The 72,089-nt window shown below is 34.4% G+C and overlaps 2 protein-coding genes across 5 annotated transcripts; one reads left to right on the top strand and one right to left on the bottom strand.

The window, feature by feature from the left end:
• The first annotated feature begins 5,021 nt into the window (after nucleotides 1-5,021).
• Nucleotides 5,022-41,918, top strand: LOC122309572 (GPCR-type G protein COLD1). Of its 3 annotated transcripts, none has more exons than XM_043123082.1 (15): nucleotides 5,022-5,379; nucleotides 5,523-5,623; nucleotides 7,021-7,128; nucleotides 8,935-9,055; nucleotides 10,547-10,676; nucleotides 12,020-12,095; nucleotides 13,296-13,384; nucleotides 15,702-15,794; nucleotides 17,240-17,266; nucleotides 17,408-17,494; nucleotides 24,659-24,730; nucleotides 25,335-25,465; nucleotides 40,434-40,596; nucleotides 40,709-40,759; nucleotides 41,656-41,918. In XM_043123082.1, the coding sequence occupies exons 1-13, from the start codon at nucleotides 5,162-5,164 to the stop codon at nucleotides 40,582-40,584; spliced, it is 1,404 nt and encodes a 467-aa protein (XP_042979016.1). In that variant the 5' UTR covers nucleotides 5,022-5,161; the 3' UTR covers nucleotides 40,585-40,596; nucleotides 40,709-40,759; nucleotides 41,656-41,918. The 3 variants fall into 3 exon arrangements, with proteins under 3 accessions (XP_042979016.1, XP_042979015.1, XP_042979017.1); XM_043123081.1 differs by having other exon boundaries at nucleotides 5,023-5,379; nucleotides 40,709-40,746; XM_043123083.1 differs by lacking the exon at nucleotides 5,022-5,379 and adding an exon at nucleotides 6,183-6,229 and having other exon boundaries at nucleotides 40,709-40,746.
• Nucleotides 41,919-45,532: 3,614 nt separating this feature from the next.
• Nucleotides 45,533-53,602, bottom strand: LOC122310647 (F-box/kelch-repeat protein At5g60570-like). Of its 2 annotated transcripts, XM_043124732.1 has the most exons (3): nucleotides 53,097-53,602; nucleotides 47,667-48,142; nucleotides 45,533-47,084 (listed from the first exon to the last, which is right to left on the bottom strand). In XM_043124732.1, the coding sequence occupies exon 3, from the start codon at nucleotides 47,058-47,060 to the stop codon at nucleotides 45,696-45,698; it is 1,365 nt and encodes a 454-aa protein (XP_042980666.1). In that variant the 5' UTR covers nucleotides 47,061-47,084; nucleotides 47,667-48,142; nucleotides 53,097-53,602; the 3' UTR covers nucleotides 45,533-45,695. The 2 variants fall into 2 exon arrangements, with proteins under 2 accessions (XP_042980666.1, XP_042980665.1); XM_043124731.1 differs by lacking the exon at nucleotides 47,667-48,142 and having other exon boundaries at nucleotides 53,097-53,601.
• Between the last annotated feature and the right edge of the window lie 18,487 nt (nucleotides 53,603-72,089).

The following is a 72,089-nucleotide window of genomic DNA, read 5'->3' on the forward strand; positions in this document are numbered from 1 at the left end:
TTGGACATGATATACACCAAGAAACTATTATACCAATTAGTAGAGCAATAGAATTTGCTAATAAAGTTCTTGATGAAATAAAAGATAAGCAACAATTACAAAAAATTTTAGAAATTTTGAATAATGTGGCAGATTTTTATTAATCTCTTAGACCATTATTTAAAAGATTAAAAAAAAATCCACCACCATGGACTGAAAACATACAAATATTATAAAATAGATAAAGTCACATGTTAAGAAATTATCATGTTTAGGATTACAATCTTCTCATACTTATAAAATTATTGAAACAGATGTCTCTGATCTTGGTTACGGAGGAATTATGAAACAAAAATTATCAAATGATTCTAAACATATTATTAGATTTCATTCAGGCTATTGGAATCCTACTCAAAAGAAATATAATACTATTACAAAAGAGATTTTAGCTACTGCATTATGTATTTTCAAATTTTAAGATAATTTGTTGAATCAAAAGTTTTTACTTAAAATAGATTGTAAATTATTCAATAAAATTTTGATTAAAAATGTGAAAAATCTGGCTGCTAAACAAATATTTGTTAGATGAGAAACTATTTTAAATATTTTTTATTTTGATATTGAACATATTAAAGAAAAATCTAATTTTCTTCCTGATTTTTTATTTCGAGAATTCTTACAAGAAAAATCATGTCATTCTCAAAGTTCTGAGTAAAATCTAAATCTTCCTATGTGAGGCCATCATCTTTTTCTTATCCTTCACATTGTCCTTCTTCCACCCCAAAACCTTACACAGTATAGAAAATATTACTACAAAATACCAGGCTATCTTATAATCCATTCTTACAATTATTTTCTTCAAAAATATCAACATATTCAAAAGCTGTTTCTACTTCTTCTTATACTCTTTCTCAGATTATCAATCATCCACTATTATCTCACTCTTTTACAACTCCTATTATCTTCAAAACTCATTGGCACCCAGTTTTTTCCATTTAATATGAATTATAGTACTTTACCAATCCTCAAAAATTACTTGATGCATTTTATTACCAGATTGGCATTATGTTCCACAAAATATTACAAAAATTCAAAATTTTTATGAATTTATTTTAGTAGATATATATTCTGTTATTATTTCTAAAATCTCTCGTTCTCTTCAATCTCAACCTTCTCAACCGATATCTCTGATTATTACTATTTATAAAGTTACTATTAAACAAGTCCTTAACTCAGAGCAGTGAGGAAAAAGTTCTTATCTGATAAGAAGATTTTCTCAACCATATAATCCACTCTATTTTGATTATTATGACTACCAGTAGATATAGACGAAAACATTTTTAAGAGATAATAAGAATTTGCGCCATTCCTGATTTCTTCACTTTGATAAATTGTAAAAAATTAAATCTCTCCCAAGATGGTTCCTGCTATGGTGGGATCAGTTTGAACCAAAATCTCTCATTCTTCTCATTCCTCTCTAAGAAAGTCTTCAATTTTTTACATTACAAAATGATTATTCACATTCTCTATCACATTGTTCACTACTTCTTCTTTTCTTCCTCAAAACAAAATTAAATTGGATCATGAAGTGGGAATATATTATTGAACCTCATCTCTCTCCAAAAAACATTATATTCTTGGCCTGTCAAGTTTCTATCAAATGGTGGGAAAAATATAATTATGATCATGTATTCATGTTATAAAAATGTTTTCAAAGATTAACAAATTTCCTGAGGTGTTAGTCCAATGGAGTAGATTTCAAGTTCAATTAGCATCAATTATCAATAAAAAAGATCTGAAAAAATTGACTAAAGCTATATCACAAGTTTTAGATAGTGACGAGGAAGAAAATCCTCAATAACAAGCCAGATTATCTTCATTGCATTAAGCAACATCGACAGCAACAGTGTCATCACCAATTAATCAGGTATCTCTTTTTCAATAGGCATCTCATTCTCAAAATTATCAACATGCCTCTCATTCTCAAAACTATCCACCATATTGGATGGATTTTCAAGATCCATTTAATTTGGAACTTTCAAATTATTATTCTTAAAATATGTGATTCCAAAATATTATTACTTCCTCAATTATCCAACATGATAAGATTGTCAGAACCATTATCTTTTTGATCTTCTGAAATATTATCTCTTTGAAGAACAAGATAAACAACTGCGTCTATTATTATCTACTATTTGATTATTATTCAAGATTAGACAAATGATTGTCAACCATTGCAAGTCAATAATGGCAACTAACTAAAAGATAAAAGACTTTGTCTATGCTACAAATTATGGTCAATTATTGTAGAAAAGGGACAATAAGGTATATGAATGTAAATGAGACAATAGACTTTGTATATTATAGGCGTCTATTATGCTAGTGTTAGTCAGCACATATTATTGACCTCCATTGTATATATGTCTAGAATAAAAAGAGTCTATATGTAAATTAATGCATTCATAATTCCTCATCTGAAGCCATTCAATCTCTCGCTCTTCCTACTCTTAAAATATATTCTCTTGTAAACTAAGCCTCATTTCATGTCATCTACTCTCAACTCATTTAATAATTAATCTCCTTATAAGTATTATATTTTTAATGAAATCTATTTTATCAGATTCTGTCTTTTATTTATGCAAAGGGCAGGTTCTACCGCATTTTATTATTTGTTTTTCTTCTCTTATTTTATCAGGTTGGTTATACCGCCTCTTATTATAATAATATAATTAATTATATATTACCTGGTATACGTATATAGTATCAAAAGCATTGACTATTATATATTGGTATTCTATTTTCTTATTTGCAATCTTATTGCTCTATTGCTACTTTCTATTTGAATTTCATAATAGAATATTATGCTCATAATATTGGTTTTACTAATCTTTATGAAGTAAGTTGCGAAGAATATAATTTAAGACTTGAATTGAGTAACTTAATGGAAATAATTAAGCATCTCAAAGAAAAATAATCATTAATGAGATTAGATTATTATTCAATGATCAAAGGATATCATACTTATCAAAGTAGACAAGCTACTATAGAAGATTAGAAGATTATTGAGACTTCTTAAGAAAAGAAATTAAGAGTATAAGATGTCGCCTAAGGATTCCAGTTTTATAAAATAAAATTCACTGATACGGAATTTTTAACACCGATAACTCCTATAAAAGAAAATGAAGTATATTGGGAACCTTGTGTTGGCAAGTCATGAAAAGCCGTTGGACAGTCCATTCGTGCCAAGAAAGCTTTATGGGTGGTTCTGGTAGTATTCTCTTGAGATTTTGATCTACTCATTTATCTTTGAATATATGAAATCTTTGTTTTAAAAACCTATCTCAATGAATTCTTTATTTAAGTTAGAAGAATCTACTGCTAATATACCTATAGAATCTGAACCTGATAATATTAACTAAGAAGACTATAGTACAATAGACATAAAAAGAAATTGATAAGACTAGACTATTTCTAATGTTCTTAAGAATCAAATATACAAACAGCCTATTTTCTCTTCCAAATTATCATTTTTTACTATTCATACCATTAAAATTATAGAAAAAACTATTAGTTTAAATAATAATTATGAATCATTACAATTATTAACAAAAGAAATTATTGAGCACCATAAAGAACAAAAATATTTTTTTATACATATTGAATTAGTACAAGTGGCTATAAAATCACTAACTAGCTAGAAGTGGATTAAATGTCTCAGTATTACTCTATCTGAGAGACGGAAGACATTATAATTTTCATGATTTATTACTTAGAATGGTAGAGTCTAACCTTTTTCAAGGTCCAATTTATTTCAATTGTTATCCTAATTATTCACTTTCATTATTTGATACTAATATTTTACATGCTTTAATGTTAAATATTAAAACAAATGATTATCATATGATGAAATGATCACATCCTTTAACTGTAGTATATAGAATTCATTAATAACTGATGAAAACAATATTAGAGCCACAAACTCTTATTACTAATCTAAAATGCTACACATTATTATTAGAATCTAGCATATCAAATTCTAATATACAAATTCCTAAATAAATAAATTGGAATTAAATTACTCTCTCTAATGAATGACAGTTAGAAAATATTATTCCATTATTCAAAATATAAAATAATTCTAAAAATGATTTAGATTATATAGATAAAAAAAGGACAGAACAATCCAAATTGCCTTTCAACATTTTAGAAGTTCATTATCACAACATTATTCTTCACCAACACCTTCTAGTTATTATACACTCAGATGTGTTTTTACTTTAATTTCTAGAAATAGATATCAAAATTTTGACACCAGATCTCAAAATTTAGATTCGAGGAATTATTTTTGAAAATATTATTGATACACGAATATATATTGTTAATCATCCTGATGTAACATCCACATCTCACAATCCCCAACAAGGAAAATAACCTTATTCTCCAATATATTTACAAATAGTTGGAGATGATGTTCAAATATTCATCCTGAATAAAGAAGAATTTAAAATTAATAAAGATTATATAAAACAATATTATATGAAAGAAGAAAATAAACAGAAATGATTAATATTTTTTTCTACTTTCACAAAAATAGAAAGAGATTATATCTAAATAAAATATTATAAGTATTTAAAAAGTGTATAAATTGATATACCTTTCTTCACATGGTTTGAGATATATAAATCAAATTAATTATCAATTATAAATATAACTACTAATCAATAGAATAAAGAATATAATAATCAAATTATTTATGAAGAATATCCATTTTGAAGCTATTAAATACAATTAAAGAAATACTCAAATATGAACCTTTCCAATAAAGTAATATAATTCTATATCATAAAGTAAAAATATTATAATATAATCTAATAAAATAATTATATTAATTTGTATTTAAAAATTATGAGTAAATAAATTTTATAAAAATAAATTTATAAATTATTAAAATAATTATATTGACGTAACGTACTCGTGTTTTGTAACTTGTTAACTTTCTTTCTTTGAATTTTTTAATGCATTCACTGACTTATCCATTCTTTTAAACTCTACGGTTTCTTGTCTCAAAACAGGCAACTATTTAACAAATCAGAAAAGCTTTCGCGAGAAACACAGATTCAAATCTAGAAAGGGAACCCGAGAGCCGAGACTGAGAGATAGAGAGGGATTTTGTTTTTGAGAGATGGGGTGGTGGGGATGGGCGATCTACGAGAGTGTGGTTGTTTTAGGGTCGCTGTGCCTACTTGGCTGGGCGGGGCTCTGGTTCCTGAATCGCAGGCTTTACAAGGAGTACGAAGAGAAGCGTGTTTTGGTCCAGATCATCTTTAGCGTCGTTTTCGCCTTCTCCTGCAACCTCTTCCAGCTCGTCCTCTTCGAGATAATTCCTATACTCTCCAAAGAGTACGTATCTCTCCCCATCTCTCTCTTTCCTCTCTGTTTGGTTCCTGAGAAACTACCGAGTTGTTGATTTATCTCTTTTTCACTTATCTTTCCGTGGAAGAATTTTTTTTATTAATTCATTATTTTTCTCGTATTGGCTGTAGGGCACGATGGATGAACTGGAAGCTGGATTTATTTTGTTTGATACTGTTGCTGGTTTTCATGCTGCCTTATTATCATTGTTACTTGATGCTTTGCAACAGCGGTACGTTGCCTTTTACTAAATTTTTACTAATTTCGTTAAATTATTCCCTCCATTTGCTATAATTGTTGTGTAGGAAAGTCACCCATAAACAAAAAAAAATGTTGTGTAGAAAAGTTTCTTCGTGTTGATTATTAGGAGCTCACTGGTGCATTACATTGTGTTGTAATTGATTCTCTGGAGTCTTTCTTTAGTCGGGATTTGGTTTAGCTTGAGTTCCCATACAAGCTAAATCTCAGTTACTGCATCTCTTAGCCTCGTTACATGTTCAATCTTTTAGTATTAATATCTTTTGTACGCAGGAATAGCTGTTCTGTTGAATCACCGATGTAATGTTTGTGTAGAGCCTTTGTAACAACTATTTGATTGAATATATGAGAAATTAGTACATAGTGTAAAAATTGGTGTTTATAGTTGGCTAATAGCCATCTTGCATGTTTCAAATTTGCTACTGTATATGTTCTGTAACAGATTCATACAGAAAGTTTAAATGCATTTAATTAGTATGGTCATGATCTCAGTCCATGTTCATTTCATTAAGAGTTGATGTGGCAATGTGCAGGCTTGGTTTTTAACTGTTCTATTCATAGAGCTCAATTGGGCAACAAGGTTTTGGGCCTTTCACTCTTCTTGAATTTGATTTAATATATCAAGCTCAACATCGTCTCAATCGCTAATTTTGTGTTTTTATTCAACATGCAAAATTCTCCACAAATATAAATTGCTTATTATTATTATTATTATTATTATTATTATTATTATTATTTTACAGCTCAAAAAAAAAAAAATTATGCATACTTGTCAAGGTGCAATCTAGTGTTCAAAGGATGGGCTTTAGATTTGAACATCCTGGTTTATTTTATTTTATTTTATTTTTATTATTATTATTTTTTTATCTATCTCTACCTACTTGTTTGAAATCATTTACATTAAGCATAGGACTATGATTGTCATTAAAATATTTGTAATACTCATCATCTACTAATTGATAGTCTAGAAAATTAATGAATTAATAGTTATTTTATGTATTTTTTTCAAAAAGCTTCAAAAGCGTGCTTATAAATGATTATAGGGAAGCTCCAAGTTCACTAGCCTTTTTGTTGTTATAGCACTTTCACTAGGTCATTTTGTATGATATCAGACCACCTAGTAAGCCCAACCATGTGATACTGGAGCATTACATGACATGGATGTGACGAGGATGTCATGAATTTATGAGGCGCGGTATGCTGTTTAACTAGTGGATACCGGTATGCTGATGAAGATGAGAAAAACATATAGGCCTAACGTAAATCAATGATTACTAGAACACGATCACCTTTTACAAGCAAAATTTATAAGGGCATCACTGCGGTAATTTTCTCTCTATCCTTATCCTTGTTAATTTGAATATGTCTCAGGTGTGAGGAAGGAAAGGGCTGCACTTGGAGCTATCTTGTTCTTGCTTGCATTTCTTTATGCTTTTTGGCGAATGGGCATTCACTTTCCCATGCCTTCACCTGACAAAGGTTTTGAGTTGATCCTTGTTAACTCTTAGATAAATCTTCTCTTTCTTTGATTACCCTATTTATTTAATGTGTAACAAATCAAATTTAGTATGAGAGGTTGATGAATGGGGATATTATTGATAAGGAGAAGTTTTTCCGGTTTCTAATAATTTCAAGGGACTCCGACTTGGCTAGTCATTTGGTTTATATGTCTATATGTGGCATGAACATTCTTTTCATTGTTAAAATGATATCAAAGCCAATCTCTTGTTAAAGCTACGAGACTTTAGCTAGGCCACATACAACAGAATGGCTTGATGAGGATGTTAGGGATTTAAAGGGGAGGATTCTAATACCGTGGATTTAGTTTGAGAGGGTGTTTAATGAGATCCTGCATTAATTAAGAGGGAAAAGTTCTTGTGTTATATTGGTTCCAAACGATTCTACTTGTAAGCATGACTAGTCCTTTTAGAGTATAAGTCAAATACGTGACTTGGTCTTTTGTTGAATCTTTTCAAATAGACGATGCACTAATGAATTATGTTTGTATGCCCCAATGCTCTGCTGTCATGAGTAGTTCCCTTGCATTTTAGCCTAATAAGTACCCCTTCCCCCCCTTCCCCAATGTTATGACTATTATTCTTATCTTTTAAATTGCTACCACCATCTTTCAGTAAATTTGCATATATTTCATTGTTTTTTCTTAAGTTTTGACTTCATGCCACACATGCCGATGCTCAAAACTGGAGCTTTAATTTATAGACAAAACTTAAACAATGGCTGAGAAAATAAAACGTGGAGTTCTAGGACTTGAAAGTTAATGATATAAATTTAAAGGCAAGAATGTCATGAAAAGACATCTTTTTGCGAGTAGGATCGGTTATATTGTAAAAAACGCAGGAACCCAAACCGAGTTTACAAAAAAGTATACAAGAGAAAACATTAAATAGAAATCAAAGATATTGGAAAAAGAGTACAAAAATCTACAAAATTAGAAACACCAATGAGGGCATTAATAGAATAACACTCAAAATGTGATTCAAGACAAGAAAGTTGTAAAGTTGAGCTTGTCTTCTCACAACTCTCGTAACTTCAGGCATTTCATTCTCTCGGAATGCACCATACTAAGCAGGAAGGGTTCACATTCCTAATAACATGAATATCATTTTGACCAGACTTTCTTTTCCAACATGCCAAAAGCTCCAACATCCCTCTAGGCATGACCTGGTCAACTCCAAACATCACAACTTTTACTTAATGTCACAATTAAAATTGATTCCTTCATTTATGGTGAAAGTTCTGTTAAGGATTGAAAATTCATAGATTGTTGAGGTTAAATATGTCAATATGAAATTTGTATCGTTAGATTATGTTTGAAGGCATTAGATACACAGTGTCTAAATTGACAACACAACATGATAAAAAAAGTATTGAGGATGTCAATGGTCTTTTTACTTTGAGAAAAACACATTTTACCCCCTCAAATTACCACCAAACTACTAAAGCTGTCACTTTAACCTTCAGAATAACACCTTTTCTTGCAATTTATTTCCCTTTAAAATCCAACCATGAAGACCGTGATGTGTCACCTATTTTTCATCCATCTAATGGATGGGCTTGAATATATTGTATCACTTCTTTATAGATCCACAGCCTCTAAACATTGTGGATCCATTTTTATTCCTTTGCATGCTTTTTTTTTTGAAATTTCCTTTTCTTCCCTTTGATTTTCTTTTCCTTCATGCTTGTTAATAAATTACACTTCTTTTTGTTTAGAAATATCTACTATTATTTAGCTGTTGGCTTCTTCATGGTTTTGTTTCTCAGGTTTCTTCACAATGCCTCAATTGGTCAGTAGAATTGGGGTCATTGGGGTTACTGTCATGGCCGTCCTATCTGGTTTTGGGGCTGTAAATTTGCCATACAGTTACTTGTCCCTCTTCATTAGGTAATAAAGTAATATTGTTATGTTGCCTTTTGGTCTGAGACAGTGAAGCGTAACTTTTCCAAGTAGCTATTGTTCCTGTATATAATCTTCTGAACACCCACACACTCTCTCTCTCCCCTGTGCTATCTTCTGATCATTCTTACCTCTTCTGCAATTGCTTGGACTTTGCTTGATCATGCTTTCAAGAATACATTTTGACCAATTTTTCAAAATTATTGATTCGACTTTGTAATCATCTTTGGATGGACGTGATGATGGAAGGATGAGTTTCTTTGATATAAATATCCAATTAATGCATCACTGTGAAGCTAGGACTAGGGTTGGGGTTTGGAGGGGGTGGATAGAACTATAGAATACAAATTCAGCAAGAATAGAACAATAAGCGGTGAAGAAGTTAAGGTTGAGTGTTTTAGGACTTGATTGTCTTTGGTAGGTTGCCCCAATTGCCTTGGTGGGTAGTAAAAGGGCCAACACTGCATACCTGGATGATCCAAATGCAATCCCTCCACATTGGGTGCAGGTATGTGGATGGAATGGCAGTTTTGGGACATGTACATGAAGATGTTGACATAAGTAGAATGAAATCCTAGTTGTAAATTGTGCTGAAGGAATCAAGAAGGGGAAAAGAGAAAAAGGAAGGATGAGGAGAAAGAAAATGGCGATGGGTGAAGTCTTATTTAATTTATGAGTTCTTACCATCATTATAATCTAGTAGATGAAATCGTAAGATGTCCTTGCTTTGAATGCATACAGCTCTCCTTGTATGTCCTTGTGATGTAGGTGGGAGGGGTGACTCATAAATCTGTGTAAAATGGAATAAAAAGATTTGTAAGATAGCTGCTAGACTAACCATGCTTAATGGGATAAGTTTGTTAGTTAGGTACACGTAATATGTTCTTCTAGTGTACTAAGGTAGTGCCTTTGCACTGTTTGATAAAATTTCGTCACGTTACTTATACAAAATATAAGCAATGTTCTGATAAAAAAAATTATAAACGATGTTAAGACACAGCATGCAGCTTGGGCATCACCAGCACTTAAGCTGAAATCCAAGGGTGTGAAAGTCACATCTAGCCCCTAGTAGGGACAAGATGAAGAAAAGTCCATTTGGATGGTTTATTTAGCCAGCCCCAAGTAGGATATTAGAGGCTTGTTGAGCTGCTCAGCATGCAGCTTTTCCAATGAAATCAGTTTGCAGAACTTCACAACTCCATGCATCAGTCTTTTTCAATCAAACAGGAACTTCACTGCAAAAGCACGCAATAAATCAATTTCAAGACTCTTTTTTGAGAAGAAGTTGCAAGAGATAACTAAATTAAAAACAACTGAATAAGGGGGCCTAAACTAAACAACAAATCTGTTTAGATGTTAAAGCTTCATTACCAGGAAAGCATAGTTACTCATATTATGTTTTTCAGTTTGTTTTCTTCTGGATTTCCAGTGATACCTGATTTCCTATGTTTCTGTTTGTTTTTGTTTTAAATGTGATAGAGAGATTGAGGAGTATGAGGTGAAGGCCTTGGAAAGACAACTAATGCAATCAATTGAGACTTGTATTGCAAAGAAAAAGAAAATTATTCTTTGTCAAATGGAGATGAAGCGTATTCAAGGATCGGAGGAGGTTTATTTATCTGCCTATATCTTTGATCAAACTCCTTTCTTCTCGTTTTAAACTTCTGATGTCTGGTTCCGTGGATGCTGGCCTAATGGTTAAAATTCTTTTGCTTAACATTTTTATGTTACTTCATGAGATGTCTAATTTTTGCAAATTTCTCTCATAAACACTCATTTTATGATTACTTTGAACCCCCAGGGGTTGGCTCTGGTAAGTGCCTTGGTCTTGGTGGATTGCTCTCTCCAGGTCTAAGGTTCGAACCCTTGAGTGCAAAAAATTTCCAGGTGCCATGTCCCATTGGTGAAAGCCAATGATTTACTTGATTTGTGTGATGGGGACGTGTTACATGGGTCCTAAGTTTAACTGGGTAAAAGACATTGCAGTTGTGAGGTCTCTAGGATACCTCATCATAAAAAAATGATTACTTTGTTAGAATGGATGACAATTGTTAAGATGCATGTCATTCCAAGTCCATACATTTGTGTATCTTTGAATATGTATCATATTTGCAAATAACTTTTGTACACGGAAATTTACAAGTGACTACCAAATATAATAGAAAAACTAACTTCGAGAATATTAAAAAGTGAGAAGTTTAAAGATATGAAAACGTGTAGCAACTGTATATTGATCTCTCTCAACAATCATGGTAAGAAATACAATCCCGTCTCACTGAAAAAGTCTTTAGGGTTAGATGCACACTGGTTACACCATATACGGTATCAGTGAGAAATTTTAGTATCGAACATTTTTTAGTGAACTAGAGAAGTGTATGTGTGAAATTCTTTTACACTTAAAGCTGGGGTTTCTGAAATATAACAATCAAGCAAAGCTGTTGCATAATCAAAGAGGATAAAATTATACACAAAACAAATCTTCGTAAAACTCATGGGATTATGCAAGTTAACTATAAATGTCTTTTATGTTAGTGGTTTACATTATGCATGATGACTTTGTACATCTAGATTATGATGTTTTTCACAAGTCCCATACTTGCACAATTTGCCTCTGATTGCAAACTCTGTGCACCTGTAATATGTTAAAAGATGGAATGATGGGTCTTAGAATGGATGGTGTTAGATTATAGGCACTGTGGGGCAGATTGTTTCCGCAGGCATGAGTTGTTTTTGTGCCCAATTTCAATCTGGATCTCATGGACCTTGTTGATTTGATTTCAATCTCATTTACCTTTCAAAAAACATTAGAGCTTCTTAGGGAAGACAATTAATAACATGACTCATGATGAAAAATTAACAAGATGATCAAAGTGTGAACTTTTGTATGTTTCATGTCCTTGCCTCAGTTCTGTGATGGCCTACTTGTGTCTGAGTAAAAGTTGTTTGGCGCAGGTAAAGGCTAGATCCTTCTTTAAACAAATTATAGGCACGGTTGTGCGATCTGTGCAAGAGGACCAGACGGAGCAAGGTCATTCTTGTTTTACATTTAAAATAATATTCTACTTCTTTTCTTGCAGAATATATGTTTGTTGGAAGGTATGCATTTTAATATAATTGTTTTTATTAGTAAAATAAAATTTTATTGAAACAAGTAAATAGGCGTTGCCCACACAGAGTATACGCAAGAGAACACCTAGTTACAAGTTAGGAGCTATAGAATGAGAAAAGAAAGTTTTGAAAACTAGATCCATTGAGTACAATGATAGAAGCCCAAAGAACTAAGGTATGAAAACAGAAACTTCTAAGTGTATAACTAGGTGAAAAGGTTGGAGATGGGTTGTGCCATGCAGTAGACCTTTTTGACTCTTTGAGAGGGTTAGGTCGTAATATGATATGGAAAATGGTTTCTACTTGTATCATATGGTGTATTTGAATGGAAAAGAACAATAGAAGTTTTGAGGATTGTGAACGTTCTTTTTCAATACCTTCCCCCTTTGACTGCTTCTATTGACTTTAATGGGTTCCATCCACATGATTTTCTTATATTGTTTTTGCTTTCTAGATGTGTTTTTCTTATATACATCTTGTTTACTTGGATTGTGCCTTTTGTGCTTCTTAATGAAATTCTTATAGCTTAAAAAAAGTTAATTACCTTATACTTGATTGAAGAAGTTGAAGTTCCGCATCTAATATCCTGCTCTTCTCAATTGTGGGACTGTTGGAGGACTTTGGTTTAAACTACTTTGTATTGCGAATAAACAATAGCTTCATGGCAGGGTATTTCGGTATCACTTGTAAGATCATGTTGGAAAAGGCTTATGATCATGCCAAGTAGATGTACTGACTCATCTTTCTTTGAAATAAGTTTTTTAGGAGAAAATCATTGGATAACCATGTAATCTTTCTCCTACTTTCTTGTACTCAAGTAATGAATAGGGTAATTACACATATATGCTCACTCTTAATTACCATGAACTGTTATAAACAATGCATTTAGATGCAGCATGTTTATTTGGGCGTGCAGAATATAATGTGACTGTAGTGGTTCTGCTATGTTACTTGACACGCTTTGAATTATTAAAAGAGTCAGGTTTAATATTATTTTTCGTGGTATCAACAGTTGTTCTTTTGCCTTGCAGAGGCCTCATCTTATTATAGTTTATCATTCCACTGTTCAATAATGTATCTTGTGTAATGATATAATTTATTTATTATGATTTTTCTGTAGACATAAAAAACATGGAAGCGGAGGTACAAGCTTTAGAAGAGCTCTCAAAGCAGCTATTTTTGGAAATCTATGAGCTCCGACAAGCTAAGGTTTTTATTTTTATAAGCAATTTACACTGCCAACGATAACTTTCTGAATTTACTTTTTGTTATTTGAAAATAGCCTTTCTGCCATTCTTCTGCAGTACCTTTTACATATTTGCTAATGCTGTGGTTTTGCTGAAGGCTATGATACTTTTTCAAAGCGCTGTATAATGAGAAATTCATTTGCAAGGAAATTGAGTTTTTGGGTTTCTCAAGTGTGCATCAAATGTACTAGGGTTGTACCCCTTTTTGTGTGTTGTAATGAATTATTACCTTATATGAAGAACAATATTTCAAAACGGTAATAGTGTAACTGTATGGTAAAAATAGATACAATTGTAAGCAGATTATATGGATTTTGGTGCATGACATGAGTTCTTAGGTTAATATGTAAAAGGTTTTGTAGTCCTGCTGTATAGCAAGAAAGCTATGCGAGTCCTGCTATGGTACAGAAATTACTATGTAGTGCAACCATGATCTTATAACAGGGAATACCCAACCATCTTCTCAATAAGAAAAAAAAGAATGAATTTGTGCTTTCCTTGTATCTCTTGAAGATGGGTGCTATCTTTGGTATATTGCCTGTGTACACAGGTGTTCCGTTGCTCTCTTAATAAATTCTCTATTACTTTTTAAAAAAAAAAAAGATGAAATCTATGAGAGATTGACTTCAAAAACTTTTAGGATGCTCTTATTTGTGCTTTGCATTTAGCACAAAAGGCGCCTGATTTTATGCTTATGTATGATTGTGGTCTTTGGGCCATACGCTACAATTTTAGTTTGTGCTAGTGCTTTTCCCTTGATGTATGCTTTTAAAAACACCACACCAGAATCTTCTGAGCACATACCATTGCATGCACAAGCTATGTGCTGCTTGCTCCCCTGACACGGTGGAGAAAAGAAACGTATTTTATTTCCCTTTGTTGATGTATTTTGCTCCATTAGAGTTAGGAGTAATTGTATTAATTAAGGAGAAATATTTATATTGTACCATATGAATTGGTACCTATTAAGTTTGCCCCTTCAAAATATATGGTAGTAAGTGGATGCCAATCTAGGTAGTTGTAACAATGCAAGGTTCAGTACAAAATATATATATATATGTATATAATGCCCAAAAGAAGCTCTGCTATGCTCGTAAACTAATGAAGTTTGCTTTTAGACTTTTTCTTGGACCATCTCTCTCTCTTGTTGGCATGACAAGTTAAAAATATATGCTGACTAGTGCTGATTATAATTCATAATTCATATATGTTTTTTTGAGAATTAAGAAGAGATTTTATTAGAAATGAATGCATAGGGGAAGCCCATTTACGCAGGAAATATACAAAAGAAAACACCTAAAATTAAATACATTCTAAGAAATGGAAAGCGGCATCAGAAAATCATGAACGGAAGATCCATTCACATATGTTTATATATCATATATATTATATGACAAGCAGAGTATGAGCTGCTTGTTTTATATTTGTTAATATTTTAAGTATCATACTTAAGAGATAATATACATATTCTAATAGGTGGTTTCTCTTCACAATTATATTTCTATATAAATATAAAGTTTATATTTTGACTTCTAAATATATATATATGTACATATTGTTCACATTTTGATATGTATATGCAGCATTCTGATAATAATTTTAGCTGAAATTTTTCTAAAAGATGTTTATTGTCAACAGGATGTAAGCCATGGAGCCCTAGTCTTTCTGAAAAATTGTGCAAAATGAATTGATTCCGGTAGTACCCCATAATACAGAAAATTCTCAAAAAATTATGAATCAATGAATATCAGAGAGTATAGCATTATAACCTATAGATTGAAGTTGGTTTCTGATAAAAATTTTTTGGAGTTATTAACGTTTTTGAAAAGGAAATAGTGTGGCCTACCAGAGTATATTTCTATTTGGAGAACAATTTCTTTCATTGGTGGGGAGCTTTTCAACATAATTAAGCATTATTGCATTGTTTTCTGTTGCCGCTATCTATAACTTTCTGTTTATGGAGTAATTTCGTTAATAGCATGTTCTCTTTGCCATGAAGAATAATTTTTATATGTCCCGTATATTCGGGCCTTTGTTTTATTCTCAATAAAACTTTCTTTACCGATAAAAAACAAAGAATAATGTTTTAAATAGACAATAACAATATTTTATCTTAATTAGAAAATAAAGAAAAATATTTTAGTTTTATTTTCTGTGATTATATGATGCTGTAAATTGCTACTAACAGTTACATTATTGAATTTTGTCATGCAATCTTTTTATTTTTTTAATGAAAATGCTCAAACGCGTAAATCTCAGTTTTTTCCCTTAATATGCAGGAGGCTGCTGCTTATTCTCGAACCTGGAGGGGTCACATGCAGAATCTTCTTGGCTATGCATGTTCTGTCTATTGTGTGTACAAAATGATTAAGGTATTTTCTGTGTAGATTCTGGACAATTCATGTTGTTTTTTGCTGACATTTGCATGTTCAAGACCTTATTTGATTGGTAGCAAATATTGGGATTAGGGTTTGGGGTCGAAAGTCAAATTGTACTACCCCCTTCAAATCCACAAAATTCTACACAACCTGAAGATATTAAAACGGCAAGTCAAATTTTGCATTATAATTTGAAATGTGGGTTTAAATTCTGTAAAATTTACTTGTAAAAAAATTCTGTAAAATCCAAGAGTTTGAGTTAGTTTTGATTCAAATGAAACTTCTTATCTCCATGGGGACACATAGAGGGTGAGGTTATGGGTTTAAGATTTCCTGTATTGTGTATAGCTGACCAGTAGGTAAAAAAAGGGAAAAAATGAGTAGGTTTTGGAACTTTTAAAGACCCAAATGTCATAGATAGAGATACTCTGATAAAATTGGAATTGTGATGTTGGGAGCCTGGATAAACACTTTTCCAATGGGGACCTGATGACTTGATTTAAGTCCACACCCAAATTTTGTCCCAGAATTTTAGTTTAGTCTCTGGATTATTTACTGAAAATTGTCTGATTTTTAAGGAAATATGTAGTTCAGCCAAATATCTGTGTTCATTATACAAACTTTTTGGGCCTGAATACAGCTGAACACGCATATTGGAATAATGCATCACAACTATTTATGAACTGTTGACGATGGCTATTAGGAATATTATTTTCCTGATTTATAGATTCCCTCACATTTGGAGAAAAGAGTTACTAAGCAACACCATGCACAAATAGTGGCTGCATCATTTTCAAATGGGTGATATCATTTCCCTAATTCACATAGAAGAGGTTTAGTCCGTGTTAGCCTCTCTTTGGTATGATTAAATCAAGATGAGCATCAATGACTTTTACTGGGCAAGCCCAGCAACTTTTCGTGCTTTACTTAACCAAGTTCCTTCATTTTAGTCTCCATTTGAACGGTAGAAATTAAAACCTATGGGTTTTATGGTTTAAGAACTCCATATTCAGGTATCTAAATGTACTTACATAGTCGTTGCTTAAGGAAACAGTCCAATTGGAATAGAGCACATTTAATTTTCCAAGATTTTCTCATTCAAAGTGGATCCTTTCCATTCACTGGGGATAACATCTCAGTTTCATCATCATGAAAACTTTTGGATGAGTCCCTACTTTGAAATCTGAAAGAAAAATTCCAATGTGCACAGTTTGCGTTTTCTATAAGATCTATAAACGGCGACTTTAAGGTAATTCTTATACTTTGTATTTATTCCCATTTGTGCTCCTAACCCTCTAAGTTTAGAATTACAAACTTTCTGACGAGATCTTCTTTTAGTCTCTTGTTTGTTATGCCCTTTGAATACTCTTCCTTATTCTGAATCTGATTTTTACTGCATAGAAAGTGAGGTGCCTGATTGATCTAATTGATCTGTGCAGTCTTTGCAAAGTGTTGTTTTCAAGGAGGTACTTTATCATCTCTTAATGATCCCTTTTGTTGATATGTTCATGTTGAATTTATAATTTTGACATTATAGAATTCTTTAATACGTGTTTAATTAACCTTGTGATTTGCTTATGTATCGCATGGTTATCTCTTCTTGACAGGCTGGTTCAGTTGATCCTGTTACCAGGACTATAACCATATTTTTGCAATTCTTTGATATAGGAATTGATGCTGCATTACTGTCGCAGGTTAGTTGTTAACGCTGCTTACCATATGCTAAGTAAATTCTAATTGACTTTTTGACCAGACTTCAGAAATCTTCAGCATCTGTTATTTTAACTTAACTCCATTTTACCAAATCTAGTTTGCAACACTTTTTAAAACTTGAGACTACTACATGGTTGGACTCCGACTAGGCACAAACTCGCAGACGATTCACAAAATACAGCCATTAGACCATTTAAGCCTTGATCATTTTTGCTTCCTGTGTATATATTTTATTTATTTGACATGTCACATGCTGCTGACATGTATGAATGATTGCTTCAAACCAAACCAATGGGCAGTTTTTCTGATCTCTATATGATATGATTGTTATATTCAGCCTGTTTTGTAAGAAATATGGACATCTATCTGCAAGAAACATCTTGTGAAGGATGGTCTCAAAATCCATGAGATTGGGATTCACTTTTGTGATACCCCATATTGATGACGAGTGTAGGTGGTGTATGGGAGATCCCACATTGTTTGGGAGGGAGAAGTTCTTACTATTTATAATGATTCCAATAGAGCTCCAATTTTCCCATCAATTAGTCTTTTTGGAGTATAGGCCTAGATGATGTGGCTTGGACCTTCTCTTAAGGCATTACAAATCGCATCAGAGCCAATCCCATCCAGAAGTATGGGAATTGAGCCTTGCTACCTACGATAGAATGGCCTATTGAGGGTGTTGAGAATTTAAGGGTGGATATTGTGATACCCTATACTAAGTGATGAGTGTAGGTGGTGTATGTAATTCCACATTGCTTGGGAGGGAGATGTTTTTACTCTTTATAATGGTTGGTTTGATATTTCATTGGGCCTCTAATTGTACCATTGACTAGTCTTTTTGAACTATAGCTCATATATGACTTAGGCCTTCCATTTGGCATTACAAACGGTATCAAAGCCTATCCCAGCTAAAAGTGTGACTTTAGCTATGTCGCCAATGATGGAATGACCCAATGAGGACGTTAGAAATTTAATGGGGTGAGATTTTGATACCCCATACTGATGATGAGTGTAGGTGGCGTATGAGATTTTACATTGCTTGGGAGGTAGAAGTTCATGCTCTTAATAATGATTCCTATGGGTATGCTGGGTTTGTATGCTGGTGGTAAGGGTAATAGCAGGGCAGTGGAAGTTGAGGTGGGTGAGGCGGTTTTTGGTACTAAGGAAGCTTCCTCTTCTTCTGTTATAGCAGGGTCTTCGTGTGGTGTTCCGGTGTTGGTGGGGAGCTCTGATGAGGTAGTGGCAACTAGAGGTGAGGCTGTTTTGCAATTGGCTGGGGTTGGGGAAGATTGTGCCGGTGATGAGGGGTCTTTCCTCACTCCCTTGTGCACACTTCCGCCCAGAGTTGAAGAGAGGAATTATTCCTCATCGTGGGTTTTTAAAAAAGTGAAGGAAATTCAAGCAGTTATAGGGATCTCTTGTGTTGGCAAGGAGGAACAATTTAAAGCCCTTCTTGTAGCTTTGGAGGAAAGCCACTCAAAGTCAGCTGTTAAGAGGGATAGGGAACTTAAAAGGTTAACCTGTTCCATTAATTATGATGTGAAGGAAGGGAGTGGCGGAAGGGAGAGATCGAAAGGGAGGGGCAATCCAGGTGTTAATGCAGCCTAAGATTATATCCTGGAATGTGCGGGGGCTAAATGATCGCAATAAACGCCTTCGTATTAAATCTTTATTGCGATTATGGAAGGGTGATGTGGTGTGTTTTCAAGAAACTAAGTTGTGGTGCATTAATAGAAGCATTATACGTAGCTTATGGGGGTGTTCGTATGTGGGTTGGGCTTACTTGGCTTCAGAAGGAGCCTCAGGTGGGGTTTTACTTATGTGGGACAAAAGAGTGGTGGAGGCGGTAGAAGAGTGTATTGGAGAGTTCTCAATAGCAACTAAGTTTAAAAATGTGGAGGATGGTTGGGAATGGGCCTTTGTAGGTATATACAGTCTGAATGTGGATAGGGAGAGGAGAAGGTTATGGGAGGAGTTGGCGGGTATTTATTCTTTATGGGGAAGTGCCGTGGTGTATGGGGGGGGGATTATAACATTACTCGCTTTCAGAGTGAGCGATCGGGACAGCATCGAAACTATGTGGCCATGGAGGAGTTTTCAGAGTTTATGTTTGACTTGAATCTCATGGATCTTCCATTGGTAGGGGGTGAGTATACTTGGTCAAATGGTAGGGTGTGGTCAAGATTGGACAGATTTCTGGTCTCTCCTGAGTGGGAGGCTCATTTTCCGGGGGTTTGTCAGAAACGGCTTCCTCGAGTCAGCTCTGATCATTTCCCTATTCTCTTAGATTGTGGGGGCATACTCAATGGTCGTCGGCATTTCAAATTTGAAAATATGTGGCTTAAGACGGACGGTTTTGGAGAATTGGTGAGGGCTTGGTGGTCATCGTATCAGATCGCTGGCACGCCAAGTTTTATCCTTGCAGGTAAATTAAAGGCCTTGAAGATAGATCTGAAAAAGTGGAACTTGGAAGTTTTTGGCCACACTGACAATCAGAAACTAGTCCTTATGGAGGAATTGCAGGAAATAGAAGGACAAGAATTACAGGGAGACATCTCAGAGGAGGGGTTAATGAGGAAGGGCATGGTTATGGCAAATTTGGAGAGAGTCTTGTTGGCGGAGGAGACCTCGTGGCGTCAAAAATCTAGAGCACTCTCTGGTTGAAAGAAGGGGATAGGTGCACAAAATTTTTTCATAAAGTGGCAAACTCTCATCGACGGAGTAATGCCATTGAGGTTCTTCATTCAGGTACCGAGGTAATATCTTCGAAGACTGATATAGAGAATCATATTGTGCATTTTTATGAGTCCCTACTTACCAAATCGGTTGTGTGGAGGCCGAAGCTGGATGGACTGCGGTTTGAGTCTATTGACACCCAGAGTGTGTATGTGATGGAGAGACCTTTTGATGAAGAGGAGGTGTACAAGGTCATTTCTGGGATGGCGAAGGATAAAGCACCTGGTCCAGATGGCTTCTCTATGGGTTTCTTTCAATCTTACTGGGACATAGTGAAAGGTGATGTTATGCAGGTCTTCAGTGAATTTCATTCTTTTCAAAAGTTTGAAAGATCTCTTAATGCAACTTTTATTGCTCTCATTCCCAAGAAGCAAGGGGCTTCGATCATTGAGGATTTTCGTCCTATAAGTCTGGTTAGTGGAATATACAAAATAATTTCGAAAGTGCTGGCCAACAGGTTAAGTCCTGTGATGGAACAGATTATCTCCAAGCCACAAAATGCTTGTATTCATGGGAGACAAATTCTGGACTCAGTGCTCATTGCTAATGAGTGCTTAGATCACAGGTTGAGGGAGGGAGTTCCAGGTATTCTTTGTAAATTAGACATGGAAAAAGCGTATGATCATGTGAACTGGGATTTCTTATTATATTTGCTACGGAGGTGTGGATTTGGTGAGAGGTGGATTTCATGGATGAGTCATTGTATTTCTTCTGCAAGGTTCTCAGTGCTTGTTAATGGATCACCTGTTGGGTTCTTCAATAGTTCTCGGGGTTTGTGACAAGGAGATACATTATCTCCGCTGCTGTTTGCTATAGTCATGGAGGCCCTTAGTCAGATGGTAAAGGCGGCTGTGGAGGGTAGTCTCTTATCGGGTTATCAGGTGGGCAATAGCACGGGTAACTTTATTGTCATTTCACATCTTTTATTCGTAGACGATACTCTTCTTTTCTGTGATGCGGATATTGATCAGATCCAAACCATACGAGCATTGCTACGTTGTTTTGAAGCAGTATCGGGTCTCAAGGTGAATCTTGGGAAGTCTGAGATGGTTCCAGTGGGTGCGGTCTCTAATACCCCCAGCTTAGCAAGCTTTTTTGGATTGTAAGGTGTCTGCTTTGCCGATGACATATCTAGGCCTTCCATTGGGCGCAACTTTCAAGGCTAGAGCCATTTGGGATGGGGTAGTGGAGAAGATCGAGAAAAGGTTGGCTGGGTGGAAACGGATGTATTTATCGAAAGGTGGTCGTCTCCTATCTTAGTATCTTTTCTAATCTGCCCACTTAGTATCTTTCCCTGTTTCCTATGCCTGTAGGGGTGGTGAATAGGATCGAGAAACTTTTTAAGGCGTTCCTTTGGGGGGTATAGGGGAGGAGAAGAAATTCCATTTGGTTAAATGGAAGACAGTATGTGCCCCAGTCGAGCAGGGGGGGTTGGGAGTGTGTGACTTGAGAACTTTTAATAAAGCTTTATTGGGGAAATGGTTGTGGAGATATCAATCGGAAGGGGGAGCTTTGTGGAAGACAATTATCGATGTTAAATATGGAGCGGCTTGGGGTGGATGGTGTTCGAGTGAAGTGGGAGGGGGGTATGGTGTGGGTTTATGGAAGTATATAAGGAAAGGGTGGCCATGTTTTGAACAAAATATTTGTTTTGTAGCAGGTGAGGGCAACCGTATCAGTTTTTGGCGTGATGTATGGTGCGGAGACCAGGCTTTGAAAAGGGCATTTCCGGCTCTTTATAGTTTTGCAGCTAATAGGGAGGCTTCAGTGGCGGATATGCGTTTCTTTTCGCATGGCTCACATCAATGGAATATTCTTTTTAATAGGAATTTTCATGATTGGGAACTATCTTATGTATAAGATCTTTTCAGCCTGCTATATTCCAAGGGTTTGCCAACGACACAGGGGGATAGAGTGAAGTGGAGGGTTAATAATAAGAAATGCACGGTTAAGGCGTATTACAATATCTTGACAACACAGGACCATATTCCGTTTCCCTGGAAAAATATATGGAGGTCCCGGGTGCCTTCCAAAGTTGCCTTTTTCATATGGAGTGCTGCTCTTGGGAAGATCTTGACTACGGATAATTTGAGGAAGAGGGGTTGTGTCATGGTAGATTGGTGCTATATGTGCAAAGAGAATGGTGAATTTGTGGATCACCTGCTATTGCATTGTGAGGTAGCTAGGGGGTTGTGGGATGAGATCTTTCGAAGGATTGATGTTCCTTGGGTGATGCCCCTGAGGGTTGTGGACCTGTTGGGTTGCTGGAGGAAGTTGCAAGGTTGTCATCAGGTGGCTGCGGCGTGGAAGATGATTCCGTTATGTATCATGTGGTGTCTTTGGTTAGAGAGGAATGCCCGGTGTTTTGAGGATAAGGAACGAACAAGAGTGGAGCTGAAGAATTTTTTTCTGCATACTCTACTGTCTTGGTTTTCGGCTATTGTACTAAATGGGGATAATGCTCATGATTTTTTGTCTTTGATTCAGCATAGCTAGAATGTATTTAGGTGTTTTTCTGTACACTTCCGGTGTACATGGCTCATGCCTTTTTCATTCATATCAATAATATTTCTCTTACCTATCAAAAAAAATAATGATTCCTATGGAGATCCAATTTTATCATTGACTAGTTCTTTTGGCGTGTAGACCTAAATGTAACTTGGGCCTTCCCTTGGGGCCGTACAAGTTTCCCTTGGGTCATCATGTTTTCACTTAGTGTATCCTTAATATTACATTGGATAAGCAAGCAAGTTTTTGTGCCAACCCCTTCAAAATTAGTCACGCTGAAATTTTTTAATTAACCCTCTCTCACATTTAGGTGCTGTTTGGATAATAAGTTGAGATGATAGTTGAAAGTTGAATAAAATATTGCTAAATTATTATTTTTTAATATTATTATTGTTTTGGAATTTGAAAAAGTTGAATTGTTTATTATATTTTGTGTGAAAATTTGGAAAAGTTGTAATGATGAGATGAGATGAAACACTTCATGTATCCAAACGGGGTGTGTTGATCTTATTCATCCTGAATGCATTGTTTCATAACAAAAATCCAAAAGAAAAAGCTGTGTAATTCTTTTTTAATTAAAACTTGTGTCAGGCATGTCATACTTGATACAGTATAGTCCTGTTTCTAGATAAGGGAATAATTGATCATGCACTATTTTCCATTGTCCTGTTACTTTCATTCAGTGTGGATTTTTTTCTTCTTTGCTCATTCTTCAGGCCCTGTTACTGACTAGAAGTAGTTTATGACTGAAAGAAGGGGCATAACATCCTAAACTTGTGTCATTAACCAGCATTAGTGTCACATTTTTGTGTTCTGAATATTTTCCAGCAGTACTTGAGTTTCAGCCAAAGTCACTGTTATTTCATCTGGGAAGATGTTATTTAAATGAGCATTTTGTTCATTTGAAAAGGATAATTTGGTGCTTGAACACACACAATTATGTGTAAATGTATATGTGTATATGTTTACTTTATCAAAACAAATGTATGTGTATGTGTGAGTTTTATTTTTGATTAGTCAAGTTACAGGTTTGTGAATTTCTCATCTCCTAGAAATCCGTAGCCTGGTTTCCACTATAGTTTTTTTTATAGGTAAAAAAAGAATTTATTCATAAGAATAGGCATAATTCAAATACACAGGGGGTATATAAGAGTTTACACCTAGTTAAGAGGGAGAGATAGAAACAAGAAAATCATGAAAATCTAGTCCATTACAATCTACAACACCCGCCCAAAGGAACAAAGTTTTAATAAAGAACAATCTAATTTCCTGCAATTTTCGCTCCCCATCTTCAAAATTCTGATTGTTTTGTTCCTTCCATTGGAACCAAAGAATACACATATAGGAACCATCTTCCACACGGCTGTGTTTTGCGGAATTCCACCCAAATTCTTCCAACTGGCGAGGAGTTCAACCACTGTAGCAGGCATAACCTAGGCTAACTCCAATCTTCTAAAGACATTATCCCATAGTGATCTAGCGACCTCAATGCAGTAGAAGGTGATCCACAGCATCACCGTTCTTTCTGCACATATAGCACCAGTCCATGACAATCATTTGGCTTTGCCGTAGGTTATCCATAGTCAAAATTTTGCGCAAAGAAGCTGTCCAAGCAAAAAAGTTTGTCTTAAGAGGCGTCTTGTTTCTCCAAATACATTTGGTCTTTTAACTACACAATTAGGTGTTTGTGTGCAAAGAATGAAAAGGCAAAATGCCGATTCTTGGGTGTTGTATAATTTATGAATACTTATAAAATATATAGTTTGATGGCAATAATCAAAAGAACCTCCTGGTGCTTGTGCTGCTGGTATTTTTATGCGCAACTTTTAAGTGATCTAATTATTCTATCTAGGTTGACACTGCATTTCTCTTACTGTTCTTTCGTTATTCTTGTACAGTATATCTCATTGTTGTTCATCGGAATATTGGTGGTCATATCTGTTCGGGGATTTTTAACAAATCTAATGAAGGTAATCCAACTTTCTGATAACTTTGAATTTCAATCTACAGCTTATGTAATTTAGATGATTATGATTTACTTGTGCTCTTTTGATCTGAAAAAGTGCAAGCTTCTTATTGTGAATTGGAGCACATGTTCATTAGTAACAAACAAAAATGTTATTCATTTGAATGATTGTTGCTGAGACGGTGAAAGGTTCATAGCTGAGGTGATGCAGGCAGCTAAATGCTCCTACCAAAGCAAACCTAATTATCAAAATTGCTTAAAGTTTCTGTCGAAAAACCCTTGTGCCATGAAGCTTTTAGACAAAGGATCCCGACTGGCTCCATGTATTCCCATAATTTTGCATGACTGGAAGATGATTAACAGATGTATAGCTATTAAGTGATAAAAGTGAGATCATTAATTTACTTGAATCACTTTCTGGAACACATTGGTTCACTTCTCTTTCTAATTAGACAAGAAATCGAATAAATTCTGAAATGATTGGCATGTAACCATGCCAGGACCAGCAGGATGATTTCCTCCAATATTTCTTTTTAATATGGTACAAACAGTGTTTCAGTGGATTCTATTATTCTGGATCTTAATTTGCACTTTTTGGCTGTGTGCAGTTCTTTTTTGCAGTTTCCAGAGTTGGGAGTGGATCTTCTAGCAATGTTGTACTTTTTCTGTCTGAAATTATGGGAATGTATTTTGTTTCTTCTATTCTTTTGATAAGGAAAAGCTTAGCGACAGAATATAGGTATGCTCATTATTTATGCTATTTATCATTGTTCCTTTTTTTTTTTTTTTTCAAGTATGGTAAGCTATATTCAACAACCTACTTGTGGGTGGTAATGATTTTGCACGGAATTGAGAGTTAATAATTCCCATTATTGCTGTGGGGCTTCTAGAAACTTGCATTAAAAATATTGCATACCTGTGACCCATTTTGGCACTTGTTTTGGCAGAAGTCTGCAGTGAACCTGGACCCTATTCTCTCTTACCTGTGTGATTGGAATTCTATTCAATATTAACTCACCCACAGATTCTAGTATGGAAGATGGTCCCTATTTGTCTGGTGTAGTGTATTTGGAGGGAATGGAATGATAGAACTTAATACTTTGTTCCTTTAAAAAACCACAAGAGTTGTTAATGGGCTAAGTTTTCATTATTTTCTTGTATATTTTTCTATATCTGAATAGGTGTTTGTCTTGTATGCATCCTGCATACTTGGACTATGTCTTTTGTGTTCTTTGCTTATAGAATTTTCTAACACTTACTAAAAAAAAAAACTCGCCCATAGATTTTGGGAGAAGACAAATCTGAAAAAGATAAATGGTGCCACGTCAATTCCCACAGCTAGACATAAAGTATCCTTTTTCAAACCCAAAGATTAGATTGTGTTTGGGTATTGAGGTGATATCAGATATTCCGTGAATGATAAAGAAAAAGTAATGATAAAATATTGAATAGTAGTGAATACTAGTACAAAATAGTAAAATGTATGTGAAAAGTAATAATAAAATAATGAATAGTAGTGGAGTATGCTGAGAATACTCCACCATCCAAACTGGCACCAAAAGCTCAGTCCGGTGGCATGGTTTGGAAACTATTGGCCCATGGTGATTGTTAGAATTAGTATTTTATTCATCTTGTCTAGGATTGTTTTGGTAACTTCATTATTATTTTTTTTATAAGTAAACGAATGTATTAATAAGAATAGGCATAGCCCAAGTACACAAGGGGGAATTCAAGAGGTAACACCTATTTAGGAAGAAGAAAAGGAAACAAGAAAATCATGAAAATCTAGGCCATTGAAATCTGCAGCTTTAGGCCATAGGAATAAAGTTTTAACAAAGAGTAAAGTAATCTCCTCCACTGATCGCTCCTTGTCTTCATTATTGTTGGACATCAGCTGTGGTTGATCCATATCGCTTTCTTTTATTAGTATGTGCTATTGTTTTATCCCGATAAAAAGAAAGTATGTTATTTTTTTATCACTGGGCATAAACATGTACATGTATATATATATTATTGGATATGTAAATGTGGATTTTATTGATAAGAGGCATGAATGAGCATGCCTTTGTGGCCTTTATGTCAGTATAATTTGTAAAAGTTTGTCATTTTCTAATTAGGGTCCTAGTTGTAGTTTAAAAAGGAAGAGTCCATGGCATACAAGTTCCTATCTATTCTATGTATTCTTTTTCTGTAAGTTAGGTTTTATTAATAAGTAAAAAGGCATTAGCCAAGTACACAGAGTGGTATGCATGAGATAAAACTTAATGTTGAATTGAGTTGGTTAATGGATGAATGAGTGCCTGGTGTGATACTCTCTGCCTCTTCCCTATTGTTGTACGTACTTTTTAGCCCTATGATTCCCTCAAACCCCACACATTTTCCCTAGTCAGCAGATAAATATTGAAACAAGCCTGAAAGCTCCGTTCTTGTTGCTGCCCTAGAAATTTTACAACTGGCCCCATTAAAGAATTGATTTCTTGGCCTAAACTGCCTTTGCTAAAGCATTATTCAATCGAGAGACCGTAACCCCTTCAGGTTTCCTAATCTGACCTACATCAGTAAGAATTGGGTATTTCTGCAGAAAATCTATGACCTATATAATTTGAAGCAGAAGCTTTGTTCCTGCCAAGTCACATCATCCACTATGTTAAAATTTGTAACATTGCTGGAGGAGATCTCTTGGTGACAAAAATCAAGGGCGTTATGGCTTAAGGAGAGAGATAAGTGCACAGAGTTCTTCCATAGGGTGGCTAATTCTCATACGAGAAAAAACACTATTGACATGTTGATGGTAGGTAGTGCAGTTTCCTTGGATCAATCAGTCATCAAGAATCACATTGAGTAGTATTACCAACACCTCTTATCCGAACAACACACTTGGCGACCGAAAGTCGATGGTTTTGACTTTTTCAACACTTGATCAGGGTGGTTAGAGTGGCCTTTTGAGAAGGAAGAAGTGAGTAAAGTAATCTGTGTTGTGGCTAGTGACAAGGCTTCAGGCCCTAATGGTTTTACCATGGGTTTTTTCCAAGCTTGTTGGGAAGTGATCAAGGGAGACTTGATGCCATTCTTTCAAGATTTTCATACTAATGCCAGTTTTGAAAAAAGGCCTTAATGCTATTTTCATAGCACTTATCCCCAAAAAGATGGGTCTATAGATGTTAGAGACTATCGCCTCATTAGCCTTGTTAACTGGGTTTACAAGATCCTCTCAAAAGTATTAGCGAATCGGTTGAATACGGTGATGGAAATGGTAATTTCGAAGCCTTAGAATGCCTGTCAAAGGTAGACAAATCCATGATTTAGTCTTACTTGCAAATGAAGTTTTGGATGGACGACTTAAATCTAAAAAACCCGGGGTACTTTGCAAATTAGACATGGAGAAAGCCTATGATCGCATTAACTAGAAGTTCTTACTTTATTTACTTGTAAGATGTGGTTGATTTAGGGTGCTGGTGTAGAGAGAGAGAGAGAGAGAGAGAGAGAGAGAGAGAGAGAGAGAGAGAGAGAGAGAGCCTCTCCCCTCCACGCTAGTCACCACCATTGCAGACTAGACCAACGGGCCCCGGCGACTTCGTTGAGGGCTGTCCAGCGACGGTCCTCCCTCCGGCAGCCTGGAAGTATGAAAGAGCCTCTCTCGGTCGACTGTCAGAGTGTGCCATTGGCCGTGCAATTCACAAAAAGAGTTGTCGGCCTTTGGCGAGTCTGTTGGGCTCATCCAGCTGCAAGATCTGCTTTACTCTTCTTTTCTAGTCCACAGAGGAAGTCACAGTCCAACGTTGACCACTATAAGAGAGGTTGAAACACCTATCGATAGCCACAGAAAGCTCCAACGGTCATCCCAGATCCACCGAAAATCATAGTTGGTCGTCCTTGGTTCCACTTTGCTGTACTTTTGTGGTTTGGAACAAGCAATTACGTTTGACGTAAGGGACTTCCTCTCCCGTGGATCTGCTAGTTATTCATAGGTCTTGGGGCTGAATCTGATTGATCTATGGGGTCCTTGGATAATGGCGCTACCTCTACGGAAGGAGTTGGAGTAGAATCTGTATTAAGTTCAGTAGGGATTTGAGTTTTGGGATTTGGGATTTGATGATGACGATGCGCGATGGGGATTCGGTTTAGGTGGAAGGTGAGAGGTGGTTGAAGGTGGAATCAAAAACTTTTATTTTTACAAAAGAGGGAGGAAATAGATTTCATATCTCTGAATGTAGCAAAAGGTTGGCTAAGTTCATGTGTCTAGGTGGGACGGCAGTGTCGTGGGTGGCGAAGGGGATAGAGTATTGTTTAGAGCTTAAATGTCATGAAGGATTCTTTAGAGAACTAAGAATGGGTAATGGAGTTCTCATTATTCAACATCAGTTTAATGCAAAGGGTAGCTTTCTGCAACTCTCAGATTTCCAAAATGGTAGGAGGAAAGGGTTATTGGTGATTCCAGAAGGCGCTAATGGCATTGGATGGAAAGACTTTCTTCAGTCCATTCAAAGTGTTACTGAAGCATGCAAACAACAATGGGGAGTTTGTTGATGGAAAGATAGTGGGAAGGTGTTCCTCAATCAAAGGTGCTTCATACACTGCGACGTTGAGGTCACAGGTGGGTAGTCCAGTCAAGATTAGCTCCACAGTAGAAGGAAAGGGTAAGGCATTTATTGAAGACAAAGGCTGTCAGGTGACATTGGGAGAAGTTGAGGAGGGGGTCTTGTGGGACGTCAAAGCTCAATTGACCGGAGTTATGGAGTATGTGAGGGATTTGATGTTTAAAGTGGATAAGGGACTGGACCTAGTAGTGGGTTTCGATAGTGGGTCGAAAAAGGACGAGGGAGGGAGGGGGGTAGATCCTACAGGTCGAAGGCCTCAATCGAGTCGGTAAAGGGCATTTCAACATCGGCATAGATAGGGGGTCATTGGATGCTGGCATCTTTGTCCATGCTAGTGTCACTCAGGATATCAGCAACGTATCCTCCATGCCTCTTGAGAGAGTAGTAAGCCCACAGTCAATAGTTGCAAATGGGGTTGGTACTTTGGAAGAAACAGTCGAGCCTCTTTTAGAAGATACAAATGGGGTAATAGAAGGTAGTGCTTCCCCTACCTGTTTTATTTCTGAGGTAGTAGGGTTGGACAAAGTGGAACTACAAGGATTGTCGGGGGGTGAAGTAAATTTCAGCAATGCCATCATTGATGGAGGGGAGGAACCTTTTATGGTGACAGAGACAATGGACAGTAACCATTTAGCTGTCGAGGAGACTCAGGATTTGTTGTTGGTGCCTAGTGTGGAGGAAGGCTTAGAGTTGGGAGTGCAATTGGGTATTGTGTTTGGGATAATGTCCCTCCCCTGGTTTCTCTTCCTCCGTTAAATAATATAGTGGGTTCCCATTGGATTGAGTTCTTAATAAAGTTAATGGGTTTAAGCAAATCGTGGGGATTTCAAATGATGCATATGAAGACCAAATTAAAGCTCTATTCACTATGATTGAGGTGAGCCATGCGCTTGAAACCAAATCAAGTTTCAAGAAAAGCACGGAGTTAAAGTGTCTTTCATGGGCAATTAACTACAACTTTAAGGGAGGTAGTTTAAGTTGAGGGAAGATTAAAGGGAGGGAATTGTGAAGAGACGGTCTTGTAGAGGGATTTGAATTAGTTGTACGGGAAACAAGGGGCTGGGGTTGGGGAGGTGTGTTCCATTCCAATTCAGGTTTGGTGTATTTAGGGTAGTTTTCACGGGCTTTTGGGTGATTCGGGGCACTCTAGTATGGGCAATGTGTTTTCTTGTATACGTCTAGTGTATTTGGTTACTCCTATTGATATATATATATATAATATTTTTACTTATTAAAAAAAAAGGGATGTGGTTTTGGGGGAAAATGGCAAAAATGGATGGAGTTTTACATCTCGACAGTTCGATTCTCTATCTTGGTGAATGGCTATCCGGTGGGTTTCTTTGACTCCTCTCGTGGTTTGAGAGAGGAAGACCTGCTCTCTCCTTTAGTATTCTTATTCGTCGTGGAAGCTTTTAGTAAAATGATTGTGGGTCTTGTGGAAGGTGATTTTCTCTGGAATGGTGATTATGGTTTTATGGATATTTCTCACCTGCTTTTTGCTGACGACACTCTTATCTTCTGTGGAGCAAATATCGGGCATATCCAATCTTTGGGGGCTTTATTTCCTAGCTTTGAAGCTGTCTCGGACTTGTGAATTAATCTAACAAAGTATGTATTGGTGCCGGGTGGGGGATGTTCCTAATGCGGAGGCTTTAGCCTCTATCTTGAGATGCCAGGTCTCATCTTTACCCTTGAAATATCTTGGCTTACCATTGAGTGCTCCCTTTAAATCAGAGAGGATTTGGAATGGCGTGGTTGAAAAGGTGGAGCATAGATTGGCTTCTTGGAAGAAGCTTTATTTGTCTAAAGGTGGCAGACTTACTTTGATTAAAAGCACTCTTTCTAATTTACCCACCTATTTTTTGTCCTTGCTCCCACTCCCCATAAAAGGTGGCCAACCGTATATAGAAGTTGCAACGGGACTTCTTGTGGAGTGGATTGGGGGAAGAGTTCAAATTTCATTTGGTTAATTCGTCACTTATATGGAACCCAATTTCTGGGGGTGGCTTGAGAATTCGTAACTTGAAAAAATTCAACCTAACCTTATTGGGTAAATGGTTGTGGAGGTACCAAAACGAAAGGGGGCCCTAAGGAAGTTCGTTATGGATTCACAGTTTGGGGAGGCTTGGGGAGGATGTTGCTCAAATGAGGTACATGGCACATATGGAGTGGGTTTGTGGTAATACATTAGGAGACACTGGGAGGTCTTTCGAAGACATGTACATATTGTGGTGGGTGATGGCTCTTGTATTAGATTTTGTTATGACAAATGGAGTGAATGTAGCCTACAAGACACATTCCCTGCTATTTTTGAGATCGCATGAGAAAAGAATGCCGCGATAGTTGATCTCTTGGTCTTTTTTAGTGGCTCCCCTCAATGGAATGTAGAATTCATTAGGGCTGCCAATGACTGGGAGATGGAGACTATCATAGAGTTCTATGAGGCATTGTATTTTGTAAGTATGACAAAGGGTACCACAGATAAGATGAGTTGGAGCCCTTCTAAGAAAGGTAAATTCACAGTCAGATCGTTTTACTAAGTTCTAACGAGCCTTGGAAGGACTATGTTCCCATGGAAGAGTATATGGCAGACGAAAGCTCATTCAAAAGAAGCTTTTATCGTTTGGACAACATCTCTAGACAAGATCCTCACCATAGATAACTTAACAAAACGTCGAGTAATGGTGTTGGACTGGTGTTGCATGTGTAAGACGCATGGTGAATCAGTAGATCACTTGTTTTTAAGTGATGATTTTTTTTTGCGAGAACTGGATTGTTACGTATCATGCTTCTTAGAGTGGTGGATTTCCTTGCAAGTTGGAGAGGCCTATGAGGCAGTTCATAAGTGGTAGTGATCTGGAAAATGGTTCCTATATGCATGTATTGGTGCATTTAGCGGGAGAGAAATGATAGAAGCTTCGAAGATCGTGAGAGAACAATAAATAAGCTCAAAGCTTTCTTTTTTAAAACTTTGTTCTTATGGGCGGGGGTCATTGTTTGTACTAAATGTACATGATCTTCTTTTGTTGATTGTAAACTCTAATTAGGTTATTCTCATGTGTACTCCCTGTGTACTTGGGTTTTGACTACTTCTATAAATAAAACTTCTTGATTACCTATTTAAAAAAAAAAAAAAAAAAAAAAAAAAAAAAAAAAAAAAACCTTAGGTCATTTAAGTTAGGATTGAAATGTCATATCAATAAATATTAGATAATTTTAGAGTTTTAAGGATTTTGAAGACTTTTTTTTTATTAGTAAAAATATTATATGTATATTAATATCAATAGACTTATAAAAAAACATTAATATCAATAGGATTAAACAAGTACACTGGGCATATACAAGAAACGCTTAGCCCATACTAAAGAGCCCCTAATGACCAATAAGCCCGTGAAAATTAGAAATCTATCTAAAATACACCAAGCCCGAATGGGAACAAAACACACCTCCCTAACCCCAACCCGAAACTCCGTCTATGAGGACAACTTCATAATTCCCTCCGTTTAGTCTTCCGTCTGCTTAAACTGAGTCCCTTAGCGTTGTAGTTGATTGCTCAAGAAAGACGCTTTAACTATGATTTTCTTAAATCTTGATTTGGTTTCAAACGAGTGGCCTGCCCCAATCGCAATGAGTAGTGCTGCAAATTGGTCATCTCATCCCTCATAAGAAAGCCCCATACATTGGTGAATCTCGTTAACCTTATGCAGAACTCAATCTGATGATGAACCCGCTATATTGTTTATAGGAGGAAGAGATACCAGGGGAACAATATTTTCCTCAGACACAGCTCCCTATTGCACTCCCGACCCTAAACATTCCTCCGCACAAGGCACCAACAACAAACCCATAATGTCCTCCCCAGCGTCTCCTACATTCAAATCCTGAATCTCCTCAGCAGGTGTCGTCATTCCATTGACGAGAATATTGCTTGTATGTGCGCTAGCCCCTGACGACCATATATGTGCCACTTCATTAGACTCTACTGGTCCCTCGAGAGGCATAGAACAGATAGGGCTAGGCTCTTCCCCGCCTCCCAAAACAAGCGGTGAAGCATTACCTTTTGTTACATGATTTTGAGACTCGTCTGCTGCTTCTAAACTACTCAAAACCTTGAAGACCCCCCCCCCCCCCCCCCAAAAAAAAAAATCTTCAACTGAAAGTGAACCCAGGAAAAAAGTATGACCTCATTTGCATCTAGTGTTTGAGGGTAGTCAGACGGAAACATGCCGATGAGCTAAGTGACATCGGCATAAACAGTGATGCCGGTGTCCGACAACCCTATTTGTGATGGTGTCGAGGTGTCCTAAGCCAGCGAACTTGGGGCCTTCAAAACCCCCTAGTCTGTTTTCAGCCCATCACCCAAACCCATGACCAGCTCTAACCCCTTATTAATCGTTAGATCTCTCACATACTCCATAACTCCCATCAATTGAGCTCTGGTAGCCCACAAGACCTCCTCCACTTCTCCCACCTTCAAACATCCATTAGAGGCATCCATTTCACCATGCAACACATGAGGAGCGTGCTTGCCCTTCACTTCTCGCAATGTCACTTGACAGCCTTCGTCTCCTACAAGTGCCTTACCCTTTCCTTCCGTAGCAGGGCTACTCTCGGTTAGAATACATGCCAGTGACCTCAACACTGAGGCGTACGAGACACCTTTGACCGAAAAAGGCCTTCTCATTGTCTTTCCATCAACGAACACCCCTCTATTTGCATCAGGGACTTTGGACTAATTGACACTTCAAATGGAATGCGCAAAACCTTTCCATCTGATGCCATTTGCGCCTTCAGGGATCACCAAAAAACCTTTCCTTCTTCCATTCTAGAATTGTAAGAGTTGTAGAAACCTACCTCTTGCGTTAATATGGTGTTGAATCATAAGAACTTCATTGCCTTTCCTTTACTCCCTAAAGAATCCATCATGACAGAGGAGTTCTAAGCAATCCTCTATCCCCTTAGCAACCCATGAAGCCAACGACCCATATATATACATGAACTTAGCCATCCTTTTGCTACGTTTAGAGATGCAAAAGCTATTTCTTCTCCCTTTCGTAAAAACGAAAGTTTTTTATTCCACATTCAACCACCTTTCACCTTCCATCTGAGATGATTCCGCGTGAATCATTCTTTTTATATTCTCTCTTATATTTGGAAGACTTATGATGTGTTTGGGAACTGAAAGTACCTCAACACATTCAACATACTCCACTATTATTCATTACTTTTCACCTACTTTTTAATACTATTAATTACTTTTTACTATTATTCAATATTTTATTATTATTTTTCACCTACTTTTTCACTACTATTCACAACATACATCAACACTTCTCAAAACCCAAACCCAACTATGTTCTTTCTTATGCTTTATCCTCTTTCCTCAATATCTCATTTCTTACTGTAAGTAATTGAATAATGTCACATTTACAAAACTCCAAATCAAGTTATAAATATAATATCTAATTATTAATTAATTAATAATAATGGTTGTGGTGTTACAACATAAGAGAGAGGCCTTGTGGAGGATTGTAAATGACTCCAAATACGGTAGTGCTGGGGGGGGTGCTTTATGGAGGTTCTAGATGCTTATGGAGTGGGCCTATGGAAAAACAAACGAGGATGGGGGGATGTTCTCTTGACACATCAGATTTGAGGTGGGGGACAGGTCCAAAATTAGATTCTGGCATGATGACACACAGACTTGAGGTGTGGAGATAGGGCCTTCAAGGACATGTGTCCAATTGTTAATAAGATGACACACAGATAGGAGACTTCGGTGGCAAAGCTTACAGAGATCTCAGGTGGCTCCCTCCATTGGAAGTTGAACTTTGTTAGGGCTGTCCAGGATTGGGAAGTAGGCATATGCTCATAATTCTTTGGCCTATATTACTCCATGGAAATTTAAAATAAAAATGAAAAAAAAAAGAAAAAAACTAGAGGTAGACAAGTTGTTGTGCCTTCCTCTAGGGGAGTTTTTTACTCACTCCTATAGGTCATAGATAATTGGGAGAACAATTCCTTTCACAAGAAGAGCATATGGAGTAGTAATGCCCCTTTCAAGGTGGCTTCTTTGTATGGACAGCCTCTTCTGGGAAGATCCTGGCCACTGACAACCTACGAAAATGATGGATTATAGTGAACGACTGGTGTCGTATGTGCAGGAAGGGCAGTAAAACAGTGGATCACTTGCTTCCTCATTGTGAGGTTGCTAGGGCCCTCGGGATGAGATTTTCAACAGAGTGGGACTTACATGGGTCTTGTCTGGGAGAGTGGTTGATCTGCTCACCAGCTGGAGGAGTCCATTTGGTTCCACAAAGTGCAGATATTTGGAAGATGGTTCCCATATGCCTTTTGTCGTGTTTGGCAGGAAAGAAATGATTGGCATTTTGAAGATAAGGAATGCTATGTAGACGAGCTTAGAAGATATTTTTCTGCACTTTATTTCTTTGGTCATTGGCTATCGACTTCAATGGGCTTAATGTTCATGATTTCCTTGCATCTATTTCTTCTACGTCTTCAATGGCCTTAACTAGGCGCCTCCTCTTGTAGACGTCTTGTGTACTTGGGCATCACGTAGATTTCTATTCATAAAATTTTACTTATCAAAATAATAATAATTAATAATTTTCCCATGCACTGCACAGGTGCATGACTAATCCATAAGTTTATGAGGAGTCCTTACCTCTTCCCTTGTGGATATATCCTTCTTTCATTTTAACTTGACTTCTGAAGGAAGAGATCTCATGGAAGGGTTAAGATTGCAGAACTAAAAGGAAAATAAAATAAAAGGAAAAAAAGGAGGTGGAGATGGGTGTGGAAAATTATTAGGAGGGGGTGGGAGGATTTCTTTCATATTATTAAATATGTGGCGGGTACGAGGACTAGCCTTTGAAGACAATCTTCTCAAGTTGTTTCTTTATATAATTGTGAGGAAGCTTTGGTTGCAGAACAATTGCGGATTTCAAAAGCTATGCCCCAATGATTTGTGAATCATTCTTTTTGTAGGCTGTAGGCAGAATTATCGATCCTATGCAACTCTCCACATTAAATGCTCAGTCAAAGAGCCCTTCCCTTCCAAACCTGGTAAAATTGGGATTTGATCCATAGATCTCTATTGTGATGATCGATAGAGTTAGCCTGGAAGCTAGCTGACACATTTCTTTACATGAATGCTACATCTGAAGAAGTAGAACTAGTGAGGCTAAAGCATGCACATAACTTTTATTTTTATAAATCGGTAAACAAGATTTTATTGATCACAAGAATAGGCAAAAGCCCAAGTATATGAGGCATATACAAAAGCAACGCCTATGCGTGCTTAATTTAGAGATACAAGGAATTCATGAAATGAATTACAATTGACCAATAAAGTATTGAAAAATAGACTTCAAAACTTCTTTCATTCCTCTCCATCCAAATACACCACCATAAACATAGGGTTTTACTACTCATCATCCCTACACACCACATTTATTTTTGTTTTTTAAAATTTAGGTTTATTTATTTATTTTTTGTTTTATTCTTCCTAAACTAATTGAATTCTTCTACTCATCATCCATACACCACCCATTTGGTAAGAGAGAAAAATAAAAAATAAAAAATTATGTGTGGCGTGTGGGGATGATGAGTAGAATTTTTCATAAACATATTGGAACCATCTTCCAAATAGAGGCAATCTGAGAGTTACCTTGGATGGCTTTCCAAGAAGCTAGGGGGTCCATTACCTGTCTTGGCATCACCCAAGTAATCCCACCTGAGCAAAAACTTCATTCCACAATGTCCTAGCAATCTCACAATGAAGTAGTAGATGTTCAACCGACTCTCCACTGTTTTGACACATACAACACCAATCCAAGACTATGCTTCAACGTTTCCTTAGATCGTCTAGAGTGAGGATCTTCCCCAAGGAAGCTGTCCATACAAAAAACTTTGCCTTTAGGGGTGCCTTTGTTTCTAAATACTCTTCCATGGGAATTAATTTGCGCCATGTACTGTCATGGCTTTGTAGAAGGAGCGGACCGAGAACTTCCCTATCTTAGAAGGGCACCAAAAGATCTTATCTTCAGCTCCCACCACCAATTGGGTGGAGTAAACTAGGTTATTAAACACCGAAAAAGCCTCAATTTCCTAATCTTGTGCATCTTTAACAAATGTGACATTCCATTGTGGAGTGTCGTTAGGGAGTATGAAGAGGTCCGCAATTGAGGCTTCTTTCATGCTTGCTAAGCCATAAACTTGTGGAAAAATTTCCTTGAATGCCATATAGCCACACCATACATCGTGCCAAAATTTAATTTTGGATCCTTCACCCACTTTAAAGTGGGTATATCTGAAATATGTGTCCCAACCTCTTCTTATGTGCTTCCATAGCCCCATCCCATGAAGCCCACTCACCTCCTTGGAACACCATCCTCCCCATGGTTCCCCATGCTTCAATTCAATGACGCTTCTCCACAAATTGAAATGTGTCCCAACTAATTCATACATATTTTTATTGTCATGCTGTGACTATGTTTTTTTTTATCGAAAAATAAAATTTTACTGAGCATAAAATAGACAAAGGCATCCCGTATGCAAGAGCATCACTTATGCATTCTAGTTTAGTGATACAAGGAAGTCGTGAATAGACATGCCATTAAAATCAATTACAATTGACCAATGAAGTGAAGTATTGCAAAATAAACTTCTAAGCTCATCCATTGACCGCTCTCGATCTTCAAAGCTTCTTGATTTTCTCTCCCTCCAAATACATCACCATAGACAAATTGGGACCATCTTCCGCACTATTGCAATTTGAGGGATGGCCTGAATATCTCGCCAAGAAGCTAGGAGGTTGATTACCCTTTTCGGCATCACCCAAGCTAATCCCATCCGAGCAACGAAGTCATTCCACATGGTTGTCACAATGTAGTAATAGATGATCTACAGATTATTCCCCACACATTTTGTACATAAAACACCAATCCATGACTATGATATGGCGTTTCCGTAGGTTGTCTATTGTGAAGATCTTCCCTAATGAGGCCATCCATTCAAAAGAAATTGCCTTCAGTGCTTTTGTCTTCCAAATAATCTTCCATGGAAATGGATTTATATTATATGTGGTCATGGCATGATAGTAGGAGGGGATTGTGAACTTCCCTTTCTTAGAAGGGCACTAAAAGATATTGTCTTCAGCTCCACTCATTAAACTGGTGGAGCACACTAGATCATAGAACTCCTAGAAAGAGTCAACTCTAAATCTCATGCATCTCTAAAGTGTTCCATTGGGCAGTATCATTAGATAGGATTTAGAGGTCCGCAATTGAGGCTTCTTTCATTCTGGATAAGCTTCTTTGAGTGTCCTATCACCACACCATGCATCATGCCAAAATTTGATTTTAGATCCATCACCCACCTCTAAATGTATATTTCTTGAATATGTCCCACCTCTTCTTATGTGTTTCCATAGTCCCATCCCATATGGCTCACTTACCTCATTCAAACACTATCCTCGCCATGGTTCACCAAACTTCGATTCTATGATGGCTCCCCATATGCTTCCCTGTTCATTGCGGTATCTCCATAGTCATTTGCCAAGCTAAGCTTAGTTAAAAAATTGCAAGTTCCGAATACCCAATCCTCCTTCTAAGATAGGGGAGCACATTGTATCCCATATTACTAAATGGAATTTAAACTCATCGTTCATCCCCCCTCCCCCCCCACCCCCAAAAAAAAAAAAAGGAATTCCAATTGAAGTTTCTCCATGCGATGAACCTTGGTGGGAAGCGGATATAGTGATAGAAAGGTACATCTTCCAACTAGCCAGTTTCCGCACCTTTTTTTTTCTAGTACATCATCCCAGATAGATTTCGATTTGAACTAGGCACCCAAAGGAAAACCCAAATATTCCATCGGCAGTTGGGATATCTTGCTTTCCAAGACGTGAGCCATGCTCTCCACATTCGGAATATTCCCCTCAAAGACTACTTCTAATTTAGCCAAGTTCACTTTCAACCCTAAAACAGCTTCAAAGCATAAAATGAATGTCCTCAAAGCTTGAATTTGATCATGACTAGCGTAACAGAAGATTAGGGTATCATCAGCAAATAATATGTGAGATATGTGAAGTAAGCCAGTATTTGCCTCCCCCACTAAGAATCCGGATGAGAACCTGCCCTCCATGACCCCTAAAATTATCTTGCTGAAAGCTTCCATTACAAAAACAAAAAATAGCGGAGATAGAGGGTCACCTTGTCTCAAGCCTCATGTACTTTTAAAAAAGCCCTTTGGTGTGCCATTCACCAAGACAGAAAAACCAACAGTAGAGATACACTGTTTGATCCAATAACACCATTTCGGGCCAAAGCCTCATCTCTCGAGCATATAGAGCACATAGCACCAAATCAAGAATTTTCCTACCCGAGCTACCTCGGACAAAGGTGTTTTGAGGCTTTTAGATTAGCTTCTCAACCACCATGCTCAATCTATCACCAAAACTTTCTAAAGGATCTTGTAAATTCTGCTCACCAAGCTAATAGGGAGATAAGCTTTTACATCAACAGCGCCAGTTTGTTTTGGAATGAGAGCAATAAATGTTTCATCGAGACTCTTTTCGAACATGCCATTTTCATGGAATTCATTAAAGACCCCCTTATATCTTCTTTGATCACTTCCCAAAATGTTTGGAAAAAAGCCATAGAAAATCCTTCCAGACCTGGAGCTTTGTCACCTGCCATGCTTCTTAACACTTTTCTGATTTCTGTTTCTTCAAAAGGCCTCTGACAATTAGAAAACACCGTCCACCTACTGAATATGTTGAGTAAAGTCATCCAGGTATTGTGATGCTGGTTGTCAGATGAGGAGGCAAAAACTTTTTTATGTATGGGTGAATTGTTTGATGGAATTATCTACTCATAATTTCCTTTAATTTGAGTATTTGTTAATAAATATATAATGTGTGCTGCTGTATTTTTCTTGATTCTGAACTATTAAATTCTAGAAGTGCAAGCAAACAAATATCTTAACGGGCCATTGCTTAATGCATCTAACTGTAACATGCAAGTCCGTTTAGCTATTAGATTATTTTAATAAAATGGTGTTGTCTGGGTTGGCTTCTCTTGGCAGGATGATCATAACAGATGTGTTGGGAGATATTCAGTTTGACTTTTATCACCGTTGGTTTGATGCTATCTTTGTGGCCAGTGCTTTCCTTTCTCTGCTTTTGCTTTCTGCACATTATACTTCGCGACAAGCTGACAAACATCCAATTGATTGATGTAATTTTGCAGTAAGTATTTGTGATAATCAGATACCATTTCATTTCATTTAATCAAAGTTCCAGTTGTTCATAACTTAATCCAGAGCACTCATCAAAAAAAAAATTTATGATTGTTGACCAGGAGGTTTGTTCAATTGTCCAGATTCAAGACCCAAAAAGGTACAATATCCAGGTCACTGCTCATGACCCTTCTAAATAGATTACGTGATTTGCAGTTCCCTTTGTGGATGTGGCTTTTAATGAGCTCACCATATTTGTTAAATCCATAATCCTATCACTGATTCTAAAATCTTAGGAGTGCACCATATTTGTTGAATCAGTCCAACTTATTTCTGATTTTGAAATCTTGGGACGTAGACGGGAAATTTTGCTTCAATTAGATTACACCACTGTTAAAACAACAAATTACTTGTGATACCCCCATATGATAGGATAAGGGTGGGTGGTGTATGAGATCTCACATTGTTTGGGAATGAGAAGTTTTTGCTCTTTATAAGGTTTCAATGGGGCTCCAATTGTATAATTGACTAGTCCTTTTGGAGTATAGGCCATGTGGTTTGGGCCTTTTATTGGGGCATTATATTACTGCTTGTAATTTTGAAATTTTCTGAGGATTACAAAGGGAAATTTGTTTCAAACAGCACTTGAGATTTATGATTAGGAGTTAAATAGCTTGGGCGTAGGATTGCTTTTTGAACCTGGGAATTACATATTTCCACATATGATTACGAAACACACTGCAATAGATTTTGGGTCCAATTTACTATGCCATTATTGGGTTTTTGGCCATGTGGGGTGTTATGTGAGCCAAATTTATTCATGCTATGCTTTGTTTTCTGTCTTCTTGAACATGATCAGCCATGCTTTCTTTCCAGCTGCATGAAGTTGGCTGGCATATAGATCTATTTCTGCCACTTGGCCCTACCTAAGACAATATCCCCAATTACCTCTGACATATCATGTCCTTTTTCTTTTATAAAAACTATACCCACATCATTTAATTTTCTTTTGCCCATTTTGCTCCTCCCATGTTATTGTGGTAGTAATTTGTTACGATTATTATTGCAGGTCTAATTCTCAATGATAATGAGAAAAGTTAATGAACACCAAGGCAAGAATACTGTGAGAGCAGTCAAAGAATGATGGAGAGTTAAGGGAAAGAAGAGGAAGCTAAATCCAAGGACACAAGGGTCAGAATATTGGTGTGGATTATTCTTGTGTATAATATTTGGTATGGAAGACTGGAGTAACCAACTATTATATTGAATGCTACTGTATTTGTAATATCTGATTTCGTTAATTCAATAGTTTGAAAATACCCATTCTTTCAACGCAAATGGAGTACTGGTAGAAAAGATGAATCCAGTTCAGTGCATGTCGATTTATGTTGATTGCAATGGGATGGGGAAATTGCCAAAGGCATCTTTGTTGTGATCATAGGTGAGACATGAATTTGCAATTATCATGCTCTTTAAATTCTTGCCGAGTTGCTGGGTGTTATAACCCGTTTGGTGGCAATGAAGGTGATGAGAGGTGGTATATAACTTCTATATTAAAAAAAAAAAAAACAGGAGGAGTAAAAAAAAGGGGATCAATTGCAACATGCATTGTTTTATTTTGTCTCTTATTTATTTCATTAGCTTTAACTAACGTGATTTATGTGAACTTTGTGTACAGATTATTTTTAGTAACTTTTTAAAGGTGCATAGAAACATTTTGTATGCATGAGGTTATCAGGTTAGTTTTGATTTCATTTCTAAATGTGACTGCTTGTATCGATGCGTTGGCAATCAAGGCTAGGGCAGAAGGGTACATTTGAGAGGATCGAGATCGGTGAAGAGCAGGTGAGTGGTGGATGTAGGTGTTCTAGAGAACATAGATCAGGCAAAAGAAAATTTAGGGTTAGTGGGGGGCAAAGGAAAATGTCGAAGAGGGATGAAAGAGAACAAGAGGAAGAGGGCTTGGGAGGGGAGGAAAGACCCCCCCTCCTAAGAGAATTAGCAAAATTTTTATGCATAAAAATAGCATATGTAAACTTTTAAGAAAATACTCTAGCTACAAAGTGATTATACAAAAATAATCTCATAAATTAATGCAGCTTGTTAGATTATAAAATTAATTTTATTATAAAACAAATCTGATGGATCATATGAAATTATATTAATTTGTGGTATCACTTTTATGTAATCCATTTATAGTTGTAGCACTCAAACTTTTAGCCATTATATGATAAAACAAAATCTTTGATCTTCCCACCCGAAAGCTCTTTCGTATAGTGCGTGAGAGTAATGCTGATGATTAAGAGTAATGGCTAACAAGTTCTTTGATTTCCTTTAATTTTTTTTAATCCAATTTCGTTTAAAGTTTAAGGAATTTCTATGAATTCATTGGTTACAAAATTGAAAAAAAGCATGAGCTCATAACGTGATGCGTTAAGAAAACTAATGCTGCATTTAGATGTTGAACTGGGTTGAGCTGAATTAAATATTTTATGAATAGTAATGAGTTGAGATAGTTGAATGAGTTTTATAAAATTTATTTAAAATAAATTTAGATATATTTAAATGTTAAGATAATTTTAAATATATTTATAAAAAATTATAAAAAAAATTACTCCCATCGCTACATTCAAGTATTCCTCTGACATATCAAAAATATTGTCGGCGTCAAGCTGCACTTGTAGCCATCCACGTCTAGGGGCAAAATGGACAAAATATTACTTTCTATATTTCCCAGCCAATTTGTAGGCATCATGATGCCCATTGTAGAATTTCTGCCATTGGTCAGGGCGGTTACATCAAATATTGTAGACTCACTCAAGTTATTTCCAAATGCAAATTTAAGTGGCTGTTTAGAATGTAGAAGAGGTTCAAAAAGTGAATGAATGAGCCGAATGCAGTTCAGGAACCAAACAAGTACTACAAGACTACTAGCTTCAAATGCCAATAGTAAGTAATTGGTACAATCATTTTTCATTAATAACTTTAACTTAATTTGATATATTATTTCATTTTCATTTAAATATGGAATAGAGGTTGGATGATGTGAATGAACAGCAGCAAAGCTCATTCCTTCCAAAAAAATTGTTATATAATCATGAGTTATTATATTATTAAATCGGTATATAAAGTAAACTATCTACATTATTTAAAATAGTAAGATTTGATTTGTATGATTCAAATTTTAGAATTGATCTTTCAAATCAAGTTATGCAATATAATCACTTTACTAGGTGTTTTTACGTATTGACTTGAAAATAAGATTTTTCTATAATCATATTATTATTTTTTTTATAAAAAAAATCATTTATGTAAATGTATATTATAATGTACATTATAGATTCTTGTTTGATCACTTGGGTATAATGAAATTATAACAATCAAAGGTGGTTTGTCAAAAATTAGGTTTTGTTGCGTTTGGATGTCAACCTAAGTATGAATAATAGTGAGTTGATAGTAAAATGAGTTATGTGGGATCCATCTAAGATGAGTTTGAAAGTTAAAAAAGGTATGGGGCTCACCAATGATTGAAATGCATCGTACGTCTGCTACAGGTAAAAGAAATTGGGAATTGGAAAGCAGATGATTTTTATCTTTTTGACTTTTTACTTTTTGAGTAGAAAGAGAAAAGGAGAGAGAAGTTACTTTTCTTTTTGTTTTGTCAATTGTGGGTCTCACAAAGTCTAAAGTTAAAATGCACTCAGTGAAAACTCACTTTTTTGGATGTTAAATGAAGTCTAAAATTGAACTGCACTCAGATGATTATAACGTCCAAACAAGCCCTTAGAGGATGCATTGCAAATTCACCCTACATGAGTACTATACAATCGGGTAATATTAATATTTCCAACTTCGTTCTTTATTTTGTTTCCCATGAATAACGATGATGACTTTATATTAAGTAGGTAAGTTGCTATTAAAAGTAGAACATAATTCATTTTCATGCCGCGGGCTCAAAGATTATGTGTAATGGATCATTACTCATCTCCTTCTCCATTAGTGTGATTAGCAAGAAAGGGAAAAAAAATCCTAGGTTATCTGCATCCTTTAACATCCTTTTGAGAGAATATATGTATGTACACGTGTGTAAATATATATATATATATATATATATATATATATATGTATGTATGGATATTCTGGCTCCACTTCTTTTTCCACCACTACCTTTTGAGATTGAGTAGAAAATAAAACTGGTGAGTGGTAGAAGTACAAAAACGTCAAGCTGATCCAATAAATGCACTAGAACCATGTTTTATTCGAGTGTAATGAAAGCCTTCTGTTTCTGCGCTTTATCAAGTAAAGATGGGTGCATTTTACCTTGTTTTTCATTCACTTAATTTTTCTATATCGATCGGTCTGTACAACAGAGAAAGATCAAACCATTCCAGTGATATGCCGCCCAGTATCTTATTATAATTCCCACACCCTTGAAGCCAGCAACCCTTCAACCTCAACCACCAACGCCTCGATCCGCTGCAACCATCCCCCACTACCTCCACTGGCACTGCAGCCACTGCTTGCCCACTTATCATAGTTATGCTCAGCCAATACAATCCAACAACCACATTAAGTTATTAACCCTATCTATATCATATCCAAGTAACCGATGGCTTTACTTCGCACAAGCACTGTCGTGCTTGCCCCTAATCTCATTCGATGCCGTACAACTTGGATGCTTGGCTTTCAATAAAACCTAATCTCTTATGTTTTAGGGGACGTGGGCGTGCAGGGGCCATGCAGAGTCTCGTATTTAAAGCAAATGAATGTAGGTTCAAAGTGATTTATGAAGAAGTGAGACAGGACACTTGTAATTCATCACTCGAGTGAATTACATGCATGTTTTATTTTTAGGCAAGAAAATTATGATTCTAAGAAAATACCAAACATCATTATGCTTGTTTTTGAAGCTGCAGAATGAATCAGCGCCATTGACAGAAGAAAACTGCACAAGTTATCAACATAAAACTTTCAAATTAACGATACCAGAGAAAACATGCTTTACCGTCCCAATTGATAAAATTATTTGGTTTTTCCACAAGTCAATGATCGATTTGCACTAAAAAAACAGAACAGACACAAAAGAAAAAGAAAAAAAAGAGGAAGCAATTAACAGCCCATTACCGCGCAGTTGTAGACAAAAGCACCTGCTCGCTCCCTGACAGAAAGGATGCGCCAATCTTGGTTTCCTTCCTTTGGATCCCAAGAGTGCAGCACAATAACTTCCCCTTCAGGTCCCCTGTGTCCTCCGATCACTAACAAGCTGTTTCCACATGCCTTAAATGCTAGGCCCCAACCATTGGATGAGTCAGCCCTAACTGGCAACCTCTTCACAACTGCCCATGAGTTATTGATTTTGTCATATTTCTTGACTTCATTTGTTGCTTGATCAGCAGAATAAAGCTGATTATTTACAACAGCTACCAGAGGAGGGGAACACATAGCTGGCTCTCTCCCCACACCAGAAACTGGATACATGTTCTGTATCCTCCTCCATGTTCCCATTTCCATGTCATATTCTTCACCACAAGTTAAACGATTCGTATGGCTTGACATTCCACCAATCACATAAAACTTCCCATCCATAAAGAAGCCAGAACACAGTTTGCGAGGGACATTCATATCTGCCAAAGCTTGCCAGGTACCCAGTTCAGAATTGTAAAGCTCAGCAGATTTTAGAATATGACCATTCTTGTCACTTCCACCAGCTACAATAGCAACTTCCCCAAGGCTGCTTGAGCCAAACAGACAGCGGGGCCAGTTCATTAGATCGCATCTTGACCAATCCCGAGTAACCAAGCTATACATCCAAATTGCAAATCCTGATAACTCGCGGCCAAAGACAAGTAGCTTGGTCCCTACAGCAAGAGACTCCTTGTCTGCACAAGTAAAACACTCATCACAAGGCATCCTGGGCAATCTCATCCATCTCTCTCTAACAGGATCAAATGCTTCCCATGGCATCATTATACAGGCAAGATAAACCCAGTGCTCAACCACACCAAGTCGTCGCCTCAATTTGTATAAATCTCCACTCTCAATCAAGGACTTGAATTTTTTGTTCAAACAGGCCAGATTTGGGTAGTATGATCTATTGCTCCAGGCCAACACATCTAATGCTGCATCATCAGGGAGACCTGGTAGGAAGCTATCATCTGATGCCTGACCATCACACTTCTCCCCAGACCTTGCCATGATCATTGGCTTGATTTTCTTCGGCATCATGCTCTCAATGTTAGGAATATGCACCTTCTTGTCCAGCAAGCATTTCTCAACATCTTTCGAGCCATTATGTCTAGCCAATAGAGAATTTGCCAACAGATCCAAATCCTTCTGTAAATACCCACACTCTTGATCATAGGATTTTGGAAGCTGTTTTACTCCACAACCCTGCACACCAGCTGTGGCTGGTGCTTCACAACCTGCTCCTTCCATTTTCCCAGTTGGTTCCTCGAGAGAATATCTGAACACCATTTAAACAACTTGTGGTCCAGAACACTATTCAATGAGAAATTGGAAGATGTAAAGCAAAGTGTCAGAAGGGATGATATAATAAAATCACACCCAAATTTGCTGACTATAAAAATCTCAACTATTAGACAGCTGAAGATGATTCTACCACAAAGTATATGATTCCATGTTTATCCCCTCCCTCAAAAGAAATCGAGCAGTTAATGACATTCAACAAAACAGAGAAAACAAAGCATAAAATAGCTAGCACCTTACAAAAAAAAAAAAAATTCTGCTCAAGACACAAAGTTGGGCATTTTGTAAAAAGACAGACACAGAGAGAGAGAGAGAGAGAGAGAGAGAGAGAGTAAACAAAACCATCTCAGAACACTAGACAAAAGAAAAATCACTCAGGTTTTGTTACTGGTGCCACAGTTTTGTGCACATAAATTTTTAAAAGGCCACATACTAGTCAAAAACATAATCAATATCACGGTGTTTTTTCTTTTTTATTCAAACAACATCTTCCTTGATTGATGCATTGCATCCACAGATTTGAATACCATAACAGCTAGCCTCAAAAAGGCATTAACGAAAGATATTGACTATAGGTTAAAAAAAAAACTTTACTCTTTAAAGATTCCTGGTCTCTAAACGGCACTGGTGCTCTTGGATGACATTCAATAGGCACTTGGACCATTTGGACTCCACCTATGGTTGGTTTAAAGCACATGGAAGATAAGATCTGCTTGAAACCCAGGAAACCTGCCAGTTTTGATGTGGCATCGCATTTGGGTGGTTGGACAGGGTCAGTCAGGCAGGTCCAAACTCCAAAGTGCAGAATTTGAAGAGTGGTGAACCTCAAAACTCAAAAGCCAGGCATCTATAATTGCAAGAAACACTCGAGTCAGCAGACTCTTTGCTTGGCATTGTTCAAATAGGGATGGTCCTGGGGCAGGTTAGTGATTGAGATTGCATCTCTCCCAACCCACACACCCAGTTCATGCATGGGGAGACTCCTAGCCACGACTGTTCAAGACGCAAGGTCCCCACCCCTGTGGCCCTCCTTGCATGGCAAAAGTTCCATGCATATATAGTAACCAAGACTGAAAAATCAAAAGATTAAAAAAAAAAAAAAAAAACTTACACACCATAGAAGCACATTAAATTTAAAAAATCCCATGATGTCCAGGTTTTCTACCTTTGACGAGCACATTATGCCAAAGAAACAGAAAAGATGAATACATTATGATCAACACGTTCAACATAACTAATTTGTTTATTTCAAAAGCAAAGCAGTAAAATATCATTATAGAAACTACCAAGGGCTTGTCAACCACAATTATTCACTATCATGCATTTTGGGAATCAACCTTATAGATCAACAAATAACATGCATGCATTAAATAAAAATCAACATTCCTATAAGATATCCTCTCCTATTAAGAGAACATGTATACCCTAATTGTTGTTTCCTTCTCTTTTCACAAAATACTTTCACCAGTTGCATTCAATGTGTGTGGGATGCCAATAACATCCATCCTTAAATGGCCATTAATGAGATTTAAAATTAGTAAATTTTATCAAAGACAAAACATAAACAATTATAACTGAAAAAATAAAATGTTTTCCCTAGGTGATACATATAAAAATGCATGTTTTCCCAAGATCCATATTTATTTAAACCATAAAAGTCCAGCCACCGGCCCACCAGGTAACCAATGACCTAATCAATCAGCCAGCTTGGTTCACGCAGCAAACCCTATCATGTTGATCTAGGCAAAATTATCTTACCAGACAGTTTTAGCACCTTGGGCTTGGAATGACCCAGCAATTAGATAAGTTAATAGCACTAATTATATGCAAAGCAATAAGCACAGGTACGTAGCCAAAAAAATTGGTGATCTTTTGCAGTCAAACCTAGCCATCATTTGTAGCAAGAGATACTCATGGCTACAGCACTACTCACCATCTATTTTAGGTTTCACACAACAGTTTTTCTATAATTATGTTTCATACAACATTTAATCCTGCTCAGACCTCCCATATGGCATGTTTGTACTCTCGTAACATACAATCATCCTCACACCATCATGATGATCTAAATTTCCAGTCAATCTTGACATGTTTCTGAGCTCCTCCATCACTATAATCTTGCTGTTACCCAATAGTTCCTCTCTCTCTCTCTCTCTCTCTCTCTCTCTCTCTCTCTCTCTCTCTCTCTCTCATAGGACTATTTTCTTCTTTTGTAGTTACCTAGAGAGTTAGTTTTCTAGAGAACAAAAGGAAGGTTCCCCATGGGGATGGAGGGACAATGATGGTTATGGTGATGATCCCTTGAATACTTCATATTTGTCTAAGCTTCACAAGGTCATAATTGGCTTTGTTAGGGTGTAATATCCTTAAATGAGGAGTGCCATTTCATCTTTTCTGTGTGCGTGCCTAGGGGGGCAGGGTGTTTAAAGCAGCAATATGCAAAGAGGTCAGTGATTATTGTGCCTTAATAATTATTTTTTCTTACAACTCACTACTCACATCATAGGCTGAGATGTAGATACTAATGTTGTCAATTTCTACTGGCAAAACAAAAGCTTCTGTAATAAATTTGCAATAATAATATTATCTGTTCAGATAGAATAAACCCCCCCCCCCCCCCCCCCCCCCCCCCCCCCCCCCCCCCCCCCCCCCCCCCCCCCCCACCCCCAACACCCAGGTTTTTTTTTTTAAACTATTTTCATAGACGCCACATTCCTAGTAAAGTACACACACATGAAACGGCACAATCTAAGTAACTAAGCCCCTTATAAAGTATGTATCTCCAGCAATGGTTTTTTTTTTTTTTTTTTTTTTTTTTTGCTGTAAACCAACAAAGTGCATTTAAGGCTTTCCCCATAAACCCGTGAATTCTATTTAACGCTCCACACGTCTCAAAATGTATTATACTTTGCCATGCAGCGAGAGGAGCAGAGACGAAGCCACTACTGTGATCTTGGGAAGGGAGCGGGCATAATTGGGGGTTAAATAAGCTGTTAGGGTGGAAATTATTTGGGGAATGTTAACAAAGTACGAAAAATAAAATTAAAAAAAAAAATAGAGATTTTAGAAGGGTCACAAGTACATGAAATTCAAGTATTATTCTTTGATAAGTAGAAATTCACGTAATTTTTCGATTAAAAAATTTACATAATTCAAGCACACAAAAAAATTAATAATGTAACAATTTAAAAATAGAAAAATTTCTTACATATTTCATGTATTTTATTCATAAAAAAAAAATATTTTTTCATGTTTTAAACGTATTGAGATATCTAAATATTAAAATAAGAGATTGTAAGTTTTATTTGTAAAAAAAATTGTTTCTAAAAGAAATTATCAAACCAAACAACAAAATAATATATTAAAACTGGATTTCACTGTGAATGATAAATAAATTAAAAATAAAAGAGTTGATAGCAATATGTGTGTGTACGGTAAAATATGCAATCAGACCACCAAATCAATTTGGTGACCAAAACAAATGGCTTATTTACTAAAAGGAAAATATGGATTTCGGCATAAACTAGAATGTATATATAGATTTTCTTTTAAAGTATGACCAAGTTTTATAACCATACAGTTTTTTCCCTTTTTAGCTCTTGTTTTCCCTCTTTGTTCCACAGGAATACTCTATATTTTTTCCCCACAACTTTAGGGGGCCAAGTGCTCAAGGCCGTGGATTTGCCTACTTAGAGGAGGATATATCATGCAAAGTCAGTTTTCTGATTGAACTGTGTAGAAAAAGAAAATGTGTTCAAAACTAAAGATTTAGTTTCCCCTCCAGACAAACTTTTGCTCAGGAAGCATTCCTTAGGGAAATGATATATTTTTTTTATAAGTCGCATAAGTGTTGTTAAGGCAAAAGAGAACATTAGCCAAGTACACACAAAGCTCAAGAGATCTATCTAACTAGCAAAAGGAAAAGGTGCCAAAAATTCTTGAAAAGTAGAGATATAAAAGTGGCACAATTTTGAAGCACAATCCAACGAGAGAGGGTATTAAGAAAGAAAAACTTGAGCTCCGGCACCAATCTCTCGTGTTCCTTAGAATGATGTGAAAGAAGAATGGGGGTTTAGGAAACAATAAAAATCATATCCCAAATTTACCTCATCCCATTCATTATAGATGTAGAGATTCATACACGAAGGCTTTTTTTTTTTTTTAAATTTTGACAGGCGTAAAAAAAAAAAAAAAATCACGAGTTTTAAATATCCTCCATCCTGACAACAATTATTCACAAAAACTAGATCTGCAAAGAAATGTGTGTCTTGAAAAGTGAATAAAAGCAGAATCTAATGTTAAAACCGTAAGAAACCCATATCATTTCTGGGACAGCTGGAACCATTTCACTCCATAACCTGTGAAACTGTATCTAAGGCTCTCCGTAGATATCAGCAGGTGTCAAACCATGCACACAGAATGAGGAGATTACCATACAACTGCAGTTATCTATTCAAAACAAGAAAATATATTTTCCTCCTGTTTCTTCACTTGAAGTTTAGGCTCCAAAATTTATTAGGGAAACAAACATACCCCAAAAAGTTTCCTTTCCATCTGAATGTGGTAAGGATGAAAATCAAATCCCAAATCCATCCCCATTAAGTAATGTCATCTCACATGAATCTTATTCAACATCCGATTTTTTCTATCAAAAACATTAACATTCTCCACTCCGACAATATCTTCTAATAAATTATGTATCTATTAGAAATGGCAGAATGAAAATATTCCCTACAATCATTTTCCGAGAAGCCAGGAACTGATTTTTTCCATAAACCGACAAATCTCAAAATGCATGATCCTGTTCCATGCAGCATTGGGAAGATCCCATATGCCACTTCAGTAATACATTTAGAACTAAAAGAGAAGAAATTTTCCTGGAAAAAAACCCTTTTTTCCCTAAACAGTCATAGCCCAGAATAGACAATAATATCTCCAATTGTTCTGGGGTAATCAATGAAAACTAAAAGTCTTCCACAATTATTTTTTATCACATATTGCAAAAATCATTTTTGCGGGATTGTGGGAACAGATTCGCTCTATAAACCGACAAATCTCAAAATGCATGATCCTGTTCCATGCTGCGTCGGGCAGATCCCATATGCCACGTCAGTAATACGTTTAGAACTAAAAGAGAAGATATTTTCCTTTAAAAAAAAAAAAAAAAAGACCCTTTTTCCCTGAACAATCATAGCCCAGAATCGACAATAATATCTCCAATTGTTATGGGGTAATCAATGAAAACAAAAACTTCCACAATTAATTTTTTATCGCATATTGCTAAAATCATTTTTGAGGGATTGTGGGAACGGACTCGCTCTATAAACCAACAAGCTCTGCCTAAAGGCTCCGTGCAACTCAAGAAAGGCAATCCATGCATGCAGCCAGGGAAACATCCACCATGCAACCTAAGGAATGTGTTTAGAACTGAAACTTTTCTACTTCCCTCCGGAATAAATTTCCCTAGATACATTTTCTGGAGAACAAGCATAGACCACAGCAACATTATTTTATTTATTTACTCTATTTCCTTTTGCCGTAAGTAAAGAAAACAGAAGACCTCACATGATCATTTTAAGATATAAAGATAATATCTCGAAATTGATTTTTGTGGGACACAGGCATTATATCTGTGCCATGCAGCCAATGGAAAATCCACATATAACCTCGGTAAAATGTCCAATATTGAAATAATAAGTTTCCCAGTTCGTGGAAACAATTTCCAGGGAGAACAAACACGACCCCACGGAGAACATTCATCTTTTAAGGAAATTCTCTTATGGGGATAAGCAATGATATTCTGATATATGCACAGAAAACCAGAAACTGACATGAAATTGAATTGAAACTCCAGAAACCAAAACTAGTGACATCCAAATTAACATGCAGATACAAATTCCACCAAATCCAACTAAGTTAAGCCAAAACCACAAAACGCAAAAAACAAATCCCAGAAGTGACCAGAAATTACGCAAATTTAGCATCACAGAAAAATCTAAGCCAACCAGAGAAAACAAATATCACCTTGCACGGATCAAGCCGCCTGCGAAATCCGAGATCTCCCCGCCGATCCAGCAGCCGAAGAACCTAAAGATTCCCAAACAAGCCCTACTACCCAGACACTCCCTCTCTCTCGCTCTCTCTGAGCTTACCTCGCCATTTATGTCTCTAAAACGCTGAGTCTCTCACTCTTGTGTGAGAATCTTATTCACACCACACGCGCGTATATATAGGCGGAGTGTTGGTGTTGTGGGGCGAGGAGAGGGAGGTGGATTTCATTGAGTTTGTTGGGCGGTTTTTGTTTTCATCCCATTGAATTGTATTGTTTTGTATCGTATAGAATTGAATTGGAAGCGAATCGGGAGGGAATTGGGAAATCGGGTTTTGGTTCCTTCCTGCGCTTTCTCTCTCTCTTCTCTCTGCTTCTCCCACCACTCCCTCTCCTCTTTCTTTCTAACGTTTCCTTCTTTGCTTCCTTTCCTCATTTTCTAAATTCTCTCTCTTTCCATTTCACCGCTTCCTTTCTTATTTTACTTCCTACTTCTCTCCATCTCTTTCTTTTTTATTCTCTCTCATTTTGATTATCACTCTTTTTTTCTTTTTAATCTATTCCTTCCATTCTTCTAAATTTTATAATTTTCTCTTCAATTTATATTAAACTTATGTTCTTTTGTATTCTATATGTACGGATTAGCATTTCCATTTTTTATCCTCTTCCTCTTCCTCTTCCTCTTGTTCTTCCTCTCCCCATCCTCCTCCTCCTATTCTAATTATATCGATCAGCGGTGAATCCAATATTTTGCTTTGATGACTATAAAATTTTATTAAAATAATTAGGCAATTGATTTGACACTTTCTATTAAAAACATTTTATATATTTTTTGTGAATTTTATTTATGTAATTGATTACGTCATTTTTTTAATATAAAATAATTATTTTAATTAATTATATTAATAAAATATGTAAAAATAACTCATTTACTAATCCTATGGACGAAGCATGTACAACAACATTATAGTTCAAAATTGATTGAAACAAGAAGACTCAAAAAGTTTTATAGAGAAGCTGAAGGCCATTTGGTTCACAGTTTCCTATTTTGGCTTTGATGGTTGCGCTCTTGTTTTGGGTAGGAATAGGTTAGAGTGTGTTGACTTTCTTTTTTTTGTGGGTAAAAAACGTTTTTACAAATGTCTTGTCAAATTCTTTTAAAGAAGTTTTAAAGATCAGAGCAGTCAGTGAATTACTTAGATGATTGTCCCTCCTCTATTTGTCGATTGTCATGACTTCCTTTATATTGTTAAACTAGAATGCATATGCGAGACACTTGTACAGTACACCCCATCATCATAATCCTTTCCTCACAATCTACCAAAATCAGATTGGCACATGAGGCTCATGAACTTCCTTCGACACATATGAGCTCCACGCAGCATCACTTGCTAAAGCATTTTGCGCCGTTTCCACCAATCACGAGCAATTATCTTCTCGGCCAATACTTCTCCAACATACTTTCTTTTTCATCTCCTTCAGATCCTTTTTTTTTTTTTTTCTAAAGTTTTTTATGTCATTTTATAAATACGCCCAATATCCACTTTGTCTGTAGGCAACGTAAGATTTATTTCTCAACACTCTTTTTCACATACAGGCTAATATTTTTTTTTTAATTTTTGTCACGAGATAAGTAATGTGAGTCCCTATTGATTTTGTGGCAAGTTCTGATACTATAAAGAAATTCATAGACGTAACTAATCTAATAAAACCGTTTTAACTTGTCCTTTATCTTCTTTCCTCAAGCTACCTTCTAATTAACCTACGCAAAAGTACATAAAAAATAAAAATAAAAACACGCATAATATTCTAAGATATCAGCTGTATCCTCATTTTCTGAGAATACATTGATGGTACTCTTTATATTCAAAAAATCAAAATTCATAAAGATTAAAAATCTTCAACAACTTATATCTTAGAACAATTATATGTTATTGCCGGCATAACAATATAAATTTCGGCAAAACTTCTTATTTATTGATAAAAAATAATAATGTATATTCACTATCTCGTATAAAAATGCCGATAAACCAACCTTTTTAAGTGTGAACACCTTCTTATTGTGAAATTTCACCCGCATGCGCTCATGCAATATATACGTCAAAGAAATGCGACAAGTGAATTAACGGAACAACCATCTAGACAACAACTAACTATGAGACTTGACCATTTAATTGGTATCATTTTCTTTTTTTAATTTTCTCTCTCGCATTGCGCATGCCTCTGCTGTTTTAATTTGGTGTGTTTATTAGCAGCTCCACTCTCTTCAATTTAATTAACACTTCATTATTAATAATACTATATAATCCATTAATAAAAAATAAAAATAAAAAAAATAAAAAAAAAAACATGACAAGATACATATATATATATATATATATATATATAACTACTGCATGTCGTTGTTGTTTTTTTTTTTTCTTTTATAACTAGAAACAGAACAAGAAGCTGTCGTAAAACGTAATACATGTTGTTCGCATGCAGTTTGTGAAAAAGATAAATAAAAGGATAAATAAGATGCGAAAGAAACGTGTTGTTCTTTTTTTCTTCTTCTTTTTTACCCTAATATCAAACGGGAGAGATCATCATCAGAGAGATCTAGAGAGAGAGACTTCATATTCTTTATGACGTGGAAAAAAAAAAAACACTTTCCAAAAAGCTGTTTAGAAAATGCATTAAGGAATATATATTTAAGTGGCCTTTTTTTATCGGTTGAAAGGATCGAATTATATATGGAAGCCAAATGCATGCGTTCTTCTTTCTTATTAGAAGAAAAAAAGGCGTATTAGGCGGGCATGCATGTATGTTTAGGACATGATGATGATGCATGCATGGGACTATGTCGACAATATTTATGTCTATGTGTTTGTACGTGTTTTTCATTGCTTTGTAAACATCATGTGCTGGGTTTTCTCTTAAAAGGGAGTTTAATTAATTATTGCGTCACTTTATTTAATTCCTTTTTGTTTTAAGAAATTGAAGTTAATTTGCTACGGCCTACATTCGTTTTCTAGCCCTTAAATGATCATGATCTTTACAAGTCTGTATGTTAATGATATACAGATCATACGCATATATATTAAAGAAATTTAATGACATTTATTGTTATTCACGTGGGTTTCTACTCTTATAATATTATTAAATACTTAATATTAAATATTATTATAAGATATCCATATTTTATAGGTTTATGATCTTCCTCTCGTGATAGATAATTTTAAAATAAAATTCGAACTGAAATTTTAAAGAATCATAATCCTGATCATTATACACTCGAAAAAGTTAAAGGTACATAAGATTTTATGATCAAGGCTTGATCAGTAATTTAATCCAGACCCTTAAGTGACTAGCTAGTTTAATGGTTAATTTCGAAGCTGAATTTTTTCTCTATCATAAAAGCATGTTCTATCATGTAAAGTGTTGGGTGGTCTTGAATCTCTCTCAATCTCAAAAGCTAGCTCAAGAGGTAGAATTTTTCTCACACTTATAAACTAATCACTAGCACATTCCACAACCGATGTAGAACAATCCTAACAGTCTCTCTTTTACACATCGAGCCCTAAGTTGAAGTAGCGACAATCCATTTCTTCCACAGACAATTGGGCTTGAAACTATTAATAAATTTGGGCTCTAATACCAATGTGAGCCAATGTGAGCTGCTCTTAAGCCTCTATCAATCTCAAAAGTTAGCTCAAGATATAAGATTTTCTCTCACACTTATAAACTAATTACCAACCCTTTACACAACCTATGTGAGATAACCCCAACATAAACTATACTCAATTTCCAAAGTTTAGAGCATGGTCTTCCGCTCTTAGGAGCTCACATCAATGTATTATATATTTAGAGGTTTAATATATTTTCTTTTGTGTTTTTTTATAATAAATTATGCGGCATTATGTTGTGGTGCCACGTCAATAAAGTTATAAAAGAGGTAGGTTTCAGATAGCTCAATAACAAGCTTATTAGCTAAACTCAATTGGGTTTTGGTAGTAAGAAGTGCTGTGAATAATAATGAATAAGTAATAATAAAATATTGAATAATAATAAAAAATAATGAATAGTAATAAAAATAAATGAAAAGTAATAATAAAATATGAATAGTAGTAAATATGCTGAGAATATCTAAAATAGTGCTTTCAGTACCCAGACCCAAATTGGATCTGTTGAACTTCTTAGTCATGACAACCCAATAGATGTTGGGATTTTATTTATTTATACTTAATAAATGAGAAATATTATTCATCATTTTTTTAATTAGTATAGTTTATCATTTTAATGCAACATTAAATTATTAAAAAATTATTTTTTTATTTTTTATTTTTACTAAATTGTCAATTGTTGAATGACACGTCAGAATGTGATAAAAGGATGTTGATGATTAAAAATATCACCATCAAAACTATTCTTCTGACTAAATATATGAGACGATTTATATATAACGTGATTGCGATGAATCTACAAGGGAACATTGAGGCAGGAAATGCATGGCTAGATTCTTGCTTGAATTCCACACCATCCTGCAAATTGCTTGATTTCACTATTTATTTTTTATTTTTTTAATTTATCTGCCCTTTTTGGTTCGTGGGCTGCGATTGTATCCATTGAAAGTACAACTCAAGCCCAATTGATATTGATGAAGCCAATCCAAATTGGTAATTAGACCCCGAAAATTAACTTCGTTTGGGGGCCCATTATGTTGACACCATTTGAAATCACAATTGCAAACACAAGGAATTCCATGTGGTTCCAAATTCCAATTTCTGGTCAAAACATTCTTACATCAGATGAGTGAACTAAACAACCATCCAACCCCAATTTTCAACATTATAAATTTCATAATTTAAAGGATTTGGAGTACGAGATACGGACATGTTGAGACTAAAATAAGCACTGCACATGGCATTCCCATCACTTTTGGTACTAATGGAGACCCTACTTTGCATATTCAACTAAACTTTTTCTGATTGAGAAAACCGAAAATGAAAGGCATTAGAACACTACTCATCATGTGTTTGCTTTTTCTATATATTATATATAAAGGAAATGTAGTTTATGTATAGAAAATTAATAAAAAATTACTTTAAGACGCGTTACGATGTAGTTTTCTTCGAAACAATCTTTTTCTATAGAACGAATTTTCCTCTTAGGTACAATAAAATCTTAGAATGAATCTAGTGTCTAATTGTGTCTTCAAAATGAGATAAGTCTCGAACATCTCATATATATTCAGGGAACGTTTGGAGAATGAGATGAGATGATAATTAACTATGAGAATAGTAGCGAAATAGTTTGTGAATAGTAATGAAATTGTTTGAATTAAGATATTTTATTGAATTTTGAAAAATGAGAGGAAAAAAATATTATAAGATTAAAAATATTATTGTTAGAATATAAATTTTTAATATTATTTTTATTTTAATATTTAAAAAGATTGTATTGTGATTTATGTTTTGTTTGTACCTAAATTTGGAAAAGTTATAATTATTAGAGGAAAATTTTAAAATTGAAATTGAAATATTTTTATATTTAAATAATGTTTGATAATAAAATTATGAAAATTTTTGAAATTAAATGAGATGATTTAAGTATAGTTTAGATAGTGAGATGAGATGAGATAGTTTTATATGAAAGTTGAATAAAATATTATTAGAATATTATTTTTAATATTATTATTATTTTAAAATTTTAAAAATTAAATTATTTATTATATTTTATGTAAAAATTTTAAAAATTTATAAGATGGAATTAAAACGTTTCTAATATATCCAAACAATCCGTAGCGTCAACTCAAACCTCCGCTACAAATTCTTTTGGCAACACGTACATGTTATCATAATGATTACATCAATGACATTCACGATTTCTCTTTCCTTTTTATTTCTACATAGAAAAGATGTATCCATAGAAAAAATCGTTGTTATCACTTGATTACTGAACTACTTTTATTCAACACAAGTTTAAATCTTCCACGTGGAATTCTTCATTTTAAAAGCAAATGATTTAATAAATAAATAAATAAATATTTTGAAAATATTATATCTTTAGTCACATTCATGGGAATCGTATCGATTACATCAACAGAGACAGCAAAAAATCAAGCTTTCGTGCATGTGTGAAACTGCATGCATGCATGCAAATGATAGTTTTCGTGCAAATGTGAAATTGCATTTACATCAACAGATCTAGACAATTACGAAGACATAATTCCATATACTTATTATATATAGTGACTCTTTACATTATAAGCTTAAAAAAATGCAACATTGGAACAACTTTCATGTGAACCGTAACAATTACAAACTCATAAAGTAGTCTCTGTAAGCCAGTGGTGGGGAGAGAGGGAGGGACCACTAGGTTGGCTCATTGATGATAAAGAGTCTTTAGCAAGACTTTGACCAACTGATCAATTTGTTTTCAAATTGCAACATGCTTCCTCCGCATGCATATTTCGAGAAGGATTATAATTATAAAAACATTACATAAAAATAATATTATAAATTAACGTAAATTTATTATATATTAGATTTATTTTATAATAAAAATAACTGTACAATATAACGAACCACATCAAGTGATATCAATTTGTGAGATTACTTGTCGCATGAGTCATTCTATTCAGCTGTTTACACCGCACATTACTCTTGTTTTAAATTTTTTTTATTTTTGTTAAATTAATTGAATTTTTATATTTATCGTTCCATATTTGTTAAGGAAAAAAAATAAAAAAATACAATATAAAAATAAATATGATATAGACATATTGAGTAGAATTATTCTTTTTGCGTTGGTCACGAAAAGATATCAAAAGCGTATTTTGACCAACATGAACAGTAACTCTAGTTTGCGGGCCTCTTCCATATGCTGTGTCCAATAAATAAGGCAATTTTAAATTGATTGCAAAAAACAATGGGGGATGAATTTGGGCATGGGTGAGTCGTGACACACTATAGCATTCATTTGGTACGAAACATTAACTACTTTACGTATTCATACCATGCGTTTCGAAGTAAATTGATGGGAATCCATGACCTTTATACCTGCCTACGACAATAAAACCAAGTTGACAACAAAATACTTAATATTAGATACAATTTTAAAGTGTGTAAATTAATATATTGAATTTTGTATCGGCAGTATTACTCGTACCAGAATAGTGATCTGTACAAAAAATATATATGTTTCATACCGAGTCAAATATCAACTGTATTAGTGTGTTTTGATCAATATCGGCCGAAAATCAGTACAGTCGAAATTAGTGAATTTTTGTAATTAATGTAAAAATGATCATTTTCACTTTAATTCTCACATTTGAAGACTATTTTCTTAACTTAGAAGTATTATTGAGTTTTATAAATATGTGTTTTAATTTTTTAAAACTCGCATTAATATTATCTTGAAATATAATTTATATATAATTAATTTATTATATATAAACTATCTCGAAATGGTACAGTATCGAAATATTTCGTTTCAGTACCTTAATCAAAATGGTATTCAAAACTTTATTATAAATTCTGCATATTTTTTTAAAAGAAAATGGGATTCATAATAAAAAAATAATAGTTTTTTTCTTGTAAGTCAAAATTTATCCAAAATTTGAAAAAAAAATATACGAAATTTATGTATACTAAAATTGTAAATATCATTTATCTAAATTTTTATCCTAAATTTATAAGATAAGATCAAATCATTTAATTTCTAGAAAACTTTGATAGGACACCCATGCACTATCGGTTTGAATTTTAGGACCCCTAGCTATGCGATTTTCTTATCAATAGCTCCCTTGTTCTTTTAGAGTTTTTAGCAATAATCAATTTCTGTTATAATTTTTGTCCATCAAAGATTCAACATTAATAGGGAACACAGAACCCAATTAAAGGGTGCCACGCGTCAATATCTTTTTCCTTCGAGATATTAACGGCTCGATCGATTTACATATAACAATACTTCAAATATAATTTTGATAAATTTTTAAATAAAATATAATGAATAATATAATTTTTTTAATTTTAAAATAATAATAATATTAAAAAATAATATTTTAACATAATTTAATTTAATTTAATTTTTAACTTTCATTTAAATACATCTCAACTACTTAAATTTCACTTAAACGTAACTTTTAAAAATAAGAATTTTTTCCTAATAGAAGGCGTTTTTAATATTTTAGAGAGAGAGAAAAAAAAACAAAAAAAAGAAGCCACCTGTCGTGGCACGTGCACAGCCGAGCTAGCTGTTGATGGCCCGATCTAGAGGCTAGAGATATGGTGGTCCGATCTACTTTTATTTTATTTCTCCCACCAGGCGTGTGGTATAGAATTATTGAATAAAATTTTTCTTTTTTAGTAGCTACAAATAGCATATTTGTATTGATATTTTCAATTACCTTAATTCCGTAAGAGGAAGCCAAGAAAGGTGAAGAAATACAAGAAAGGATCGTATCAATTGAGACTCATTTTGGTTATCTAAAATATCTCATTTTATTTTATTATTATAATTTTTATAAAATATAATAAATAATTTAATATTTTTAAATCTTAAAACAAAATAAATATTAAGAAAATATATTATAATAATATTTTATTCAATTTTTAAAAAATATCTCATCTCATTTTCTCGCATCTTTATAACTAAACGGAAGATTATTCAATTTAAGGCAACGGTCAAGTTTGGATAACACTACATCAAACCATGATGGCTCTCGAGAGTTTTTTCCAATTAGTGCATTTCTTGTGTTTTTATATATATTTTTTAGAAAAGTATTATGTCATTAAAAAAAATTTCTTTAATCACTAAGGAAAATTTTTTATCGAAACCTATCATCGGGATGTTTTATCGCGAGCTAAAACATTTTCTTTATAGAAATAATAATTACAGTCGTGAGTGTTCAAGTACCACTTAATTATTTTTAAAAAATGAATAAATACGGAAACCCACATAAAAGAAATTAGTATTTTAATAATATACACTATTATTTTTAAAACGACTATCTAACGCTTGTGCATTTCACGATTATATATAGTGTTATTATTTTCCTTATAGAGATATCAATTACCAGTTGATGAAGACCTACATATATCATACTTTTTATGGAAAATACTCAACCTTGTCTAAGGTCTAGATGCTTCAAACTTTACTCGAAGTAGTGTTAATTTTGCCAACTTGGTATACCATACCATTCAATGGCCCATCCGTTACGCAACAGCCGCTTCTAATAATGGGTGCCGAATCAAAGTGTCCTTTTTCCCCCACACCAAAGTTGAAAAGGAAGATGAGATCTGTATAGTCTTGATGTTTCTTTTTTCCAAAAAACATTTATTTGTGAGTCCTTTAACAATTTGATAGTTGTCATTCCTTATAGTTTGATGATGTTTGTCTCATTTTCTCGTGAGCCATAAGCGGGGTTCGAGTTTTCATTCTCATCCATCTTAAAAGAAAATCATCTTATAAGCTAGAAGCCTAATTTAGAGAGAAAATAATGACTGAGGGTTGATTGACATTTAGCATATCTAATATTTATGTGAATAGTAATAAAATTATTTGTAAATAATAGTGAAATTATTTAACTTAAGACGTTTAATTAAAAAAGTTTGAAAAAGTTGTATTGAATTTGTATTTGGATAATGATTAAGTAATAATTATATAAAAATTTTCAAGATTTAGAATTAAAAAATATTTTATATTTGATAAATAAATTATGAAAACTTTTGAAAATATCTGAGAATATCTCGTTATCCAAACAAGGTTGCGTGGATGTTAGGAGTTTTCATGGATATTGTAAAGATGTTTATGAATAGTTGCAAAAACTTTTTGGAACAAAGTTTTAGCAAGTTTGGAGTATAGAATTCTTATTTTAAATTCAAAATTCTCATCTTATCATTATAACTTTTCTAAATTCTTATATAAAATATAATAAACAATTCAATTTTTTCAAATTTCAAAACAATTATAATACTAAAAAAATAATATTTTAAACTTTTATCTCAAACTCAAAATTCTCATTTTTACCCTCAAACCTGTCAGTAAATTTCACAAAAAATAAATGATAGTTGCAGTCATGAGTACACAAACAACATGCAATCAATTTGAAAAAAGTGGATAAATACATGATCCACCTAAAAATAATTTATTTAACTTTTTAATAGTAGATCTCATTCTTTTTCAAAATAATTATATGATATTTATATACTTTACAACTATACCTAATATCAATTATATATAGTATTACTCTATGAAAAAAGTTGTGCATGTTGAATTAGTTTTACAATTTCTCTTTTCGTTTTATTGGATTGATGAGATTTGGGTGTGTTTATTTGAGAAGCATTTAAAGGCGAAATGAATATCATAGGCAATAGCTTTCACCAAACTTTTAGGTGCCTCATTCCCTCTTTCATGTGACCATATATAAATGCTTACTTTATCATTATTACAAGGGAAACCCAACTTTGAAGTATGGCTTTTATGCACCAATGGCATGCATTTAGGCCACTAGGCAATTAAGGATTATCCTCTCTCCCACTCCAAAGGTTTTCAACCCTACGATCAAATCTGAGCTAACACCATCCAGCTTTCCAGATTATTTTTTTGGCTTGGTCAGCATTAAACCCTAATTGACATAAACTAGATTCAAAACAAATTTAATGAATAAGATATTACATGAAAGAGAATAAATAAATAAAATATTAGGATATAAGAAGATCCATGATTTGGTCTGAAAGTTTACCCAAAAAAAAAAAAAAAAAAAAGCCCTAAAGATTCAATACCCAGAAAATACAAAAGCCTAGAAAAATTCAATACCTAAAAAATTAAGAATAATTTTACATACAGTCGTAAAGATGTAAATATCATATAATCGCTTTGAAAAAAGATAAGATCTATTATTAAAAAATAAATTTATTATAAATCTCGTATTTATTTATTTTTTTAAAATAATTACACGATACTTACGCACTCATAACTACAATTATCATTTCTCAAAATTCAATATCTAGACAACTTTATCATTTTTTTTTTCCTGAACAAGTTTTGATTCCAAATCTTTCAACAGCCAATCTGCAGGATGTAAGAAATCCGAAGAAGATTGAGATTCTTTCCAAACTTCTTTTTCTTTTTTTCGGTTTCCTTAATGCAACTTACCAACCTTCTTTATTTAGTGAAATTTATTACCTACCTTATAGATTGAACACACAACTCCTTTGACAAAAGAATTTCTACATTTTCACACGTCATTAGCTTACTTTCTGGACCTAAAAAAAATTAAAATTTACAAAGAAAACTTACTTCCTCTTGCCTGATAAAGTATTTATCAAGTTTTTAAATGTATTAAAAGGATTATTAATATTCAAAAAAATTACTAAATTAATCATTCTTACAAATAAAATTAATTTCTTAAATTTATATATTAATTAAATTTGTAATTATTTTTTCATACAAATTTTCATAATGAGTAATACAAAATACAGTTCTAAGATATATAAATCACATGTATTTTATTTTTAAAAAAAAATAAAGTACACTGTTAAAAAAATAAATTTGTCATATAAATTTCATATTTATCGAACTTTTTAAAAAAGAAATATACAAAATTTGTACACTTAAAGACTATATAATTCATTTTCAATTACAAAAGCATGTTGGTCAACTTAAGGGCTAGTTTAATTGTTAGAATGTATTCAGAGCAACTCAGTTCAGTCTAATTTTAAACTGAATCTAATATCTAACGTACAACTTTCAAATTACAAACTCATCTCAATTCAAAACTTCCTTACACGTGAAACTTACAACCTTCTACCTTCCTATTAATAGTACTATTATTAATATCTAAATATATTTAAATTTATTTTAGATAAATCTTACAGAATTTACTCGACTATCTTAACTTATTATTATTAATAAAAAACTGAGTTCAATTTAGTTGTAATTCAACGTCCAAACGCCATAATGTTTTCACTCCTCTTAACAAAATATAAATTTTCTGTTAATCTTTTGCCACGAGCTAATTTCGAAAAGCATGCCTAATGTGGTGAGAATGCAGGACCCGTTCAGACTGTTTTAATATTAAAAATAGATTTTCTAAATCAATTTACACTAAATAATTGCCTATTGCAACATGCATGAATATAATAGAAGTTGGGCGGCCGGTGCCAACTCACTCTTAATATATATACGTGTGATAAATATATAAATAATCCTATCACCTGTTGCCAATCCATCGTATGCATGCAATGTCGGCTCAATAGATTTTAATAAAGAAAAATAATATTTATAATTATAAAATATGTAAATACTGCATACTTATCTTAAAAAATAAATAAATAAATATGAGTTTCACGTGAAAAAAATTAATTTTTTGATTGTAAATTTTACTCTTTTTCAATAGGAGTGTGTTATGTTTGCACAACACATAACTTGATCTTGATAAAATAGAAGATTCAGTGCCTAATATTTCTCCTGAAATCATGGATGCAGACTTGGTAACTTCAGCAAATATACAACTGAAGATCAAGACTACAGCTCAACCAAATCCTTGTCAATAAACTCCAGCGTGATAGCAGCCATGTTTATAGCAATTTACCTTGTAATTATCATTTTGTAAAGAGATAGAAAGTTATATAAATATACATGATCGCACCCTGTTTTGGTGTGGTGAGATTTCTCCATTTATTTCTTCAACTTTCTTTTTGGCATCATAGAAATACAATGTCTTCCGTTTCGCTAAACGTTAGCAACTTTGTTACTCTTAGACTCAAACCTGAAAATTACTCACTCTAGTGTGGAGGAATAAATCTCATATTACCTATAGACAAAGTTTTAGGTATGTTTATAAGTAACGAGCAACCATCTCTTGTTGAACTGGTTTTATGAGAGAGTTAAACCCATAAGTTTATTCATAATATCAGAGCCCGTCACAAGGACGAATGGGGTTTACACTACTTACTCCGTGACAATGACCATAGAAAATATTGACCTGCACGTGAGGGAGAGTGTTGAGGAATAAATCTCACATTACTTGTGAACAAGGTCTTGGACATGTTTATAAATAATGAGCAATCCTATTTTATTGAACTAGTTTAATGAGAGAGTTAGCCCGTAAATTTATTTAAACATTACTCTTTGACAAATAAGGCAGCATGCATTTTCTTATATTTAAATATTAATTAATAATTATTTTAGATTTTCTCAAAGTTTTCTGTTAAAAAGGTAATCCTATATGTAGTTACAACTTTACATACAATATTATATGTGTTGAATGACAACCATATTTTATCATTTTTTTTTTTAATTTTGAATTATGAATTTTAAAATTTTTACAATTTCATAATTGACATGTCAGTACCTATAGTTATTAGAGTAAAATCACAAGTCTAAAATAATATTTTCCATGGCTAGTAGCCTAGTTTCTATTTAGAGTGAAATATGAGATATTTTGGTCATTTTATCACTTATTAGCATAATGTAATTAAATGACGAGAATACTCTATACTTCACTCAAAATGAATATTATCTATATGAGTTATTATATTTTTAAATTAGTGTCTAGAACACAACATCCATATTATTTAAATGATAAGTTTTGATTTATAAGATTTAAATTTTAAAACTTCACTTTCAAATCAAATTATGCTATATAAGCATTTTACTATGTTATGCAGTGATTTATAAATGGAAAGTACTTTTGCCATAAATGTATTACACAAAAATAAACTCACAAATTAATGTGGCAGATTGTAAAATTACTTTTATAATAGAGTAGATTTAACGGATTTAATAAACCCACATCAGTTTGTAGGTTTACTTAGTGTAATCTTTTTATATTTATAACAGTTCTATTTATAAATAGAATTTTTCTTATATATTTAAAAATAATAATGGAGATGATCTTACTCTATCTCTCACCCAAAGGGAATCTTTCCATCAAATATGTCTATAACCTCATTTCCCTATACTGTAAGTTAATAATAATAATAATCAGTGATCACTCTAGCTCTTACGTACCTCGAGGTGGGCAGCGGGGGCTCGCCTCCCCCCCCCCCCGCGGGCGGCCTTGCATGGGCGGGTGGGCTACCCCGCACCGCCCATGCAGGGTAGGAATAATATCAAGTGGGGGCAAGCTGACCCCATTGGGGCCTCGCCCTGTCTCCTGTTCCGCTCCACTATAAGTAAAAATTATATATTTATATCAATAAACATATTGTATATAGATATATATAATTTGTTGAAGACTAGAAATTGTGTTTTAAGTCATTGGATTGTCTTGGCATCCTAGGCCAACTTTTATATAAGAGGCTAAGGCAATCCAAAATAAAATTTTGATAAGTTTTAATCCTTTTTATAATTATAAATTATAAATTATATTATAATTTGAATCTACAAATATTTTTTTTGACTGAAAAATAATTTTTAGACCCAATTGGTAGGCCTAGGCAATGGGTGAGATAGATGAGGTTTTCAATCTTGACCCCTCCCCCACCACCCGAGGGCGGGGAGCAGGGATGAAAACCCCTTCCCTTGCATGGTGCGAGGCAGAGTGCGGGGAAGGTTCCACCCCGCCCCGCACCATGTGGGTATCATCCCTAGCTAAACCAAAAAAACCTTATGATGTGATGGCTACATCTTCTAGATTGAAACATTTCCTATCAAACATTAATCTCAATGTAGTATTCCAAGTACTTGAGCCACTTGACTCCAGGCCCCTTGGAGCTAACTCTTCTTAATTTGCCGTCCCTCATGATCATTATTCAATATAAAAAAACTAATTATTTATAATAACTTATTTTAAATAAAAATAATTATTTATAACAAGAATAGATTTATTTTAATATGATCTAATAACAAATAAACCATTTTCTATTTTTATTTATTTTTTGTAATGATTCAACATTTTTCCTATATATCAACCCACCCCCACGTGAATACTTTTTTTTTTAAAGAAGAACACGGTACCCCAATTTTATCAATAGATCTCACTTATGGTAGAGGAAAACCGTGGTTACAACTGTACACCTGGGTGATACAAATAAGAAAATAAAATAGACCCATACATCAAAAGTTCAAAATATAAAACAACTCCAACCGAAGTACAAAATTTCGAAAGAGTACAGAACCAAAGACCTAAATAGCAAACATAGGAACAGGAGTCTGCAAGAAAAAGAGAGCCAAAACTCAATGCAAGTGAAAATATCAAAATCGGAGAAAGACAAAAAATACCTAGGACAGCTTAAGAGATGTGCAGATAAGGAAGACCATTTCTGTTCATTCTAAAAAGACATCGTAATTGGCTAGGTAGAGTATCACAATCAGCAGACCAATCCAAATTTAAACCCCTAACACCCCTCTTTGCAAGAAAATCAACCACAACATTACCTTCATATAAACATGGCTTACACAGTACTCCATGCAAGTAAAATAATTAAATAAATCATCCCAATAATTTTCCAGATACCAAATATTACAGTTACCTTTGATAATCCAGTTGACAAGTATCTGAGAGTTCATTTCTATCTCAACCTTATAAAAACCTGTCTGATAGCACATTCAGGTGCCCTAAAAAAGACTCCTCATTTTTGTAAAATTATTAGAGCCTTGACCTAAATGAACAGAATAAGCCATCTAAAGCCTACCACAATTATCACGAATAACGCCCCTAGCACCAACTGGCCCAAGATTACCCAAACCACTACCCGTGTTAAACTTCACCCAATCTTGTCCAGGTCTCAACCATCTCACCACATAAACCTTCTTTGGCTTAGGCATGAAAATCGGAATATCCAATCTATTTAAAATAGCAACATATTGATTAGAAATTTGAGTAACTTTCATGATTTGTTGCAAAATCCGACGAATCCAATATTTAATAACTTTTCACATTGAATCAGCCGTGTCAACCTTATCTTTATACCTAACTTTGCATATCCAATTCCAGAGCTTTTAAGACACAATAGAAGGGAAAAGGCTAAAAATAATACGAAACTGAGAAGATTTTATTCGCATGGCGAAACCAGAAATTAATTTGATCATTCCAAGTATGAAAAACTCATCGATGTAGCACTCCATATGAATACTTACCATTATCTATCTCATCGATGTAGTACCCCATCCTTCATCCACCTCACCTCATTCCCAACAGCACACGAGCTTTTGCCCAAGGCCGGTCAACATTCATTGAATCATCACCATACCACTTTCTTGGAACCTATTAGCCACAACTCTAAAACGATCCACCATGGTCCATGGCTTCTTGTTTTTCTGTTTGAGCAATGAGTTAGTCTGGAATATTAAAAAATTTTGTAAATAGTAATGAAATAGTTTGAGATAATATTTTTATTGAGTTTTGAAAAAAGTGAAAAAAAAAAGTTGAATAAATATACTATAAAATTAAAAAATTGGATGAATATGTATTTTTTATTATTATTTTTATTTTAAAATTCTAAAATTTGTATTTTTTATATATTTTATTTAGAAGTCTTAGTTGCATTGTGTTTTTTGTTTAGATAATAATTAAATGAAAAAGTTAAAAATTTGAAATTAAAAGTATCTGAATAATATTTGAGAAGGAAATTTGAAATTAAATTTAGATTTTGAACTTTATAGATATGCTCTCTCGTAAAAAGGCAAACTCTCTCTCTCTCTCTCTCTCTCTCTCTCTCTCTCTCTTAAAAAGCGTCAAGATCTTATTTTTGCCAGAGGACTCCTCCCTCTCTTTCCCTCATTTCTCCATTTATCCACTTTATCTATCAAGATAGTTCTATTTTCTTAGTTTATTTTATTTCCTTCAGGGCCGAAAAAGATAGATTTACAGTTTTCTAACAATTCTCGAGAGACATGTGCAACATAAGAAGACTCTCAAGTCGCAAATCGTTCAAAGGATAGTGACAATTTTGCAAAAATCACCATGCATGGTTCTTACTCGGGCAACTTTTCTTGCCACACATGCTGGATTACTAGAGCTGCCAACTATCAGATCTTTCAGATTGACTTTTATGGTTGAAAAGAGACAAGCATGTTGTCTTCATGCACCGTAACAGATTCTGAAGTCTATCGAAATTGGTTCAAACTGTAATTTGTTTTTTTCATACATATCTTACTGTTTTTCTTATTGTTTAATAAAAATTAAAAAAAAAGTTCGTCTTTTGGATGTTTGTCTGTAGAAATTGAGTCTTCTTTTTTCTATGAATGGTGAGATTGAGTATCTGCTTAGGCAAAGTGTTGTCTCTTGAACGCTTGTCTGTATAAAGTGTCAACAATAATAAAGACTAGACTAGTCACAAAAAGAAATAGTATACTAGTAAAACTCCAAATGTACTAAGTGATTTTATGAGGTAATGATTGATATGAGAATATCTTTGCATATATTCGATTATGGATGTAAATATTTCGATGAACAAATGATAACAATTTTCTTTAAAAACAAAAATAGAGAAGGAACTTACGATAAGTTTTGGAAATATTTGAGAACTTTTCGTTACCTAAACAAAGCCTTAAACTTGAGTCGAACCCGCTAGATGTGGAACAACTGTTTGGGACCACCAATAATATACTATTGTCTTGCTTAAAAGATAGGTATACAAAATGATTGGGTAGATTGGTTAGAAGAAAGATTATGGTTTTTTTTTTTCAAATGAAAACTCTTGGATAAACAAAAATATTAGTATGCTAATCCATATAAACTCTCTCTACGGAGTATTGTAGTTGGTTGTCTAAGGCCGTTTGGATAGTGAAAGTGTTTTTTAAATTCTAAAATATTAATAATATTATAATAATATTTTATTTAATTTTTATATAAAACCATCTCATTTCACTATTTAAACCGCATCTAAGAACAACCTTTGCGCTCTTTTCCAAGAATACAAAGGATCACTCGATAATTTTAGCTAGTTTTCCAATTCAGACATTCTTGACTCAATTTTTTGTATCAGGCTACATAAAAGCTTTATGTCACATATTTTTATTTAATCAACATAAGATTTGTTATTTTTATTATTCTATTTTAATTATTAAATATACATATATTTAAATAAAAAGATAAAAATGACAAATTACATATTAGTTAAATAATATTGTAAAATTTTATTGTAGCATTTATATTTTACTTATATATAAGAAAACTAGAGCCATACTTCCTTCCTCCTTTGCTTGAATGTACTAATTATAAGAGTGGACAGATCAAATGGAAAAATGTGTGAATGACTGAGGTATGATTCTAAGGCCTTACATCTAATGCTTCATTTGGATCTTTAGATATATCTTATCTAATCTCAACATTCAAATATCATTTAAATACAAATATGGATCAATTTTAAATTTTCAAAATTTTAAATTTCAACTTTTTTATCTAATTATTATTTAATCATTACAATTTTAAAAAATCAAAATCTTCAAATCCCAAAATAAAAATAATATTATAACATTATTTTTACTTTATAATTTTTTATTCAACTTTTTATCTCTCATTTATCAAAATTTCATAAAATATTTTAATTCAAACCATTTAACTATTATTCACAAAATATCTCAAGATTATTAACAAATTTCTCAACTCATTTTAATATCCAAATGAGGCCAAGCTTTTACTTTAATTTAGAAGATAAATTTTAAAATTTAAATATTACAAATCAAATTTTATCATTTAAGTGATGTAGACGATGTACTCTACATATTGACTTGAGAATAGAATAATTCTCCTTACTTTTAACTCTCCTAATCTTTCACTTGTTTATGCAAATTATTGTCTAAAATTATTTTATTCTTAAGCCGATGTATAGAACACATTATTCACATTACTTAAATGCTAAAATCTGATTTGTAATATTCAAAATTTAAAATTTATATTTCAAATCAAATTATGTCACGTAAGCAGTGTATGATGTAGAAACCTTAATAATAGTACTCTCCTTTATACCATAAACCATTCACATGGCATAATTTAATTTGTAAAATTCAAAATTTTAAAATTTATCTTCCAAATA

Source organism: Carya illinoinensis, chromosome 5 (genome assembly GCF_018687715.1).
Source record: "Carya illinoinensis cultivar Pawnee chromosome 5, C.illinoinensisPawnee_v1, whole genome shotgun sequence".
Taxonomy (NCBI): Eukaryota; Viridiplantae; Streptophyta; class Magnoliopsida; order Fagales; family Juglandaceae; genus Carya; species Carya illinoinensis.

What these genes read in the sequence shown, in the direction of transcription:
- LOC122310647 (XM_043124732.1), bottom strand. Translation starts at nt 47,060, where the DNA reads ATGGTGTTCAGATATTCTCTCGAGGAACCAACTGGGAAAATGGAAGGA.
- LOC122309572 (XM_043123082.1), top strand. Translation starts at nt 5,162, where the DNA reads ATGGGGTGGTGGGGATGGGCGATCTACGAGAGTGTGGTTGTTTTAGGG. An exon ending in ATTCCTATACTCTCCAAAGA is followed by an intron (nt 5,380 to 5,522) that starts GTACGTATCTCT and finishes TATTGGCTGTAG; the next exon opens with GGCACGATGGATGAACTGGA. An exon ending in AGCTTAGCGACAGAATATAG is followed by an intron (nt 25,466 to 40,433) that starts GTATGCTCATTA and finishes TTCTCTTGGCAG; the next exon opens with GATGATCATAACAGATGTGT.